Genomic DNA, 71,018 nt, shown 5'->3' with positions numbered 1-71,018 from the left:
CACAAAATCAATGGAAGTCCCGTGGGAGTGAAAAGGGGGAACAATAGAGGGGTAGAACAGGGAGTTTCTCTGCGGGGAGGAGACAGCTCTGTGTCCCGGCTGCAATGTGGTTACGTAAATCCTACATGGGACAGCGTTTCATAGGGCAACACGCTCCCTTCCCCAGCGAGGGCATGTAACATGGGTGAAATGCAAATAAGGTCTGTAGTTTAGTTAATAGCATTGCATCACTGTCAATTTCCTAGTTTTGATATTCTACTATTGTTCTAGTTTGCTAGATGCTGGAACGTGATACACCAGAAACAGAATGACTTTTAAAAAGGAAATTTAATGAGTTGCAACTTTACAGCTCTAAATGCAAAAAATATCTCAATTAAAGTGAGGCTATAGAAATGTCCAATATAAGGCATCCAGGGAGGGATACCTTGGTTCAAGAAGCGGATGAAGTTCAGGGTTTCTCTCTCAATTGGAAGGGCACATGGTGAACATGACAACGTCTGCTAGCTTTTCTCCAGGCTTCTTGTTTCATGAAGCTCCCCCAGGGGTGTTTTTCTTCTTTATCTCCAAAGGTCTCTGGTTGCATGGGGTCTCTCGTGGTTCTCAGGGATCTCTCATAAATGTCTCCTTTTTTAAAGGATTCCAGTAAACTAATCAAGACCTACCTGGAATGGGCAATCACATCTCCATGGAGATAATCTAATCAAGTCTTCAACCTTCAGTGCTGAATAGGGATTAAAAGAAACGGCTGCTTCCACAAAACGGATCAGGATTAAAGCATGGCTTTTCTAGGGTACATCATCCTCTCAAACCAGCACAACTATGGTTATAGAAGATATTATCATTCGGGGAAGCTGGGGGAAGAATACATGGAAATTCTTTGTACATATTTGCAACTTCTGGTCGGTTTTTAAGATTTAAAAATAATTTTTAAATTATTTTAAAGCAAATTTTTAAAAAATGCAGTTCCCACCAGGAGATAAGGATTCCCTTTGGTCTGGGATGGCAAAAGAACTTCAATTCCCATGCCGATTGCGATCAGTAGTTATGGAGCACTGTGTTAGGAAGGATTCTGAAGCTGCATCTGAGCCCAGTGGGAATGAGCGCTTGGGTAGATTTAGTGAGGACTGCTGTGGAGTCTGGGCACGGCGCAGGGGCAGGGGGCAGGCTCAGGCTGTCTGCTACTCAAATCCCGGGCGCATTGCGTGCACCCGAGGACCTGATAGTGCGAGGGAGGGAGAAGGGCAGGAGAGGGAAGCGTGTGGCCTGCATGATCCAGGTTTAAAAATAAACACAATCTGGGCGGGCCGCGGTGGCTCAGCGGGCAAAGTGCTTGCCTGCCATGCCGGAGGACCTCGGTTCGATTCCCGGCCCCAGCCCATGTAAAAAACAAACAAACAAACAAAATACAATAAAACAAGAAAATGTTTAAAGATGTTTCCCTTTCTTCCTCCCTTCCTTCCATCCTTCCTTCCTTCTCTCTGTCTTTCCTTCCTTCCTTCCTCCTCTCTTAAAAAAAAAAAATAAAAATAAAAAAATAAAAAAAAATAAACACAATCTGGTGGTTTCTAAGGGTGGGGGACTGATGGGGCGGTGGCCTGGGCCAGTCGGGCCAAATGCTCAGCCGGGCCTGGGCCACACCTGCCCCTTGATGCTGGGACTGTCTGGAGTGGCAAGCTGGGCAGGTTGTCAGCCCTTCCTGCCTCAGTTCCCCCAGCGATGGACTGGGGCTGGCTGCAGTGCCCGCCCCACGGGGCAGAGGGAGAATGCAGCGAGTTCAGGAGCGCAGGGCTGGGCCGGCACTGTCCAGCACGCAGGCTGTGCTCAGTGGAGCTGAGCTGCTCTCACTGATGTGGTGATGAGTTTTGTTCTCTCTCTGGGTCTGAGGCTAAGAGCTGCTGTCCCCCTTTCGCACTCTGGTGCTGGAGAGAACACAAATCCTTCCTCTAGCATATCTGAGACCGATTGGTTATTTAAAAAGATTTTTACAAACACTCCGGGAGGACAAACGCTCCAGGAGGACACTATCCGCCTCCCCCAGGATGGAGTCTGAACCCCCTAGAGTGAAATCAGCACAGCGGCTCTCCAGGGCCGGTGCTATTTTGCAAGCACCGGCTAGACTTTCTGCTTCTGAGCTCTGCCCTGATCTCCATGGGGAGGAGACATCTTAAGACTCAGCTTCTAGACCATTCGCCATCTTAGCAAGATAAGTGCCCCGAGCGGTCTGCCTCCACCTCTGTCCCTTCTTCCCAGTTGCTGGCCTGAGAGCTGCGTGTTTGCATTGGTGATGCCCCAGGAGTGAGTTCACCCTTCAGGGGACTCTGGCCCCTCCTTAATGTAGGGGTCCAGCTCCCCAGAAAGGGTCCATGAAGTGGAGTAATATGCCTGAAAAGAGGATTTGCCTTTCCTTTCTGAGAACGAGCTTGTGATGGCACTGGGGAGATGTGGCTGAACCAAGAGGGAAAAAGGAAGCTGTCCAGGGGACTGAGGAAGAGGGGGTCACCCAGTGGAGTCCACAGAGGCTTCCCCTAGAGAAGGAGCAAAGAGGGCAGCTGCATCAGGGCTGGAGCCTAGAGAAGGGCTCTGTGGGGTGCAGCAGGTTCCAGGCTGAGACCAAGGGGTGGCCGCCTCCCAGGGCTCTCAGGACTGATGCAGCAGGAGGAAAGCAGCCCCCCCCCCCATTGTGGCAGGTGAGCCCTTTCACAGTAGAATTTTTACAGGACTGTCACAAGAATGTACAGCCAAGAATCTTCCAGTCCACTGTCAGCTTTCAGAGAACCAAGAAGTAACTGAGGTAGCCTGTGGGCATGGGGAAGCATGAGGGTTTAGGTGGGGAAAATCTGTCCATTCATCCGTCCATCCAACTACTCATCCACCCCCCCATCATTCTATCTTTTCATTCATATGTCTGTTCAACCATCCATCCATCCATTCATCCATCCATCCATTCACCCACCTACCCACCCATCATTCTATCCATGCACCTGTATGTCTGTCCATCATCCATCCATCCATCCATCCATCCAATAGTTTATTGTGCACATTATATGCGGGTGGCCCCAGATATGCACACGTAAACAGAGACTTTGCCCTCAAGGTGCTTATGGTGTGTTTCAGGATACAGACAGAAAACAGACAGTTGCAGTGCAGGGTGATAGGTACTTACTACAGGGAAGGACAGGGATGCAGGATTCACATAAGAAGGATACTTAATTGCCACCCCTGGAGACTCTAGGTAGGCTCCCTGGAAGAAGCAACATTTACTTGACACCTGACACATGAGGGAAGGTAGCCTGGTGTGGCAGAGACAGCTGGTTAACCCCCCAAATTCATGCTTCCCTTCCATGGTGTAGAGCTGGGGACCAGCGCCCGCCGAGGGCTAAGCTCCCAGCTCGACTCTCCCCTTGCCCTTAAGTGTGGCCAGTGACCAGAGGGATGTGAACGGAACCTGTCAGCACCACCTCTGGGCAAAGACTTTTAAGAAGCAGTGAGCCTTCTCCAGAAGCTCTTTCCTCCATCTGGAAGCAAATGGGGCTGGGAAGCCAGCACCATGGGATGGAGGGAGGGTGGGTTCCTAAGTCTGCGTGGAGGAGGGCAGCCGCTGACCACCGACGCCCACACTGTGCTGACATGAGAACAGTAAACAAACCCCAGCTGCCTTAGGCCACAGATGTCTGGAGTTTGTTATGGCAGTTAGTGTTTTCTTTAGGAACACACCCAGACCAGAAAGGGGAAGAGAAGAAAGGGGAAAAATGTGTTTCCAAGGAAAGTGCAAGTGCAAAATTTCCAAGGAGAGAGAGAGAGGGGAGTGATGCCTAGTGGACTGGAGGGGAGTGGTGCCAGGAGGGTGGAGGGGATGGTGCCAGGTGAGGATGGAGGGGAGTGGTGCCAGAGGTGGAGGGGAGTGGTGCCAGGTGAGGGTGAGGGAGGGGAGTGGTGCCAGGTGAGGGTGGAGGGAGTGGTGCCAGGTGGGGGGGGGGGGGGGGGGGGGGGGGGGGGGGGTGGAGGAGAGGTGGAGGGGAGTGGTGCCAGGGAGGTGGAGGGGAGTGTGCCAGGTGAGGGTGGAGGGGAGGGTGCCAGGAGAGGATGGAGGGGAGTGGTGCCAGGTGAGGGTGGAGGGAGGGGAGTGGTGCCAGGTGAGGGTGGAGGGAGGGGAGTGGTGCCAGGTGAGGATGGAGCGATTCTGGTCCCAGGAGTCCTGGGAGCTGGTGGAGGCCCAGTCAGGGAGAAGACCTTTTCAGCCCTCCTAAGGAGTTGGGACTCCATCTGAAGCAAACAGGATAAAACCAGATCAGACACCTCTAGGCACTCCCATCTTTCCCCTCGGGCTCAGAGAAGATCAGTAACTTGCTGAGAGTCGTCTGATCGTTGAACAGAGTTTGACTCAACCCAGGTCTTGCTGATTCCATGCACTTAAGCATTCAGCTCTATGCTTTCACCAAAATGTTATACAACATAGAGGCTGTGACATTCACCTCCATAGAACACTGAGAGATAGAAGAGGTCATTTAGACTTCTCCAGTTTTCTAAGACTGGTCCCAATCAAGAGTGCCTTCTCCTGGCACCAGGCGCATGCCAGTACGCAGAACGATCCGCGCCCAGCAACACTGGCCACCAGTACCTCCTGCCCTGGCTGGGCTCTGCTTCCCCAGGGAAACCTACTGAAAGCCCCGCCTAGTCTGGAAAGGCCTTCCCCATTGGGCTGAGGTTGGCTACCTGTTGTCTCATCTATAAATGGGCCACCTTAGGAGCAGAGGTCGCCCAGGGTTACTCCAGGGTCCCCGCTTCAGATCCCTGGGCTGAGTGAGCAGCGCAGCAGGGACACAAATAATATGTGACTCTCCTCCTCCCATCTTCAGGTAACCCAAAGCGGGCATTGTTATGCTACTCTCAGCTAGGTGGACACTTGCTGCCCCTCTAGGCAGCGGTGTTTGATGTGGACAGAAAACGCTAGGGGTTTGACTAAGACTCCCCACCCCTTTGCCACCACCCACATCATGTCAGCCCCATTTTCAGAAGCCAAAATGTGCTGGGTCATCTTTGTCCAGGACCTTCCTTGGCTTTGCAATGGGTCTCTTGTTCTTTCACAGAGACTGACAATGTGTTCCAGGGACAGAGCCTCTGGAAAGGACGCAGCCCACCTCCCTCCCCAACTCAATACAGAGAAATTCCTTTTTCAACATGCTCGATTTTCCCCATTAAGTAGCACTGAAAGAGAGATTTTAGTGTTAAATCGAGTTTGAAAACAACTGATTAAGTCCAGCCCTCTAATTTTCTAGATGGCGACTCTGAGGCTCAGAAGAGAGAAATGCTGTTTTTGCAAACACACAACACACATTATAGAAAAGGGTCTGCCAGTCTCCCCACCCACCCGTCCGTCCCCGCAGGCACAGGTGTTGGAGGCTCAGGATGTCCTGGTCTCCTTACCTTGCAGTCTGGGTAGCTGCATCTAGAGCTCTCGGCCTTCTCAGCATCAGGAAACAGAAAGAACCTGGCTTCTGCACAGATAGGCTCAGCCTCCTTCTCTGCCACCTTCTAGCAATGAGCCCGTAGGTGAGCCATTTCATTTCCATTTCCTCGCAGCAAAATGGAGCCACTACTCCCTACCTCTGGTTTACTGTAGGGATTCAGCAAGGTCAGGTATACAAACCCTGATGGGGCGCCTGGAACACAGCAGGGCCTCCATGCATGCCTCATGTCTGGACGCATGCCCCCCAGTGCCCCGGGTGGGGGTGAGGGGGGCCCTGGGCCTCCCATTCAGACATGCTCAAGGTCAAGGCTACCAGGGAAGGAAACCTGGCCACGGAAACCTTGCAGAACGCCTGCCCCTGATCCTTCCTTGCTGGGATCTAATTTTGGTCTGGCCACAGCTGTAGTCTTCCTTTTCCCCTCATTGTCTTGGAGACCTCAAGTGACCTTGTCTGGAACAATTTCTGCAGGAATAGCATATATTCGTCTAGCGGTCACGCGGTGCACCTCCCACCCACGGGAGCTTGCAGCCTTGAGGCACCTCCCCCAGATCACCCCCACAGCTCACCTCCTCACTTCCTGCACGTCACCCATCAGTGGTCGCCTCCTGAGAGAGCCACCCCTAACCTTCTCTCTCAGTCTGTCACCCTCTTTCCCCTATGTCAATTTATTTTTCATCATTCATCATTCCTTGTTTATTGTCTGTCTCATGCTCTAGGATACAAAACTGTTGTTCTGCTCATTGCAACATCCCCAGCCCTGGCCATAAAATGAGATGTTTTCCATTTTTTCTGACTTGTATTGTTTCCAATAAAAAGTCAGCCATCATTCTTAATGTTACGTCCCTGTATACAGTGCATCTCTTTTTCTGGATGTACTTAAGATATTCTCTTTATTTTTTGTTTACAACAATGTTACTATAATATACCCATCTGTGTTTTTCTTTGAGTTTATACTGCACTCTGCTTTCCTTCTCAGACACCAATTTTATCTGTTAACAGTTTGATATTATACCACAGGTACACTGATGTTTTCTTCTTTTTTTTCTATTTTTTTCCCCTATGCTTCAGCTTTAATTTATTTTTACGTGTCCTCAAGTTCACTGATCCTTTCTTTTGCAATGTCAGATATTAGCTTACTCTGTTATCTATCAGAATTGAAAAACTCACTTCTGATATTTTAATTTTTATTTCCAGAATTGCTATTTAGTCCTTTTTTACCCCATTTATATCCTAAAATAAACTACCTCTTCACTCATTTTCTCATTATATCTGTTTTCTCTCCCAGATATATGTATATATCTTGCTTATATCTTGTCTTAGATTTAATTTTATTATATTCTTGAAAGTGTGATAAAGGAGTAATTGAGATTGACATGTAATTTTTTATTTTGTTTTGTTTTGTTTATTTCCTAGAGATTCCAAACCCTTTATACTGTCTGGTGGTTAGAGAGAGAGACTGATTAGATTTCTGCCAGAGTGTAATTGAGCTTGGTTTGGGAATCAGCTTTAATTAGATTTTTACCTGCAATTAGCCCAACCACTAACATTGTCTGCATTTTTAAAAAATCTTGTCAGTGTTTGAGCTAGGAGGAGGTTGGCTGCAGTTTCAGATATTTTTGGTTCCTCTATCCATGGCTGATTTTCCTTCGTTTGTCCACATATACACCAGTGCTTCCCACAGCTGTGGCGGTTGGGACAGCGCTCACGCCCCATATGAAGAGATTGTTTCTTCTTGCATCTGCTGTTCTTCTCTTGAACCATAGAAAGAATGATTTTTATTTTTCTTGGTTTTTCCTGTTGTTACAACAGGACCAAAGATCCTTCACATCTTTCTGTATCCTAATCAAAAGTAGAAACTCTGTAAGTGTTATTAGTGGAAGGATAGTCATTAATAAAATAAGTACATAAATAAGAATTTAATAGCAACGAATACGATTGTCTGGTGTAAAAGTTGGTTCTCTGAGACTATTTTCTGGCAGAACATCCATTTATAGGTGAGGAAACTGCCCTTCACGTAAATTGAGTACATTGTTCAGGGTCACGTGACTAGCAATAGCTGTGTCTGGATTTGGATCCACATTATCCAAGGCTGGAACCAGGCTTCTCCCCACGCTGCTTTATCTACAGTGCCATCATTACGGAACCCTCGACAAATGGTGCTATTAAAATGTCTGCCTCTATTTGGATTGGAGACTTGGAATTAATTATTTAATCTTCACACCTACAACGCACACACACTCATACACACACACACTCACACACACACACACACACACACACACACTCTCTCTTGACCTGGGAGAAGACCCTAAGGTCTAAAAGGCTCTGAGGACCTTCTGTCACGAACACGATGCCTGCAGTCATGTTCCTTTTTGAGCTGCCTTCTCCTTCTCATCTGACTGTCAGTGGCTCCAGGGAATGGACCAGGGGACAGAAAGGAGAATTCTCAGATGAGGCTCAGAATGCTCTCATGTTCTCAGCCATCATTGCTGGAGTTGACGAGGCTCCTGGCTCCTTCCATGATGGCCTGGTGGCATTTTATTTGAGGCTGGAGACTAGAGGGCCTGTGGTGAACGCACCAAGGTCCATTCACCACAGGCCTGGGACTGATCTGCTTCCAAACCCAAATCTCAGAGAGGGGGTCTCCAGCCTTGTCATCCCTGTGGCCCCTCTCAGATGGGGACAAAGGAAACTGCTGTCTGTTAGCCATGCCCTGCTGCCAGAGCCTGTGCTGGGCTTGCCTGGCTCTGATGCAATTGCAAATAGTGTATTATAAGACTGCCCTGTTCAAATTCCATCTTTATTTACCTCCACATTGTAGAATCTTGAGTAGCACACCTAACCTCCCTGAGCTGTAGTTTCCCATTTCTAATGCGGAGGTTAAAAATAGAACAAACCACATAGGGTAGCCGATTAAAGGGGTTGGAAGTGACAGTTCATGTGTTCCTTATTGCAAACTCGGGTGTTTGAGCCTTGATTTCACATCGCCCTTCAAGTGTCCCATTAAGTGGAGAGAGGAGGCACTGACCCTCCCACTGGCCAAACATGAAGTCCCATGCTTGCTGACCTGGGGCCTGAGGGCACAAGGATGAAGCCACAGGCCTGGCCACACTGGGGTCGGAACTGCCTTTCTGGCCACATGAACTCTGGGAATCTGTTTTTCTTCCTTGGGGACCCAACTTAGGCCAGTGCTGGGAACACAGTGTTTTAATTTGCCAGGTTGCTATGACAAATGTCCTAAGTGGGTTAGCTCCAACAACAGGAATTTACCAGCCACGGTTTTGAGGTTAAAAGAAGTCCAAAATCAAGATATTGGTAAAATTTGCTATCTCCCCCAAATCTGCTGTGTTCTGGTGCTGGCTGCTGGCAACCCTTAGGGTTCCTTGGCTTGTGCCTCTGCTTCTCCTTGTCATATGGCGATGTCCTCTCCATGACTTCTTGGTTGTCTTTATAAGGCCTCCAATATCCCAGATGAAGAGTCACCCTCAATTGGTTGGATTGCACCTTAGCTAAAAATGGTATCAAGAGCTCCTACTGGCAATGGGCTCACGTCCATAGGACGCAGAGTAAAATTAAGAACTCATCTGTGCTGGGGTATGTAATTCAATCCCCTACATCCTCCTGGACTCCTGACAGCCCTGGGAGAGAAACGGGCAGTCAGGGAAAGCTATCAAAATGGCACTTAGACTCCTCCGACCCTCTTCCCAGCTCCATGCTGCAGAGTGGCTGCCCCTCCCCACCCTAATTCCCTGTTTCTTCTCTGATGACTATAAAACAGGGGTCTCAGCCCTGGAGAACTGCAGTGCTATGGAGGGTAGGGGCACCATATTGAAAATGGAGGGGTTAAGTGGATGGACCTGTAAAGTTGGGGGAGGGATCCCCCAACCACCCTCAGGGTCAAAAGTTCACTAGGAGTCTCAGAACTCGCTGGAAGCTGTTACAGCCATGGTTACGGGTTATGGCAGGGAGGGGATACAGACTGAGGCGAGCCGGGAGGAGAGACATGGGGGGCGGAGTCGAGGAGTCCCTGTGGCATCACAGGCAGCCTCAGCCCCCCTCAACAACTGGGTGACCATATGCGGGGCGGGGGGGGGGCCAGAGGGGAGGTCGCCCAAGTCTTGGTGCCCAGGATCTTTGCTGGGGTTCCATGGTCAGCGGCCCATGGGACTGATGCAATGCCATCCAAAGCCCTCACCTCGATCACCTTGTCAGCCTTTCTGGGTGGCTGAGCTGCTCCACCTCAATAAACAAGGACGCTCCTGCCAGGCATGGCATCCCGAGGGCCTAGAGAGTATTTCCTGGAAGCTGAGGGTAAGAGCCACACCTCTCCTTGGGCAGGGTTGGCTTTTGTCAGAGGGTCGTACAGAAGACAGAAATGTGGCCTGTCCACCTCCCAGAGCACAGGCGGCCAGCGCTCTGTCCCCCAGGGAAGAGAGTGCAGGGTCTTCCCTGCGGCACTGAGATTCCACAAGGAAAGGCCTAGGGAGGCTGACACCAGGTGTTCTCCCCAGAAATGCACGCTCCCTCCTACTCCCTGGCTCTTAATCTAGAGCAGACCACGGGACCCCCATCTGAGCCGCAGCTGCCGGTGACGACACAGACGCCGCGTCATCCTCTGTGGAAGGGCTCAGTGTGAAAGCAGAGACCTGGAAATGCACGGCAGAGGACGGCGAGTGCAGGTGACACAGCACGGGGAGAAAAATCCAGAAAGCATAATACAAGGAAAATAAAACCTCTAAATCCAAAGAGAGATAGCAGCTAAAGCATTCGTGTAAACAGAACATCATGTCCTAAACAAGGAGTGCAGCGAACATGAGGAGCTCGGGGGGGGGGGCGGGGGGAAATGACAGCAGAAATTAAAAACGATAGAAGTTTTGGGAGACAAAGTTGAGGGAATCTCTCAAGAATATACAGCAAAAAAAAGTAATGATAAACAAGAGATAAATGGAAAGACAATGAGAGGACTGGTGCAGTATTTCTCTAATATGCAATAAGAGTTCTAAAAAGAGAGGAGACGACGGGGAGTGTGACAGTTGAGTTCACATGTCAGCTTAGCCTGGCTGTGGTGCTTGGTTGTTTGCTCAGGCACCACTGGCCTGGTTGTTTGCTCTGAGGGTACTCATGGCTTTAAATCATCAGAAAGACGATTGCATCTGCTGTTGATTACATCTGTGATCCACAAGGAGATTGCTTTTGGCAATTAGAGAAGTCTTCTCATCCAATCAGTTGAGGCCTTAAAAGCAGTGATGATTGCAGCATTCAGGAGGAAGAATTTCTGTCTCTGCTCCAGCCAGCCTGCTTCTCCTTGGGCACTCAGTGGAAACTTGCATTGGCATTCACAGCTTGTGGCCTGTCCTTAGGAATTCGGACGTGTTCAACTCTGTGGTCGTGTGAGCCAATTCCTGTAACAAATCTTGTAATATTTACAATGTGTGTGTATTTGTATGTGTGTATCTCGTAATGTTTACACATACTGTTGGTTGTGTTCCCTGGAGAACCCTGACGTATACAGGGAGGGAACAGTCAATAAAATGATTGAAGAAAACTTTCTGGAAGTGAAGGACGTGAATTTTGAGATTGAGAGGACCCAGCAAGTGCTGAGTCCCGTGGATGGACGAGATTTCCATCAGGGAATGTCAGCGGGAAATTTCAAAGCGTCTGCAGCACAGAAGCACAAACTTCCAGAGAGGAGAAAAGGAACTGAGAAAAGGCTTTAAGGTCCTCAACATGCAAAGACAATGAAGCAGAGCCTTGGAAATTTTGAAGGAAAAGTATTTCCGACCTAGAGATCCATGTCAAGCCGAAACACCCAGGATGAGGATAGAATAAATCTATCCTTAGACCTGCAAAGTCCTGAGAAGTGTCTCCCACCTGCCTTTTCTCAGGAAACTGCTAGAGGAGTCCCACTACTAAAATGAGGGAGCAGCCCAAGGTAAAGAAGATACGGGGAAGGCATCCTCAGCACAAGGGTGAAGGGAGATTCCAAGATCTAGCTCAGAGGGTAACAGGTCCAGCATAGAAAATGCCAGAAGTTTCCAGGGGAGGCTTCTTTCAAGATGAAAGCCTGATGTGAATGAAAATACGGAGAACGGTTTGGACAATCAGCAAAGAGTTTGAAGTTAATTAATTAATTAATTACCCGTAAGTACTAAGCAAATGAATACATCTCAATTATTATACCATTAAATACCAATCTCACCAAAATTATGGGACAATTATTTGGGGAGGATGGGAGGGATGGGAGTGTAGGGGTGAGAGGCAGGGGAAGAAAGAGATTTGAAACTGCTTCTTCTATAGCAGGAAGGCAATGGATAGTGCATAAAACTGAAAAATATATATCACGATACGATCATGTTATGCTGTGATGTGGAGAGAAGCGCCAGGATGCTCAACCGAAGGAGTTAAAAGTGGCTGTTGCCTCTGGAGGAGAGGAAGTGGAAAGATGAGAGGCTGGAGACATCCTTACCCAACCTTCTAAACCAGATGACTCTTAAAAGCAGGGGCTTGGGTAACTTGCATGAAAATGAAAAAATGAGGAACAAGTACAATGAGAGTGTATGTAAAAACTGGCAAAGTCCAGTAGAATCGTGTCTGAGCTAATATTGCACCAGATCAATTTTCTGGCCTTGACAATGTAGTGTGGTCAGGTTAGATGGTGTCACTGGGGGAAGCTAGGGGATGGTTTCTGGGAACTCTCTGAACTATTTTTTCAACTTTTTGTGAAACTTAAACCATTTCAACTTTAAAAGTTACGTAAAGAACAACAGCAACAAACAAAAACGAATAAGTACGACAGGTGACTACACTGCTCCCAAAACCATGCCTTCTAGAGGGAAGGATGCTCGTGGTCACCTCTACCCAGGCCAGGGTTGTTTTAGTTTGCTAAATGCTGCCAGAATGCAACATGCCAGAAATGGAATGGCTTTTAAAAGGGGAATTTATTAAGTTACAAGTTTACAATTCTAAGGCCATAAAAATATCCAAACTAAGGCAACCAGAGTAAGCTACCTTGACTCAAGGAAGGCCGATGTGTCGTCACGTGGGAAGGCACATTGCTGGTGTCTGCTGGTCTTTGTACCGGTTCCATTGCTTCCAGCTTCTGATGCCAGTGTTTCCTCTCTAACCATCTGTGGGCCTTCACTTAGTTCCTCCAGGATACAACTCTGGGTTCTGGTTTGCTTAGCATCTCATGGGAAGGCACCTGGTGACATCTGCTGGGTTTTGCATCTCCAAACGTCCGTGTGTAGGCATCTGCTGTCTCTGTAGGCACTCCAAGCATCTCCAAATATCTGTGTCTCTGTCTGCTCTGAGCTCTTTCCAAAATATTTCCTCTTTTAGAGGACTCCAGCAAACTAACCAAGACACACCTTAAATGGGTGGTGTCACCTCTCCATCTAGTCAAAAGGCCACACCCACAATTAAGTGGATTACATCTCCATGGAAACAACCTAATCAAGAGATCCCACCCTACAACATTGAATCAGGATTAAAGAACATTGCTTTTTCTGGGGTACACAACCGTTTTAAACCAGCCCAGGGGTGCAGGGGTCTCAGGCTTCCCAGTTACAACCAAGCGCAGCCTGCAGTCCATCATGAAGAGTCTGATGGTGTGAGGGCACGGGTAGCTGAAGAGTCTCAGGAGAACACGGGCATTGCCAACTCCAAGAGGGGCCGGCCGGCCAAGGCTGGAGCATCTTCCAGCACTTTTGTAGAGTGCTGTGGAGGAGTAACAGAAATTAAACCATAAACATGCTGCTGGCATTGACCTTTAAAGGGAAATAAACACCTACCAGTCACTGCGGGAAGGGCAGGAGTGGAGAATGAGCCTTAATTACGCCACGGGGCACTGTCAGGTAACAGCAGGCTTCCTGCTTTGTGAACCTTCTCCCAGGAAAGCTGCGGGGTCTTCCCACCACCAGGAGAAAGAGTGGAACATGGGGACACGAGCTGAGCGGTGCCACACGGCCAGCTCTTCTGGTCTCAGACCTCATGGCACAGATGAGGAAATGGGGGAAAGAGGCAGAGAGGTGGCTTTGGAGTTGGATCCTAGTTTAACTATTAGAGCAGCCTGACCTGACCCAGCATTTGTTTCTAACTGTGTGACCTTGGATAAAAGCCTCACGCTGCCTGCACCATTTTCATCGCCTGAACGTGGGTGTTTGGTGAGAAGGTCGGAAACCACTGTCTATCAGGCCCCAGGCCCAGTGCCCCCACCGCCTTGCCCTTTCCCAGATGAAGGACTGTAGCCCAGAGAGAGTAAGCAATGGGCCCAAGATCACACAGTGGGCAAGGGGCCAAGCCAGAGGGCGAGCCTGGGGTTTGAACCCTGGTCTGGGGTTCAAGGGTGGGGCCACTAGAAGACAAGGCCATGAGTGAGATCGGACAATGAATGGATATTTATGGAGTGGTGACTACATGGTTTCAGGAGCTGAAGCTCAGCATAGATAGAACAGAGTCGTGCCCACATAAAGCTGCTTTCCAGTGGGGAAGATGAACCATAAACAAAGCAGAGGACGCGTGCTCTGACAGGAAAGCTCAACACGCTGAGGACGTCCGGTGCCAGATGATGGAGCCATCACCATCCAGTAAAGGAATCGGAGCAAGTTCCATATCTCCCTGGGCTGGGGATGGGGAGGGATGGGGTTTGGATTCCAGCATCTGGACTCCTGAGTGGCAGCAGCACGACCAGCCGTGGGGTTCAGGACAGTCTTCTGCTGAGTAAATTCGAGGTCTGAGGAGTCAGAGAACTCCAGAGGACTGTAGGGGCCTCAGGGATGGCTCCTCAGGCACTCGTGGACAGCTGTCCCTCCTTCCCCTCGCTGATTCCTGTGTGGCCGTGGGGACCACGGTTGGGGGCGGAATGGGGGTGTGGGTGGACAGTGGAGTCGGGGTCCAGCCATGATCTGTTGTGTGGCCCTTTCTGAGCTCAGTCTCCTCACCTGAACAATTCAGTGTTTGGGCTCAATGAGGGGAAGCTCCACTTTTCACCTTTCAGCATCTTCAAGTCCTTGAGCCTCTGGGGACGCCTCCATTTACTATATGCGCAGTGCTGAGGGTATAATAAGGAGCAAAGCAGATATGGTTCCGAACCTCATGGGGCTTCAGAAAGATTCAGCTTTCAAACCAGTTATGACCAAATGGCATTTGGGTACTGTGCTGGTTTGAAGCTGTCATATACCCCAGAAAAGCCTTGCTCTTTTAATCCAATCTTGTGGGTGCAGGTCTATTATTGGGTCAGACCTTTGATTAGGTTATTCTAATGGTGATGTGATTCTGTCCATTCAAAGTAGGTTTTAATCCAATTACCGGAGTCTTTTATGAGAGGACATTTTGGGGAAGTATCTCCAGATGCTTGGAGAGCCGGCACAGAGAGCACACAGACATCTGGAGATGCAGAAGGAGCTGAGAGAGCCGTTTGAACCCAGAAGCTGGGAGAGGAGGACGGCAGACATCACTGTGTACCTTCCCATATGACAGAGAAACTCTGGATGCGATCAGCCTTACTTGAGAGAACTATCCTCTTTTGGTGCCTTAATTTGGAAATCTTCATGGCCTTACAATTGTAACTTGTAACATAATAAATCCCCTTTATCTAAACCAGTCCATTTCTGGTATATTGCTTTACGGCAGCTTTAGCAGACCACCAAATGAAGGAAGAGGGCAGGGCCATATCTGGTGGCTGTTCCTATTGGCAGGTCTATGAGGCTGGGTGGCCACAGGCTGCAGCAGGATGGATATAAAGGGACCCAAGGAGGAAGGCACAGGACGTGGAGATCAGCGTGCAACAGAGTGGGTCTGCACGAGCAGGATGGTGTTTGCATGCCAGCTCCCCCAGGCTAGGTGCAGGGACCGGATGCCTGGTGAGGTTGGAGAAGAGGGGCAGTGGCTTCCCACCACCATTTAGACACTGGGCACTAAGAAAACGGTGTTGGTGTTGGGCTGACCAGGCTTGAATCTTGGCTCTGAGACCTGGTAGCTGAGTGTGGCCTTGTGACACTCATTTTTCTCTGAGACTTGCTTTCTAAGTTTGTGAAACCAGACTGATGGCATCTAGTTCAGAGTGTGGTTGGGATGGTTCAACGAAGCTGCATGAGCATTGAGTGGCACACAATGTCCTGTTCAGACCCTCTTCCTGTCCATCCTCTATAGTACAAGTAGACTGAGCATTTTAAAAGCACATATCTATTATGCCTCTCCCCCATTCAAATGCTTGCCATTGTAATTAGGATGGAGCTCAGCCTCCTCGCCATGGCATGTACAGTCTTTCTGGCTGCTGTGCCATTTCTTGACTATGCCATGCACAACCTCAGGGCCTTTGCACTTGCTATTTCCTGTGCCCACAACACTTTTCTCTCCATTTTATCTACAGCTGGGAAAATTCCTACTCATTTTTCAAACTCCAACTTGAAATGACCCTTCCTAAGGGAAGTTTTCTGTAGGGTCAGACATCCCAATAGAAGCTTCTTTAACATCCTGTACTTTTCCTGCAATCACATTTATTTTGTGGTTTTGTGTTTAATGGATGTCTGTCCTGCCAACCTGAGTTCCAAGAGAACAGGGACCCTCAGGCCAGTTTGCAATCATATCCCCAGTACCTAGCACCATCCCTTGTACACAGTAGGTGCTCAGAGGTGCTCAACAGTTTGTGATTGAAGAATTATATAAATATGTGGATGGATTGATGGATAGATGGATGGATGAATGAATGGATGAATGGGTGGGTGGATGGGTAGATCTGTGGATGGATGGGTGGGTGGGTGGATCTGTGGATGGATGGGTGGGTGGATGATGGGTGGATGATGGGTGGGTGGATGGGTGGGTGGATGGGTGGGTGGATGGGTGGGTGGATGGGTGGGTGGGTGGATGGGTGGGTGGGTGGGTGGATGGGTGGGTGGATGGGTGGATGGGTGGATGGGTGGGTGGATGGATGGGTGGGTGGATGGGTGGGTGGGTGGATGGGTGGATGGGTGGATGGGTGGGTGGATGGGTGGGTGGGTGGGTGGATGGGTGGGTGGGTGGATGGGTGGGTGGATGGATGGGTGGGTGGGTGGATGGATGGGTAGGTGGATGGGTGGGTGGATGGGTGGATGGATGGGTGGATGGGTGGATGGATGGATGGGTAGGTGGATGGATGGGTGGGTGGATGGATGGGTGGGTGGATGGATGGGTGGGTGGGTGGATGGATGGGTGGGTGGGTGGATGTGTGGATGGATGTGTGGATGGATGGGCGGGTGGATGGATGGGTGGGTGGGTGGATGTGTGGATGGATGTGTGGATGGATGGGCGGGTGGATGGATGGGTGGGTGGGTGGATGAATGGATGGATGGATGGATGGATGGGTGGGTGGAAGGTGGATAGATGGATGGATGTCTATATATTTCCCCATATCAAGTTTTCCCTGAGTTGCCCTTAGGAACAATTTGGCATTACTTAAATTTTAAAGTCATAATTTAGACTGTCTTTGGCACCCCTGGCCTTAATTCCTGTCTCTGTCTGTGGAAATCTGGTGAGATTGGGGATGTCACTCAACCCCTCTGGTTGTCAAGTTCTCCCGTCTGTAAAATGAAGAACGAAGCCCCCCTTCCCTGGGTTCCCAAGAACTGGGAGGAGGAATAAGCAGTCACACATCTGCAAGGGGCTGGGGCTGCTGGAGGGAAGTAACTGGACTTCTTCAGCACTGGGTGCCACACTGGGACCAAGATGCATGATGTCTGAGAAGAGAAACCCAGGGAACGTCTGTTGTTAGACCCCACTGTGTTCTCTGTAGAAGAGAGGCATTTGTAGGAAAGGACCTGACCCCCAAATGTGCCCCACAAGATCGGGACTTTGATGCTGTGATGTGGTGAGATTTGGAGGGAGCGTGGTCTTGGAAAGAGGTGAATGAACTTTGCATGTGGAATAATATTTGTCACCAGATGGAATACTGTGGTGGATTAAAACTGAAATTCTTTACAGCAGCTCACATCAAGAAGTGGAGTCTATTTTCCTACCTTCCAGATCTAGCTGACCTTGGAACTTGCCTTGACCAACAGACTGTTCAGAAGTGATGTCGTGTGAATTCTTCAAGGGCCCCTGCAGCTTCCACCCTTGCCTCTGGGAACACTGCATGAGAAAGCTCAAGCTAACCTGCTGGGAGGCCATGTGAAAGTGAACCGAGATGTCCAGCCAATAGCCCAAGCCAATTGCATGGCATGTGAGTGAGGTCACCTGGGACCAGCTTGCCCCCAGCCTATCTGCCAGCTGACCTTTCCTCTTTGCCCAAACCTAGCCCAGCCAACACCACATGGAGCAGAGAGGAGCCAGGACAACTGACCCTTGCCCAAATTGCCATAACCCAGAAGTGTGAGCTATTAATGATTGTTGTTTAAAGCCACCAAGATAGAGGTGCTTTGCTTCACAGCAATAGGCAACTAATAGAATTGCCTGTCTGTCTGCTCCCTGGCCAGACTGTGCCTGGCTGTCTTTGAGGGAAGGAAACTTTCTTACCTTCCTATCTCCTGATCACAGTAGCTCAGAGTGTTAAGAACAAGCAGCGGCCTCAGACGTACCTGGATAAAAATCTGGCTTCTACCACTTACTCGCTGTGTGACCTTCGGCAGGTCTCTTAACCTTGCTGAAATTTCTTTTCCCTCATCTATAAGATGGGGATACTAACAGCACACCCCTGTGGGCTATGGGATTAATTGTGTGGTTGAAATGAGGCCGTGCTCAGTGTCTACCACTTAACATGTCCTCAATAAATATATTAAACTGCCAAAAAATGTGTATTGGACATTTACTATGCGCTGGCACTGATCCAGGCTCTGGATTTATGTGACTAAGCAAACAGACAAGGGCCTGTCCTTGTAGGGCTTACACTCCAGCAGAGGAAGGCAGAGACTAAACACATGGATCCACACAGTGAGGCAGGTGGTTGAACGTGCTCTCAAGCACACATCACAGGAAGAGACCCAGGCATGACCGTGGAGGTGGGCATCAGAGCAGGCCTGCACGTCATGGATGATGAGAAGGGGGCAGCCGCCGCAGGAGCAGGAGAAGAGGGAGCAGCACAGGCAAAGGTCCCGAGGAGGGAGCGAGACTCAAGGACCCGGAGGAGGCCAGTGGCACTGCCATGGGGCAAGGAGGGCCCAGCGGAGTGGATGCTGGCCGTGCAAGGAGGTGGGGCAGTTTTGTTGTTGATATTGGCCCAGATTCAAGGCTGACCCAGAGGAAATGCTGGACTCTTGCTGACAAGTGGCTGACGGGCACGGGGCTCAGGCGTAGCCTCTGGAGTGTCTCTGTGCTTCCGGTCGTTGCTCCCCAGTAACCGGAAGGGATCCCTGAGGGTTCTCACCCTCTGGTGCCCCCTGACCTGGGCAGATTGTGGTCCCCGAACCCCACGTGAGGGGTGCATTTCCCCTTCCTCTGCGCCTCGCCCCAAACCCCAGCTGTTTGGGGAGGATTCACAGGCACAGCGGCTGGAAGGTACTTCCCTATGGCACACTCTATTCACACACACACACTCACACACACACACACACCCACACCAGTATTGTGGCCAGATGGCCCCCCGCCAGGCACCGTGGTCCCCAGCACACGTCAGAGCCAGGCCTCAGGATGCAGCTGGGCCCCTGCCGGCCGGGGCAGGAGGAAGAACCTGCGCTGCCGGGGCCTGGGGAGAGGCCGGTCAACGGCCAAAGGAGCGGGCTGAGACCCAGCCCTCAGGGGACAGAGGTTCGTGACCTGCAGCCTCACTCAGCAGTGGAGAAAACGGGGCCCGGAGCTGGGATCAGCCTGCCCTGGAAGGAGGTGTTTGAGAGACTGCATCCTGCATTTTGGCACACCTGTGTTTGCACACACACAACTACATATAGCCCGACATCGTTGTGCTCGATTCTGACATACATGCTGTTACCTGAGTGAGACAGACAGGCAGACACCGAGAGGTGTGCAGAGGCAGGCCGTGCAGCACGGCACACGTTGTCCCCCACGAGACGTGACGCACACACACGCAATTCTACATCAGCAAGCCTGGCACACGCAGAGCACACACACGTGGCCGCAGACACCCCCACTGAAGCCCTGCCCTCCCTTCCCAGATAATTGAGTCGGAAAATAGAAGCACCTGCGCCCCGCCGGGCCGTTCCCCCGCAGCGGCGGGAGCGGCTGATGAAGCCTTCGCGGGAGGCCGGCATTTTCCTGGCAGCCCTGCCGTCCCTGACTGCCAGCCCCAGCAGCCTTTGTGATGGGCCCCCCGGGGGCACTGGGCCCCGCCCCTCTCCCCGTCTCCTCCCCCCTGCCCTGGGCCCTGCAATGACTCCCCACCTTGCCCGCCCCAAGGATCCTTCTTGGGTGAACGGCCTGCTTACGAGTGGACTAGGAGGACACCCTTGGGGAAGTGTGAGTCCTGGGTCAGCAGAGCTCTCCAAGGAATTCCCTGTTCCCTGACCTAAGGACACTTGAGGGACTTAAATCACCCGTGGACATGGGTGGTAGATGACCTCAGCCGCTCTCTACCTGGGCTAAAGGCGAAACTCAGTCCCTGTGGCCAGCGAGGGCCTTCAGTCTTTCTTTCTTGACAACCGGACAGGGGTCCTCAGCTGCCCCCTTTCATACACGGACCACTCTGCAACCCTGCCTTCCTGTTTTTCTTCCAACCAACCAAGCTTAGGCCTGCCTCAGGGCCTTGGCGCCTGCTCTTTTCTCCCCTCCATTTCCAGGTCTTTGCCTGGCTCCATCCTTACCAACATTCAAATCTCAAAAGCTTCCTCCTCAGCCCTGGTCCACATCGGGAGGGTATGTCCTCTGCAGTGTGTTATCTCCCAGCTCCGTGATTCTCAGTCTTGGCTGCTGCATAGCATCACCTGGGGAGTTTTTAAAAAGTATTTGATGCCAGGCCCCTGTAGGCTAATTAAACAAGAATCTTTGGGGTGTGCATTCTGAGTGCTGGCATTTTAAAAAAGTGGAGATGGGACTGAGAATCTTGACCCCAAGACTTTTACAATAAGAGGAAAGGTTAGATTTGCAGCCCCTCACCCCCTCCTCATCGTTGCCCTTGTTTATTGAGATGTGCCACATGCCAGTGTGGTGTGGATCACAGCAGCCATCGTGCAGCACTTACGTGCATTGAATAAAGGATTCTAAGGGCTTGGCAAGGAATAGTTCATTCCATCCCCATGAGAGCTCTATGAGGTGGGAACCATTATATTCCCATTTCACAGGGGGGGAAACTGAGCTCAGAGAGAGTACGTAACTCCCTCAAGTCCTGCAGCTAGGAAACTGGAGAACTGGGATTTTAACCCGCGCAGTGTGACTCCAGATGAGGCTCCCAGTTACCCTTGGCCTGGCTCTCCCACGGCTTCATTTAATGCTTGTGCAGCCACTCTGGGACATGGGTTTTAAAGATGTGGAAACCGTGCCTTAGAGGGCCGGGGAGTTGACCAAAGAAACACCACCAGGATTAAGCTCCACGTTGGCCTGGCACTAGGCTTGGGGAGGTGGCCCAGGGAAGGGCACTTTTGTCATCCCACTCCTTCCTGAAGCCAGCTGTAGGGACAGTGGACAGAGGGGGGCACCAGCCTGGGCACAGGCCATCCCGCCTGCACCCATGGGTTGACTTATTGACAGTAATAGCAGACCGCGCGGCACCCACGTGGCACCGCTGTTCTAAGCGCTTTATGTACAGGGGCTCACTTGGCCCTCATGGAAACCGTATGAGGAAGATATTATATCCTCATCCTCAATGTACCAACAAGGAGTTGAGTCACCTGCCCAGGGCTGCACAGCTGGTGGGTGGCAGAGCCGAGATTTGAACTGTTTTGCTTTACTAGCTGCCAGAATGCAATATACCAGAAATGGAATGGCTTTTAAAAAGGGAATTTATTAAGTTGCAAGTTTACAGTTCTAAGGCTGAGAAAATGTTCAATCTAAGGCATCCGGGGAAAGAAACCTTGACTCAAGAAAGGCTGATGGGTCTAGAAAACTCTGTCAGCCGGGAAGGCACATGGTGACATCTGCTAACTTCCCCTCCCGGCTTCTCCAGTGGCTTCCCCAGGGGCGTTTTCTTTCATCTCCAAAAGCCTCTGGCTGTGTGGGCTCTCCTGGCTGTGGGCTCTGTTGATTCTAAAGCTTTTCCAAAATGATTCCCTCTTAAAGGGCCCCAGTAAACAACCCCACCTTGAATGGGTGGAGACGCATCTCTACGGAAACTATTTAATCACAAGTTACCACCCACGATTGGGTGGGTCACATCTCCATGGAAATATAAATATTGAATGAGGATTAAAGAACATGGCTTTTCTGGGGTACATAGTATCTTCAAACTGGCACAAACTCCAACAGGTTGGTTCTGGCATCTGTGCTCTCAAACCCTGCCCAATACTCCCTCTTGGCTGCCTTGCTTTCTTAAGCTGCTTAAATCTCACTTTCCCCCTCTATGAAATGGGTACAGTAGTTCCTCCTCATGCAGGAAATTAGATAGAGGGTCAAACAAGAACACAGATGTGCAGGAAACCCCATGGCAGGGCCTGTGCATGCTGTCCGTTTGCTGAAGGAGGGAACTGGACAGGACCGGTGCCGCCCCTGGACTAACTCTGGATGGGCTGGTAGTGCTGACACGGGAGTCATCCTGCCTGCAATTGCCCTGGAGAGGCACCCAGTGGGGCCCCAGCAGCTCCTTGGGAGCCCGAGCTCAGCAGGGGCCCCTTCAAAGGCCAGGAAACCGCTTGCATGCATCACTGCCGACCCTCTATTAACGGGTAATTGCTACTGCTGACCAATAGCTGGGTTCTCTGGGGTCAGATTTACAGCAGAGCCGGAAACAGTCAGGCAGCTAGCATGATGCAGACTGGAAAAGAGCAGGGACTAGGGGGGCGGGGGAAGGGGCGAGGCCCCCGCAGAGGGGAGCTGGGTCCTGGGGTGAACTCGCGACCCCGGTTTTCAGGGCCAGCCTCATTTTATAGGGTCTGCCCTGCTGCCCTCACAGAGCATGCCCTGGAAATGTCAGCATTTGAGTCTCCTAGCTACCTCTCCCATGACGATGTGCAAGTACGTCCACAGAACTGGCAGCTCTGGGATTACAGGATTTCTTATGAGTCTCTGCAACATTGTCCCGATGCGATGGGTGTAACAGCAGAATCTGTGACGAATCATCCACGAGGTCCTGTCTGGAGTGGGGGATGTCCCCCTTTGAATGTCAGGGCCCCTGCAGCCTGTCCAGTGAGATGACCCACACAACTTGCCAGGTGTCCGTTTATCACTCAAGCCCTTCAAACACATCCCCAAATGCACAAATGACAACAGCTGGCCGAGAGACCCCTCAGTTCCACGTCCCTCTAACGGTGCCTTCGGGGTTAGGATAGATGGGTGCTGTGTGATGCGCCATATTCCCTCCTGCCGCCCTGTCTTTGCACTAGCTGCTCCTTCTGTGGGAAGCTCTTTGTCTAGACAAACGGAACTTCTCCTGGTCCTTCAAGACTCAGCTCAAGTGTCACTTCCTTAGGGAAAACTTCCTCTGCCCCCCTTTTACCCCCACCCCTGTAAAGGCATTGCTCCCCCAGCTCTGAGATCCCCCATAAGGAGCCTTGCCAGAGCTCTCTGAATGGCTCTCTGAGATCTCCCAGAGGTCAGCTTTGGGTCTAGCCAGAGTGGTTTATGAAGTAGCAGAGCAGCAGTTCCCAAAGCGTGTCCTCCGAGCAGCAGCAGCAGCTGCTTTGGTATCCCCTCCTTGGAAAGATTCATTTCCAGTCCCACCCCAGACCCACGGAATCAGAAACTCCAGGGGGGAGCCCAGCGATCTTTCTCTTAACAAGCCCTCCAGGAGGCTCCTGGGCACAGAGCTGGAGAAGCTCTCTAGCAGGGGAGTAGCAGTAAGGGAATAAGGCAAGTTCATGACCGACTAACCCAGAGCAAATCCTACTTAGAACCACCACGGCAAATTCCATCTAGAAGACTGTGTCCCAGACACATGCCAAGGACTTTACTTCCAGGAACCCACGAAGAGGATACCACTGTCCACTTCGTACGGATGGGAAACTGAGGCTCAGGCAGTCACTTACTTTCCTAAGGAAACATCTGATTAGTGATGGCTCCTATTGCAAACCAGCTGAGACCTGTCCGGCTGGACAGCCTGGACTTTGCTGTGGAGATTGCCCTCCCGGTGCTTGGGGGTCAAGTGGAGGGAGAGCCACATCCAAGTCAGGCTTTTCCTTTCTCAAAATTATTTTATATTTTCAAAGTATTTCATGCACATGGCTTTAAAAGGTCAAATAGTGCTTAAAGCAAACTCTTGTTCCCTCCTACACTCCTCTCCTCTCTGCTCCCCAGAAGTGACTACTTTCCACTCTTTTAGCTATTAGTATGTGTGTGTATTGACTTCCATATTTCTAAAATATTTGCATATAGTACTGGCTCGTTGGCCAGAGCTGCTATGACAAAGACCACACGGGAGTTGGCGTAAACCAGCATTTATTGTCTCACAGTTTTGGAGGCTGGAAGTCCAACCTCGTGTTCCTGGCAAGGCTTGCTTTCTCCAAAGTCTGTCCTGTTCCAGCCATCACTTGGCATGCAGTGTTCTCTCTGTCCTTGTGTCTTTTCTTCTGGTTTCCGCTGACCGCTGGCTCGTTCTGGTTTCTGTGAAGGACTGTGTCCGAATGTGCTCTTTATCAGGCTTCTGGACACATGGCTTAAGGCATACCCCAGTTCCATCTGGCCATGCCTGAGGAGGACCTTCCAAGACGCTCTTCACAAACGAGCATACCCTGTGTTCTGGTCTGCCAGCTGCCGGAACGCGATACACCAGAAACGGAATGGCTTTTAAAAGGGGGAATTTAATAAGTTGCTAGTTTACAGTTCTAAGTTCATGAAAATGTCCCAATTAAAACAAGTCTATAAAAAAAAGTCCAAATTAAGTCACCAACAAGAGGTTACCTTCACTCAAGAACGGCCGATAAAGTTCAAGGTTCTCTCTCAATGGGAAGGCACATGGCCAACGTGTGACATCTGCTGGCTTCCTCTCCGGGCCTCTTGCTTCATGAAGCAACTCGGGGACGTTCCCTTCTTCGTCTCCAAAGGTCGCTGGCAGGTGGACCCTGGTTCTTTCGTCAGTCTGTGGTGGTTCTGCAGCTCTCTCCTCGTTCTCAAAAAACACTCTCTTCATAATGTTTCCTCTTTTATAGGATTCCAGTAAACTAATCCAAGCCCATGTAGAGTGGGTGGAGACATGTCCCCGTCTAATCAAGTTTAATACCCACAATTGATTGAGTTACATCTCCGTGGAGATAACCTAATCAAGTTTTCAAACTATGTACTGAAAAGGGATCAGAAGAAACCGTTGTTCCCACAAGGTTGATTTGGATTAAAACATGGCTTTTCCGGGGAACATACATCCTTTCAAACTAGCACACCCTGACTTGACATCACACATTCAAAGACTCAATTTACGAATGGGTTCACGGACACAGGGACTTGGATTAAGATTGGCACATGTCTTTTGTGGGGACCATGAGTCAGCTCCCCAACATTTACTCTCTCCTGATTAATCTGTTGCAGACCCAGCCCTCTGACTCCCGCCTCATAAGGAATTCTGCTCAGTCACACTCCCTGGCGCTACTGCACAATTCCAGGAGGTGCCATTCACCGCGCAAGCATCATGGATTTGCACACTTAGTTTGATAATTTGCTTTCCAAAGACAGTGAAGCTTCCTGAGGAAGGGCCTGTTTCTCTAATTACACAAAGACACCGCGGGGGGTTGGGGCAGTTCTGACTCCCTTGTCCTTCCTGCCAAGCCCTCCCTCTTGCCCCAAATCTCCAATCTTTATTAAATCTGCAGTCAGCATTTCGTGATTGTGACCAAACATACCATTGTTGTCACCAAATCGTGTTCTACATTTTGCATTTCCTTTCCTGGGCTTTTTGTTTTTTCCTGCAACTAATCATCGCTGTGCCCTTCTTCCCTGGCTAATGTGACGTTCTTTTCTGTTTATCTCCTTATAGATGTTCCAGCAGCTTCTCAACAATGGGTGCTGGGATTGAGAGCCTTTCGGGGTCACAGTTTTAGAGCTGGAAGAGAACTTTGACAATGTCTAATCTACAACAGTCCCTTCGCTTCCCCTTTCCCCAGACACATCCATCCACGTTTTACGATGGAGAACTGAGCCCCAAAGAGGTTGGCTCTGTCTCCAAACTGTCTCATCTGTTTTAGGGGGGCTGGGGGGCCTGGAGCAGGAGAGGATGGGGCGGGACACTGAGTGCTGAGGCTCACAGAAGAGTCCACAGACCTGCCGTTTGAGCCTAGGAGATAAATGGTGCTCACAAGAAGACCTTCATGGCAGAGGGAACAGTGAGGCACTGAGATTAGAGTACAGTGTGTCCCCTTCCTTGAAGGATTGTTGGATGAGTGACTGTTACTCCGATGGGAAATGAGCCCAGGAGATGCAGTGACATCCTCAGGACTCACGCGCATCCGATGGCAAGTGTCAGCAGGTCCCCCCGCCTCTCTAAAGGCTCCCAGGTCTGTTGGTAACACAGACCCGCTGGGTCCCGGATGTGGCCAGGGCCTCTGCATGAAGGCTCCACCCACAGCCAGGACCCCTGGGAGTCCCACGATGCCCATCTGGAGGGCAGGGGCTGGCCCCAGAGGACCTGGGGTTATGTGTCAAGGTTGGGAAGAGAGGCTGCTGCAGGGGGCAGGCAAGAAAATTCAAGACGTGTACGAGGTGCGTATAGGAACCTCTTGGTAGTGAGGGTGGCCTGTGCTGCTGCCTCTCTTGCTGAGGTTGCCAAGGTCCTGAGAACACGAGCTCAGGCCCCCTGCACCCCTCCCTGCCTCCCAGGGTGGGACCACACTTGGATCATGCTCTGATCGGCCAGAGCCAAAGCAGACGCGGAGAGACTGGCCGAGGGTGGAGCAGACAGAGGGAGAGCTGAGAGCACCCAGGCACATTCTGCAATGGCCTCCCCAGGGGCCTCCTGCCCCCACCCTTACCCCCTCTGCAGTTTCCCAGCACCCGCCTCGAGCCATCATTCCCGAGCACCAGTCTGATCATGGCAGGTCAGGCTTGACCAGCGAGATACCCCATTTTCCCGTCCCCCATGAGGCATTGGAAGATGGTCATATGCTTCAAGTCAGGTCAAATTGTGAGTCCTTCCTGGGGTTCATGCTCATTGGAGCTGGTGGGTATGCCCCTGATCTCTTCTGGATTTACAGAGATGAAGGCATTGGTGACGACGTTACCCTCCAGATGCAGACCCAGAGTTTGAGGTAGGAGAGAATGAAGCTAGGTAGGGAGAGTGGACATGAGCCGTCTGGAGAGAGAATTTTTATGTGCGTGTGAGTTTACATGAGAAAGAGAGAGAGAGGATGCACTGGAATAGAGAGTTCCATTGTGCCCCTGGGAGTTATCCCTGGTTCCTTAGTTCTTTGACTGTATGAGTCACCCCATCATCTGCCAATAAATCCATTGCATCAGTTTATACTGTAATTAGCTTCAAGTAGCTTAAATAAAACTGAAGTTTTATGACTTTTTTTTTTTTTTGGTCATTCTCAAATAACTGAAGTCTATAGCCAAATCCAGGGCAGGCATAGCAGACCGAGGACCACGAGAGACCCGGAATCCTTCGACCTCGTCGCTCCACCACCCTTGATTCAGGGTTCCCAACTCATGGACCAAAATGGCTGCTCAAGCTCTAACCATCAGGTCTGCAGACTCTCACTAGGAAGACGGGTTCCGCCAGTTCATAGACGGGCACTTCCTAGAAACTGTGCACACCATTTCTGCCTCCACGTCAACGTCCAAAACTTAGTCATGTCTACACGTAGCTGCAGATGGAGTCTTTATTCTGAGCGGCTGCGTGTTCTTCCCAGGGCCCTGCCAGCACTGACATCTGGGACCTGCCCTGTCCCCCCACCCGCGTGCCGCAGCTCGGCCGGGGGCTGCGGAGCCCCACCACCTGCCTCTCTCCATGGCGATGGGCTCGGGTTCCTGGGATTTTGTTTTCCATTTAGACATGAAAGGAGCTGGAATGCTAGAAACCAAGCTCCCAGGCAGAACCAAACAAACCAAATGTATTAGAGCCGAGGAAATCTTATTGACTTAACAGCTGGCACCGGAGTTCCTGCAAGGAGGAAATAGGACATTGTTTGGAAAAAAATATTTTGACAAGTGTTGAGGAGGGAGAGGTAAGGACTCGGGGGCTGGTGCCAAAGCCTCAGAGCAAGGGCCGGAGCTGCTCAGAGGCATCCAGGAGAGCAGCCAGAGGCAGGACACCGGCTAACGGGCTCAACCAAGGGGCGTGTACCGTAGAGCCGTGGACGGGGCCCTCCACCACAAAGGGAAGGGAATAGATGGGAGGGATAAAGAAGAACAAAAGAGAAAGGAAAAGGATCCACCGCTAGCTTGCTGACGCTGTAGAGGACATCTATTGGAGGCATATGATCTACAAGCAATGTGCCCCCCTCAAAGACAGGTCAGCAGTAACAATGGCTTAAGAAAGATGGAACTGTCTTTCTTCCTCAGTGCATGGCCGGGGCCACAGTGGTTCTGCTCGGCGAAGGGCTCAGGCCCTGGCTCGGGGGGGTTCCCAGCCCTCGGCAGGTGCCCTGGGCACAGGGTCTCGGACAGCTCAGTCCCAGGCCCTGCTCCAGCCAGCAGGCAGGGACACAGAGCAGGGCCGGCCACACCCCTTCCCTTTGAGGCACCGCTTGGAAGTCGCACGTGTCACTTCTATGCACATGCCATTGTCAGAACCCGGTCGACGGCCCCACCCGGAGCAAGGGAGGCCGGAAAACGCGGTGCTATTCTGAGCCACCACTGGACCAGCTAAATATTCCATTGCTGCGTAAGCAGGGGATTAGCCTTTGGGGCATCCAGCAGCCTCTGCCACAGAAGGAGATTGCTCGGCCCACAGAAGCCACAGGAAGGCTGGAGAACCGGGCTCAGAACACTAGTGGGGGGGACCACGGAGCAGACCCCCCAGCCAGGGTCACACTGACGGCCGCCTGGCCAGGGCTGGTGGACACTGCCGCATTTGTGTCGGGATCCAGAGAGGAGATGTGCAGAGGCCCAGGTCACGCCCCTGGGCGTGGAGCCCTGAGGCTGGGGCCGGGTGGGGGGGTGAACTCACAGCCCCTCTCTGGCTTCCTTGAGAGAGGAGGGGGTCAGGCCACCCTGAGCACAGACCGCTGACGATTCTTCCCTGCTAGGGTGGGGCTTCGTGGACTGGCAGCTGGCATACCCTAAAGACCAGGAGCAAATGTCCACTGTCCACGTAGTGTCATTCCATCCCGGGAGCCACGTGATGAGGAAAGCACGGCTGTAAGTTCATTTTCCGGGGCAGTTGAGGAGCATGGCTGCATTAATCTCTCCATCGCTTAGGAAGCCTTTCCCATGGGCCAGACACTGTTGAAAGCCATTTACAAAGATGAACTCCTTTAATTTGTTTTAGCCTCAGAGCAACCATTTGGGGTGAGTGCCATTAATAGCCCAGGGAGGCGCAGGGAGGGGCCATGGTTCATTCCCTGTGCCAGCTTGGTCGGGTTCTGGGTCCAGTTGTTTCCTCACGCCCATAACCATCACGCTCTATCACCAGCCAGAGAGAGAAGCAGCAGGGAGACTGTGGAGCTGTGCGCTCCCAGGTTTTTCAAATAATTGTCGGTAAAAGCTATTAAACTCATGCATGCTTTATGTCAGCGTTTAGCTGTTGTCTTGTTGTGGAAATCAAGCACATTTCATGTCAGGGTGAATCAAGGCACAGCTCAGAGGCAGCTGCCCCCGAAAGCTTGGGCCCAGGAGGAAGAGATATGGGAGATCTGAGCGCTTCCCCTCCTCTCCCCATCCCCCACCGCCCGTGCTGGGAGTCAACAGAAATACGAGGAGTCTTTGAGCCTCACTAGTCTAAGACTATCCTGCTCAGCCCTAAGAAGCAGGAGCTGCCGCCTGCATCACCCAGAACTCTGAAGTCAGCACATGAGGGGCTCAGGCTCCTGCCCTCTGGGCCTCTCCACCCCTTGTCCCTCCCACCCCGTACCTGGGCTCCTCAGTCTCCCACCACCGCTGTGAACTGAGTTCACAGGTCCGAACCTCTTTCGTCCCGGGCCCTGACCCCCGCGGCAGCTCCTAACAGGCACGGCCGCAAAGCAGAAGGTGATGGTGAGGGGCCTGCACAGTCTGCCTGGCGACACCTGTCTGCAGGTCAGCAGGCCACCAGGTCCAGCCGGAGGGCTGCATACCCTTGGGGCTGGGCCCTGGTTGACCTTGAGAAAGTGAAGCCCTTGGGGACCCTACATCCAAGACACGGCCGTGCCCGCTGCAGAGCTCCACCTCCCCATGCCACCTCCTCACGCCATGGCCCGTGACTGCTGAGTCAGGGAGGCCCCAGGTGTCACGAGTGATGCCCCGACACTACTTACCATGTCTTCCGGCCTGACGGGACCCACCCCCTGCAGGCATAAGGAGAGTCATGCCCGGAACCCACAGTCCAAGGGGAAACCACTGTGATGCACGCAATATATAGTCCTCGTCAGTATGTACTTCCAGTACCAGGGACTCTATAAGGCACCCGGTCCCTTTGACCCCTCCAGTGGTGTGCGGTGGGGACTGTACACCTCTCTCACGGATGAGGGAAGGGAAGCTCAGCAAATGAACAGTTAATAAGAGGCAGAAGCAGGATGTGAGCTGCTGCTTCTCAGGCCTTGGGCAACTGTTTGGTGGGTGCCACCCCTGTTCCATGGGGCGGGGGGGAGCACCTGGCCAACAGGTAGTGCCTTGCCCTACTGGAACAAAACAGCAATCTCTGAGGCAATGGGAGGAGCACGTCCTGCTGGGGAGGGGGATGGATTAACCAGCAAAGCTGTGTCTCCTTGAGGTTCCCTTGCCTTGGTCTCTAGGAGACACCTGGTGGGTGTGGGGGTGGTATTTTACCTGCCCCTGTCATTGGAGCCCAGCAGCCTTAGGAAAGTCATGGGATGCTGGCTGAATCCCAGCAGCTGCTGACCCTGGAGAACCTCCCTGCACCCTTGGCCCAGCTGGAGCGGACATCTGGGAAGCTGGTTTTGTGCCATGTGATCTTGTCCCTGAATCCACAGCTGATCAGGCCAGGAGTGGCCACAGCTGGGCACCGGGGGCCAGAGGTCCATTCTTACTTCATACAAACTGAACTAAGAGACACACAGTCTCTGGTTAATGGGTGGTGGGCTTTGGAGCTGTAGAATTGGGGCCGTTTGGACCCACAGCAAGACAATATCAGCTTCTCATTTGTGCCTCCTCTCCCAGCAGACCCTGCTGCTCCCACTTGAATCTCCTGGACTGAAATGATGGAGGCACAAAGAAGCCACAAGGATCAGGACAGGTAGATTTCTAGAGAAGAAAGGAGCAGGCCAGAAAAGGGAAAGCATGGAAGAAAAACCATTTGGAAGAAGGTAAGGGAGGAAACAAACTAAAGGAGAAAAAGGTACGTGATTGGACTCTCACAGCTCTAGGTTCCAGGGCATGGGCAGAGAGACACCTGAGTTTGAATCCTGGCTGCACCCTCCACCTACCTTCTGATACTGGCCAAGTTACATAATCTCTCTGTGCCTCAGTTTCCTCACCCATAAGATGAAGATCAGAAATGTAGCTACCTCAAAGGGCCATCGTGAGAATTAAATGACATTTATAGAAAGACCTTGACTGTTGTTCCTACCTATCATGCAGTAAACACCATAAATGTTATTTTTACCGAAGGAATTGAAAGCAGGGACTCAGATACTCGTGCGCCAATGTTCACAGTAGCATTACTCACAATAGCCAAAAGGTGGAAGCGATTCAAGTGCCCATCAACGCATGACTGGATAGACAAAATGTGGGACCCACGTACAACAGAATATTATCCTGCTGTAAAAAGGAATGAGGTTCTGAGACCTGCTATGACTTGAATGATCCCCGAGAACAGCATATTGAGTGAAATAAACCTGACACAGAAAGACAAACTTTGCATGATCACATTCACAGAGGCAGTCAGCAGGTTACAAGTTACTAGGGGAGCTGGGGGTCAGGGGAAGGGGGCAGTGGTCGCTGCTTAGGGGAGCTGGGGGTCAGGGGAAGGGGGTGGTGTCACTGCTTAGGGGAGCTGGGGGTCAGGGAAGGGGGCAGTGGTCGCTGCTTAGGGGAGCTGGGGGTCAGGGGAAGGGGGCAGTGGTCGCTGCTTAGGGGAGCTGGGGGTCAGGGAAGGGGGTGGTGGTCGCTACTTAGGGGAGCTGGGGGTCAGGGAAGCGGGTGGTGTCACTGCTTAGCGGGTTTGAAACAATAAAAAGGTTTGGGTAATGGATGGTAACGGTAGTACAATATTGTGGACATAACTAGTACCCTTAACTAGTACACTCGAATGTGGTTACAATGGGAAATCCTGCGTTTGTATATACATTACCACAAGAAAAAAAAAATTTTAAATAAAGAATTGGCTATCGATATGTAGGTTGATTTCTGGACTTTAATTCTGTTCCGCTGATCTAACTCTCTTTATGCCAGTACCACACTGTTTTGATTTCTGTCACTTTGTGATAGAATTGACATCAGGAAGTATGAGTCTTCCAACCTTATTCTTCTTTTCCAAGATTGTTTTCACTATTCGGGACCCCTTGCAGCTCCATGTAAATTTGAGGATTGGTTTTTCCATTTCTGCCAAAAAAAAAGACTGCTGGAATTTTAATAGGAATCACATTGAATTTGTATTTTGATTTGGGTAATATTGACATAGTAACAACCTTAACTCTTTCAATCCATGAACATGGGATGTCTTGCCATTTATTTAGGTCTTGTTCAATTTCTTTTGGCATTGTTTCGTAAGCTTCAGTATTCAAGTCTTTGGGATCCTTAGTTATATTTATTCCTAGATATTTTATTCTGTTAGATGCCATTGTAAATGGAATTGTTTTCTTAATTTCCTCTTTGGATTATTCATATTACTATACTGAAACACAATAGTTTTTGGGGTGCTGATTCTGTACCCTGCCATTCTGCTGAATACTGAAACACAATAGTTTTTGGGGTGCTGATTCTGTACCCTGCCATTCTGCTGAATTCATTTATTAGCTCTAATAGTTTTCTTATGGATTCCTTTGGGTTTTCTAACATGAGATAGTTTCATCTGCAAGTAAAGATGGTTTTACTTCTTCCTTTCCAATCTGGATACATTTCATTCCTTTTTCTTGTTTAATTGCTCTGGCAAGAACTTCTATCACAGTGGTGAAAATGAGCACCCTTGTCTTGCTCCTGCTGTTAAGGGGAAGTTTTGAGTCTCTCATCATTGAGTATGACAGCAGCTGTGGTTTTTCATGAATGGCCTTTATTGCTCTGAGAAAGTTCTCTCCTATTTCTAATTTTCTAAGTGTTTTATCGGAAAAGGTTCTGGATTTTGGCATACTGGAAGCTCCAAATGTTATTATACAACTGTCTCTTTCACCCTTCAATTCTGTCAACGTTTGCTTCATATATTTTGGTGCTCTGCTGTTAGGTACATATATGATTATAATTGTTAAATCTTCTTGTTGAATTGACACTTTTATCAATATATCATGTCCTTCTTTGCTTCTTGTAGCACTTTTTTCAGAAGTCTATTTTGTCAGGTGAAAACAAGTCTTCAGGAACTTTAAAATCAAGGTCTCCGTGAGAATGATAGAGGGAGGAGGGCTGGGGGCATAAATGAAATCAGAAAGAAAGACAGACGATAAAGTCTGAGATGGTATAATCTAGGAATGCCTGGAGTGTATAATGATAGTAACCAAATGTAAAAATTTTAAAAATGTTGTATGAGGAAGAACAAAGGAATGTCATTACTGCAGGGTGCTGAAAATAGATGGTAATTAATATTTAAAAATTTTAACTTATGTGTGAGACTAAAGCAAAAAAATGTTTATTTGGTACAAAATTTATATTTTGACTAGTGCATTTCCTAAAATAACTTATGTAAACAGCTTAATTGAACACCATAAGTATACGGAACCTTGAGTAGGACATGAGATTTTGTTGGTTTGTCCAGAGTGGTGCCCCAATAAATCCCAGAGTGATTTGAAAAGTGAATTAAAAAGTATTTGCAAAGTCCCCTTCAGGGAATGGTGAGAAAGGGGGAAAATTCAACTTCCCCAAGTTGAATTCTTGATATTCTCACAAGCAGTGTGGCAATCAAAGCTATAGGCTGAGCCCCCAGTCTTGAGGTTTGTTCATATGAAACTTAACCCCACAAAGGATAGGTCAAGCCTACTTAAAATTAGGCCTAAGAGTCACCCCCAAGAGAACCTCTTTTGTTGCTCAGATGTGGCCTCTCTCTCCAGCCAACACAACAAGCAAACTCGCCACCCTACCCCTGTCTACGTGGGACATGACTCCCAGGGGTGTGGACCTTCCTGGCAACGTGGGACAGAAATCTTAGAATGAGCTGAGACCGAGCATCAAGGGATTGAGAAAACCTTCTCAAACAAAAGGGGGAAGAGTGAAATGAGACAAAATAAAGTTTCAATGGCTGAGCGATTCCAAACAGAGTCGAGAGGTTATCCTGGAGGTTATTCTTACGCATTAAATAGATATCACCTTGTTGTTCAAGATGTAATGGAGAGGCTGGAGGGAACTGCCTAAAAATGTAGAGCTGTGTTCCATAGCCATGTTTCTTGATATGATTGTATAATGATATAGCTTTCACAATGTGACTGTGTGATTGTGAAAATCTTGTGTCTGATGCTCCTTTTATCTACCTTGTCAACAGACGAGTAGAACATATGGAATAAAGATGAATAATAGGGGGAACAAATGTTAAAATAAATCTAGATTGAAATGCTGGTGATTGGTGAGGGGGAGGGGTGGGAGTATGGAATGTATGAATTTTTTTCTGTTTTTGTTTTATTTCTTTTCTTGAATAGAAGCAAATATTCCATGAAATGATCATGATGATGAATATGCAACTCTGTGATGATATTGTGAATTATTGATTATATATGTAGAACAGAATGGTCAAAAGTTAGAATGTTTGTGTTTGTTTGGTGTTTTTTGGTATTAAAAAAATGTTTTAAATTAATAATAAAAAAAAAAATCAAGGTCTCCCCTGGGCTTGTTTTTCCTGCAGGCTCCAGGGGAGAATTTGCTCCTCACCTTTCCCAGCTTCTAGAGCTGTGGGCATTCGTTGGCTCCTGAACACACTGCTCCAATCTCTGTGCCCGTTGCCACCTTGCCTCCTTCCTCTACCTCTGTTTGACACTCCTGCCTCCCTTTTATAAGGACCCTAAATTATAACATTTGGGTCCCCCATAATCCAAGATAATCCCCCCATCTTGAGACCATCAGTCACTTCTATGAAGTTCCTTTTGCCATATAAGGGACTCCAGGGAGGCAGCATTCAGCCCACCACACTCAGGAAGAGATGGACAGCCAGCCCAGGATTAGCAGAAGTGGGAAGCTGATGCCATCCCTAGGTGAAGGGGCAAGGATGGCTGAGAGGCAAATCGCCCCTGCACCCCTCTCTTCTCCTGCCACCGCCTCCCATTGGCTGATGCCTGCCCAGACACAGAGGGCGGGGGCTGCAGTCTGACGGGGGTGCAGGGCCGAGCCGGGCGGGATGGGGTGGGTGGAGAGACGCAACCTCGGCAGCCGCAGACTCGAGGAGGTCTTAGCTATGGCTGCTTGAAGCAGGGCGAGGACCTCTGCCGACTCTGCTCCGGCCTTGTCCTCCAGGAAAGGGCAGACACGCCGGCCCTGGGCACTGAATGGAGCGTCTGCTCTCCCCAAGCCACAAAGTGGGGATTTGAGGCAAGAATTTCTGGGGAAAATCAAAGCAAAGAGACGCAAGTCACTTCAAAGTCTGTTCTCGTAACCAAAGCTTAGAGGAGTTGGGAAGGGGAAAGCAGTGGCGGCTGAGCAGCTCCACAGCGTCCCCAAGAAAGGTCAGCTATGTAAGGAGGCACTTAGAGCAGCAGAGCCGCTCTCATCTCGGCAGAACCTTCACAGGCCCTTGAACAAATTCCCTCCAGCGAGCCAGAGTCTGAGCAGCGGGGGCCGGGAATGCAGGGGCTGGCGTCCTAGTCCCAGCTCTGCTGTGGGCTTGCTGAGTGACCTGGAGCAGGTTTCTCACCAGTTAAGATGGGGGAAGCACTCCAGTGACCTGGGCTGGGGTCTCTAGAAGCAGCACTTGATTCAGGGATTCTTGTTCCGTGATTGCTTGAAGGAGTGCTCTCGGGAGAAACATGCAAGCAGTGAAGGGAGCAGCTGAGGCAGGGGAAGGAGTAAGGCGAGCCATGGTTCAGCTGAAGTCCAATCTCAGCCTGACCCGCAGGAGCTCTGGACATCGAGAAGCACCGAGGGGTTCCAGGGGAGACAAAGGGGCAGGGCTTCCGTGTCCAGGGCAGAACCCCCTCCCCCACTGTGAATGCATCACTTTCCATGGCAAAAGGGGCGGTGCAGGTAGGATTAAGTTAGAGACCTAAAATGGGGAGATTATCCTGGACCTCCAGAGTGTGCCCCACTAACCACAACAGTCACAGAAGAGCCAAGAGGGTCAGACTCAACAGCAGGAGAGGCAGTGATGCACGTAAGAGGAGGAGCCATGTAGGAAGGGGTCACACGCTGGGGACCCAGGCGGCCTCTAGAAGCTGGAAAAGCCAAGGAAATGGATTCTCCCCCAAATCCTCCAGAAGGAGCCAGGCCTGCCAACGCCTTGACTTCAGCCCTCCAATCTCCTCAGCTGTGAGAGAATCCATCCGTGTTGTTTGAAGCCACGGAGCGTGTGGTTCTTTGCTGCGGCAGCACATGGAAACTGATGCAATGGCGAGGCTGGCGTCACACAACCCGCCCGGCTCAGGGGTCCTCTTTCCAGCCTTGGGCTCCAGGAATCGCTGCTCCCATGTAACGAGCCCCCTCTGCTCCGGAGGCCCGTAACCTTCACTGCTCCCCGATCCTCTAGGGTGGGGATCACACTGATGGCGGGGAAGGGAGGGCCGGCGTTGAGTCGGGGCCCACCAGCTGATGTACAACTGGGCCCTGAGACTGGCGCTGTGCCTGCCCCCGCCCCAGCCCCCTGTTCCCAAGGGCGCCTCCTTACCCTCTGCCACGAAGCCCTGCCTCACGTCTGCCTCTGGGCCTCACGGTCTCAGGCAGCCCAGACGGAGCCTTCCGGGTGGAGGGCATTCTCATTTCACAGTTGAGGAAACAGGCTCTGATGAGCCCTTAGAGCACGAGGTGCTAAACCAGGATTTGAACCAGGTGCTGGAGACAGTGCTTTTAACTAGGGGACTCGAGGCCTTCCCCCAGCCCCTTCCCCGCAGCTCTCCCTCTGGCCATGGGAAAGAGGATGAAAATTCACACACGCGGGGGCAGGAACTGCTTGGCTGCTGTCGTGGCTCACTCATAACCTGCCCAAAGACATGGCTAATCCTAGCGCTCAGGCCCCTGGATGGGACCCTTTTTGGAAATAGCGTCTTTGAAAATGTGATCAGAGGAGAGGAGGCCACACTGGCTGAAACTCATGTCCTTATAAGGGGAGGAATCTGAGACACACAGACGCCAGGGGAGAGGCCACGGAGGACAGAGCAGAGACTGGAGTGATGCAGCTACAAGCCAAGGGCACCTCCTCCTTGCTGGAGGAGGCAGGAGGACCTCTGTCCGTCCTCTGAGAGCTGGGCCCTTGGTCCCACCGCCCACGTGTCCTGCACTGGGGCCTTCCAGCCTCCAGAAGCACATGAGAATAAATTTCCGCCTTTTCGCGCCTCCCAGCCGTGGGTCCTTTGTGGGGCCTCGTGCTGGTGCTGCGGGAGTGGGCTCCCTCGGGCCCTTCCCCATCTCACCTCCCAGCCCCAGCCTGGGTCCTGGGGTGGGTCAGGTGTTGGGGGGCCTGGAAGGCTGCCATGCACTGAGATGCGGGTGCTGCCCCAAACCCCACAGACTTCACATTGATTCCTGGTTTCAATTCTGGCCAGCAACTTAACCTCCCTGCTCCTTCGCTCTGCCTGTGAGAAGGAGAGTGACACGCACCTCCCATGGTGGGGCCAGCATGGGAAAGTGGCCGGGACAGTCCCTGCTCGGTCTCTTCTCAGTGCCTTCACTTGTGGGGCAGGACTAGTGACGTCACTTGTGCTGAGTGACGGTGAAGGAGGACAGAGGCCGCATCGCGAGGGGCTCCTGGCCGGGTAAGGCCTCCCGGGGCAGACTCTGCTGCATCTTCATCCTACATTGCCACTTCCTGGCTGGGCGACCTCGGGTTAGTCACACGACCTCTCTGTGCCTCCCTTTCCTCTGGTCTGTGAGGACGGCGTGAGTCCACACAAGGCCCCTGGAGGGCGAGGCCACCGCTGCTTGGGCGCATAGCACGTGCTCAGGAAACAGCGGCCCCTCTGTTAGCCGTTTTCAGGCCCCCATGGGGAGAAAGGTCACCTGCACACACCTCACGCCCCCCTCTGCCCTTTGGCTTGGCCCCCCAACCCGAGGCCCCAGCTGGCTGCTTGCTGTGTCAGACCCGTGGGAAGGAGTTGGCTTTGTGAGGAGAAGCGTCCATATCCCCTCCACTCTCCTGGGGCCCTTCCTTGCTTCCAGCCCTCACCCATCCTGTCCCCACCTGCCGCCAGCTAACCGGGCACCGACCCACGACAGAGCTGGGCCGGCCCGGCACAGGTACCCTCTCCTGCTTGAGGGTCTGGAGGCCCCAGACTTGCTCCCTCTGAGAGGCTGCCAGCTGCCTTTTCCCCAAACAACAATCCTCAAAAGAACAATCTGCCATTCCTCCTTCTGTGACCAGGTGTGTTTGCCCAGGAAGAGAAAAGCCACTTCCCGTCTTGGTCGCAGAGGCCTCGTGTCCCAGGGCTGCCGAGGCCCGTGCGTGCACTGCCCGACTTCATCTGCAGAAGCTCCGTGTCAGGCTCTGGGGGCTGGGACTCAAGGGCCGAGCAGCCAGCTTTCTCCCGGGTCCGGAGTGTTTTCGCAGTGGCTCAGTCTCCTCCATCCCACGGCGATGTGTCTCCTCTGGTTCTCCCTCCAAGTCCAGTCCCCCTGCGTCTAATGACACCAGTCACAGCAGACTGAAGCCCCCTCTTCCGTTTGGCCTCACCTAACTGATATCATCTTCAGAGGCCCCGTGCTAGATGCCTCATCCCACTGGAGCACGCCGTTCACGTCCCCACTCTCTTCATGCTGAAAGCAGCTGCCTCACCGCCTCTGGCTTTTCTTTTTCTGGACTGCACAGGCCTGTACTGTTTTCCGGAGCTCAAGTGGCCGGGACAGACAGAGCTGCCCAGAGCGGGCCCAACCGCCGCCAAGAGCAGCGAGACTGGCCTCGCCCCCCGCTCGCCAGCCCGAAGCCCTCCTCTCCTCTGCTGCGCCAGGTGCTCCGGCGGGCACTGCGCCAGCCTCGGGGGAATGGATTTTTCCATAAGCCAATCTCATTTCGGCAAAACAGAAACCAGGCAGGAGGGTATTTGGGTCTGAGCTAAACCGCCTCCCTTGTTAAATGAAACCAACCTAGAAAACAAAGAGTAAGAATCTGCCAACCCACCCCACACGGAGCGCGGCCAAGCTGGGGTTGCTCAGGTTGGTTCCGACAGAAGTGAAGAATCCTGCCTCTAGGCTGCACCTGGGGCCTCAGGGATGGGCTAGACCTGGGGCTCGAGGATGGGCTGCACCTGGGGATCGGGGATGGGCCACGCCTGGGACTCGGGGATGGGCCCCACCTGGCGCTCAGGGATGGACCGCACCTGGGACTCGGGGATGGTGCTGACATGTTCCCCTCATCAGAGAAAGCCACCGGGAATGTCTAGCAGGACAGACCACTGAAGGGGCTGCTGAACGTTGGCTTCTGAGGCACTTGCCACGGGACACCCAGCGCCCCAGGTTACCCGGGACACTGGGGAAGTTTTGCTGGCGATTTGCAGGGCTGCGGCTGAGGGGCCGCACATATGCCGGGGGTCTTGTTTCCCTGCACAGTCTCTTCTTCCCAGTTCCGCCAGCCCCTGCTCTGCATCTGTGCACTGGGCGGGGCCTTCTTTCTCTCTCTTTCTTCTTCCTTGAAGCAGCCACCAGCCTCAGTTGCATCAATCTTCTCTCTCTTAGCTCCTACCACCTGTCCCCGCCCCCTTCTTACCTCCTCCTCTCGGATTTTGTGTCCTCTTCCTAATGTAGCACCCCTTAGTGTCAGCTTTTGTCACTTGAGTGTCCCCTGGTCTCCTCCAGCCCCCATAGCCCTCCCCCCCCCCCCCCACAGCCAAGAAACCCAGCTGGGCCTGCTCCCTGAAGGGAATCCTAATGACCACATTTCCCCTCAATCCTGTTGCAAATTAAAAGCAGCTCAGCTTTATCAAGGGAGGAAATGCTCATGAATGTTTAAGCTCATAGCCAGGCTGCAAAGCCATTTTCTGCTAATGAGATTAAATGAGATAATGCATGTCAAGCAAAGCGCCGTGTCCGGGTGTTGCCCACTGCTGCTGCTCCAGACCGGGCCCTCAGACCCATGCACCTAGTGGGGATGGCCGGCAAAGCGCCCCGGGGGGTGACATGGCAGGGCCAGAGGGACAGGGTCAAGCAGCAGCCTCAGGCACAAGTGCGTAAAGGGGTGCGTGTGTGTCTGTAACACGAGTGGGTTGTGGGAGAACTCACACCATGTCCTACGAGTCTCATCTCTCCCTTGGGTGTCAGCTGCTATGTCCCCCTGCCACCACCATCTGGCTCCAGGAAGGCCCTGTGGCCATCTCTGTCCCTTTTGCTCGGATCCAGCCCCTTTCCCTTTGCTCTCTCCAGCTGAGCAAAGACCAGCTGCCACTTCCAAGATGACTTTGTAGAACGGGCAGGGTGAAAACCTTATCACTTGCATGCAGGCTGAATGCTCCATGGCTATTTCTTAAGGCTGCATTTCCAGTTCCAAGAGACCCCACGCAAGCAGCAAAGACACTTGCTGGCCTCTCATTCTCCATCTGAAGATAACCACAAAGACACTGAGAGCCCATCCAGGGTTCTCAAGTGCTTTCAGATCTCTTTAACGACTGAGGGTGCACCGGGTCCAGGGGCCCCCAGAAGCGGGGGGAGGTGCCGTGCTAGGAATTTTACCTCGCAAACTCATCCATTGCCAGCAAGCTGAGGCCAAGCTTGCCTCTGGCCATGCAACTGGAAATAATTGCCCCATTTCTGGAAAATAGTCTGTGCCAGTTGGAAAGTTGATCTGACATACATGTGGTATCATGGAATCCTCCCAAAGCAGCAGTAAAATGTTTGGTGCTATTATTGTTCCATTTTACAGAAGAAGAAACTGAAGCCCAGAGAAGGTAAGTGATTTGCTCAAGATCTTACAGCCGGTGGGAGGCAGAGCTGGAACCCAGAGCTAGGGAGTGGGTGAGAGAAGCGTCTTTCCATTCTCCCAAAGCATTTTAAGGAAGAAATGACAAGTGCATCAGCTCCTAACTTCTAAGGGCTTTACCCTAGCAAGAGCAGTAAATCCAAGGATTTACAAGAGTGCTAGACCAATCCAGGCAAGAACATCTCTCCAGTGCAGCTGCAGTCACCTTTCTTGAATTCAGCTGGAGCAGACATTTTGGATCCTGGGGTCCTAGTGAGCCCCTGTCAGGCCATGTAGGATGTCCAGACACACCATCTTCATCTTCCTCTACCAGCCCAAGTCCTCCTGCCCGGGCCCATCCCCACCGCTACCCGAGTTCCCTGGCCATAGGACTGTACCCCTCAGTGGTCCTGGGTTCCCAAGGACCTTATCCTTTCTTGCCCTCCAGCTGTTTCCCCCACTGTCCTCTCTTGCTGCCCCAGTGGGATGGACTGGCAGGTGGGTGCAGTGCAGTTTATGCTTTCATTACCTACTTTTTTTTCATTTGCAGTGAGTATTATTTACATAACATTTATTTAAAGCCAGGCACTGTTCTAAGCACTTTTATTCTTAACTAAATCCTCAGGACAACCCTATGAGGGAGGCACCGTTACTACATTATTTTAGGACAACTCTGAGGCACGGAAAGGTTAGGTAACATGTTCACGGGCACAGAGCTAGCAAGAGGTAGGCGCAAGATTCAAACCCAGGCAGGTGGGGAATGCAAAGTGGTGCAGCCACTGTGGAAAATGGTTTGGTGCGTCTTCAGAAAGGTAAGTATAGAACGACTGTAGGGCCTGACACTTCCAGGTGGATCCTACAAAAAAGTGAAAGCAGGGACTCAAGCAGGTCTTTGCACATCAGTGTTCACAGGGGTGTTATTCATGATAGTGAAAAGATGGGAGCACCCAAAGAGTCCATCAACAGTTGAGTGGATAAACAAATGGGGTCTAGCCATTCAATGGAATGTTATTCATCTGCAAAAAGGAGCAAAGCGCTGGTACATGCTACAACATGGGTGGCCTTTGAAGGGACCATGTCAGTGAGATAAGCCAAACACAAATGGACAAACACTGTATGACCTCAGTGTTATAAAAGTATTAGAATATGCACATTTATAGAGTCAGAAATTACAGCATGGGTTAGCAGGGGTGGAGGTGAGGAATGGGGAGCTAACGCTTAAATTGGCCCAGTGCTTCTGTTTGGGGGGAGAGAAAAGTTTTCGTCGTGGAGGTGGTGACGGCGGCACAACGCTGCAAACGCAATGAATACCACTGAGCTGTATGCTTGGACATGGTTAAAATGGGAAATTTTAGGTTGTACATGTATCAGAATAACACCTTCTAAAAGCTCAGAGAACTTTACAACATAAAGAATGCGCTCTAATGTAAACTATGGGCTGTAATTAATATAATTATAACAACATTGTTTTGTCGATTGTAAACAAAAGTATCACACTTACGGAAAACGTTAATAGGGAAAACTGCGTGTATGTGCGCCGGTGTGTGTGGGGGGGAATATGTGGGAACTCTATACTTTCCCTATGATTTTTCTGTAAACCAGCAACTGCTCTAACAAAAAAAACATTAAGAATATGTTCAACTGCCAAAGTCTTCTTAAATGACAAACTTCAGTTTTGTGAATAAAAAGGTCACAGGCATTTTTGGTTGCACTAAAACTTGAACAATATTTCCAGGGGAGCGATTGACAATAAATGTACTTAAAATGATAAGAAAAACTGTCAGGCAGGCTGGCTCCAGATTGCAGGCTCTTCACTTCTTTCTCTATCCTTAGATGATGGCTGTGAAGCATTTTAACATAAAATTCTGCAAAGGGGAGATGCTTACTTAGTAAATGGTAGCTGCCGTCACTGTGACTTCGGGGAAGTCATTTTACGTCTGTGGATTTCAGTTTTTCATTCCCAACACAGGGCTTGTCTAAGAATCTGCATATTCTAATAATTCTCACACAGGCTTGCAGTGAGGCTTTACTAGGACAGTGGGCGGGAGCCCGGCACAGCAGTGGTCCTAGGTGGCTCTCCTCCCTAGGTGGGGCCGGCGGAGGAGGTCGGGGCTGACACGAGGCATTCGCTGAGCTGGCAGGAGCTAGGTGCAGAAACACCACCTGCCCCGAGGCCCCAGGTGCTGGCACAGGTGACACAGCAGGTGTGCAGATCACAGGTACAGGCCCATGGGGTGGGAGGGGCGCCTGGGGTCCAGGCAGGACAGGGGACAGTCAGCCTCAGGGCTGTGAGCTCATTGGGCCGTTTAATCTTCATGCCAGCCCTGGGGAAAGAAGTCTCGTCCAGGGGAGATAACTCGCTCCAGGGCACGCACCCAGAAAGGGCAGCAATGGGCTCTGCATCCGGGACCCCTGGTAATTTCTCCCTCCCCAGGCTGCAGGAAGGGTCTGGACAAGGTCAAAGTCCAGGTCAGGAATGACTATTTTCTCGGGGGGCCCAGCAGGCGGGAGACCGGAAGCCCTCCTGAACATATGGCCAGCCAAGGCCCCTGTGGAAGCTGGGGCACGGGGGTGCCTAGGACGGGCAGGCACCGGGGCTGACCCAGCAGCGGGGGTGGCGGGCTGCTGCCCTGAGTCAGGCTGGAGCCTGGGAGGGCACAAAGGGGGGCAGGGCCTGGCCTAGGAGCCCCCCCAGGATCCAGAGAAGGGCAGAGGCTCTTCCCTGCTGCCTCTGCCCAGAGCACTTACCCAGGCCCAGGTCTCAGAGCAACCCCCTTGGGGGCCACCGCTGGGGCGGGGGGCGGGGCATGACACCAGCGCTTTCCAGGGAGGTTCTCTGCCATCCTCAGAGACACTTCTGGGACCCCAACTGTGCCTGGGGGAAACCGAGCTCCTCACTTTAAGCCAGAGGGGGGCTGACTGGGTCCATGGGGGAGCCGTTATCCTCAGGAGGCAGACCGTGTTTTCTGGAGAGATGCTCCACAGTGTTTCCATTTCCCTGGTGGCAGTGGGGATCAGGGACCTGTGACGGGGACCGGGGTGGCGGGCCCGCCCGAGTCCCGTGGCCCCCAGACTGAGGTCACCGCAGTAAGGGCTGACCTCGGCGTTGCCATGGGGACGCTCAGGATTCCGCTGCCGCAGCAACTTCCCCCCGCCGTGGGGAGTGGCAGGAAGGCTGTGGGGAGCATGACAAGCTGCCTGCGTCGTGCCCCCCTCCTGGCTGCTGGGGCTGCTCCCACCTAGACATACGCTGTTGGGTCTTGGTGAGTGGCGCGGGCCAGGGGCCTCACATGGAGCCTCCTGGCTCCTTTCCTGAGAACTCACAGGCGCCTCCTTTGCTTCCCTCCCTGGGTCTGGCTGGGATGCTGATTGTTGTGCTCCCAATGGACCCAGCGACATCCCCAGCAACCTGGTCTCCATAGCAACCAACTGTGACATCACAAGGAACCTAGGACCCTTAGCAGGAGTGGAGGAAGCAGGAATTCATGTCTAGGGCAAAGAAAGAGCTCCCACTTCACCCTCCTGAGTTGCCTCATGTGATGGGGCAGTGGGTGTAGAAGTGCCGAGAAAGTGAGGGCCCCCTTGGAAATGCCAGGTTTGTTCAGGGAGTTGCAAACCACCACTTCTCTGGAGATGTGAGCCGGGCCTAAACGAAATCTCCCTCTCCCCCACTCCTCCTCCCCTCTCTTGCTATCCCTTAAACATTAGATTTGAATTTCCTCCCCTGTAAACCGGGAATCATAGGAGCCACTCTTTACTGAGTGTTCATTAGGTGCCAGGCACAGTCTTAAGTACTTTACGTGGATTATCTCATTTACCTCCCAGCAACCCGATAAAGTAGGCAGCTCTGCAAACGGATTTGGGTGCAGCCAGCCTGGCTCAGGAACTACTATGGAACTGCCCCTGGCTGCTCCTGCGCCCCCGCCTCCCCACCGCGCCGCTTCCTGCGCTGTGTGCCAGCAGTGCCTCGCCCTGTGGGAGCACTGGGGGCATTTCGTTTTCCCCCCTGGGGCTTCAGTGGGGCTCTAATGCGCGCACGTGCACCTCCTAAGGGCACAAGGAGGGGCGTGGACATCCACTGGGGCTACCATCAGCCACTGGGGTGTGGGGACTGCTGGGTAAATGGCTCCACCGGTCCATCCCCAGGCCGGCAAGGTCCTTTCTCTGCACCCCTCAGAAGTGGCCTGTTGGACCGTGCCCCATGATGCTGACTGCTTCCTCGCATTCTTGGCTCTTGCTGGTCCTTCAGTTCTGCTTCCAGGGAACATCTCCAAACAAGTGCTGTGTACACATGTCCCAGCCCAGGGTTCTGCTTTGGGAACCTAAGCTAAGGCAGTTGGCACCCAAGCAGCCCAGGAGCCACTCCAGCGTGTGCATGCTCTGGGACTTGACTCACACGTGAGATGCAAGGAGGACCCCACCGCAGTGGTATGTGGAAGGTGGCCACCTCTGGCACACGGAGCAGTGCAATTGCTGAGACCCACCTGGGTAGGGATGAGGCACAAGTAGAAGGCGAAGTGTGGGGTTATTGGATTCACGTAGGGGTCATAGTAATTATAAGGATTGTGGAGTTGGCTCCTTCCATTAATGGCTTTAGATAATGACTTGAGAAAAAAAAACATCAGTCTCAGATCAATCAACTGCCAACTTGGGTCATGATGTGATGGCCAAAATCCTCCATGTTGCTATTTAAACATGCCTCTTCCTCTACAGCTTATGGGTACACTCTGTACTGCAAATCAGGCTCCGGACTTAATTGCAGGCATGGTAGAACTGCAAAACCATTGTTCTATGCCAATTCAGGCCCTTAATAGGGAGAGGGTGGGACCCTGGGATCTGAGATGGAGACACTTGGGTAGATGATTCTGAGAATCTTCCTCTGAACCTTTGAGCAGGCATTAGCAGCCCCTGCCTTTTGCTAGAGGAGAGCATTGTCTCTCTGTTTGCAAGATAATGCTTGCAATCATCAATATCCATCTGGCCTCCCCTCATTACCTCCAGACCAATAACTGAGATCCAATCTCAGCAGAACCCAAACAAATTCCAGTCGCTGTTCCACGAGGAAATAGCAAACTCACAGAATGAGCACACTGGCACGATTCAGAGGATCACATGTGGAAGTGGAACTTGAGATGCCAAAAGAGGGACGACAGAATTTAAGGCTGGATGGGGAGCGTCTGCTGATGCTGACACTGTCTAGGGACTCAGGGTTTACTATCCTGAGAAGCACACCTGGTTCTGGTCCTAAAATGCTCCCTGGGAGGCTCCTTAGAGCTTGGATATGACAGTGACCTACAGTACAGAAGATGGATATTACAGAACTGCCTTGGTAGGGAGTCAAGGAAGGAGTCAGAAAACTCAGAGAGGAGAGAATGGTAAATAGATTTATTATTAGTTACCAGCAATAGTACAATAGATTTATTATTAGAGATCAGAAAATCCACCCTTCTGGGGGACCTAGTGAACACCATCTTCATTGGGTCACAGGGGATGTGCTGGAGGGGAGCCCCAGCCTCCTGGAGCTCCATGGGTGCCGCCATGGAACTGGGCTCCTGCATATTGGCGGTGCCGATAGGGTTCCAGCATCGCAGAGGCTACGTAGTAGCAGTCAGCCAAGAGGGACAAAAATAGTCTCCAAAGCCGGAGACACAGCCGGTGGCCTCGGAGCCCCAGGGATCTATGGTGATGATAATGGACTGTGGAGTTGCTAGGGGTGAGTTGGGTGGGAATCTGACTAGGGTGTTAACTTGTCATATAATTAGGGAAAACTGAGAGCTGGTAAACAAAGATGGCTGATGTCAGCTTCCACAATGGAAAAATAAGGCTCTCCACCCGGTTCCCAGATCTAAGCCAGTTTTCAGCCCCGGAGCTCACTGAAGGAGAAGCTGGGTTTTCAGGAAGAATGACTCTGAAGTGCCACCACAAGTATTCATGACAAATATTCCCTAAACATTTCCCCAAAGGTACCAGACTAACTTAATGCTGGGTAAAAAGGTATACTTAAAACTTTTAAGGGCTGTTGGGTATAGGGTCCGAGCTGACACCTATGTCAAGGGATCCAAAATGCCATCATGGCCCCAAGTAGGGTGTGGGCTAAAGAGACGCACCTGAGCCAGATGCTGGTGTCCTGGTCCAGGCCCAGCACACCAAGGGTCTAATGGTCCGTGGACCCACTCTGCGTTCTTTCCCCTTCTCCAAGAGTATGATGGGATGGATGCCCTTAGAAGCTGACCGAACACTCACGTTGCTTCCCTGATCTGTGGAATATTACATTCCATTACAACAGAGCCACGTTGAAGCTCCATGAACTTCCCACCTATTCCTTGAGCCACCTCAGATGGGAACTCAGAAGCAATATCACATCCAGGGCTTAAACTAGGCAGCTGTAGTGATTCCCATTATATTCTCTTTCTCTTCACTGTACACAGCAGATGATAGAGGACAAATGTAAACTCAGCCAAGTGATAATTCCAATCAAAGCTGCTGTACTGGGAATAGTAACAACTTTAGAAAGGTAACAAAGCCACTGACACTTGATATGTGTTTATCGATCTGGGAATACATTCATTTCAAGCATCAGTAAAAAGTTTCAAAGGCAATTTTCTTTGATGTGGAAAGGATAGCAGTACATATTCACTCCCCTTCCCAGGGCTGCATTGACCATCCTTCTGTGTCACAATTTAGTCCACAGGGACCCTGACAGTCTTGGCATTCATGGAATATCACACTGACTCCCTATATTGATGATCATGCTCATTGGAGTTGCTGTGCAGGAAGGTAGGCTCTTCATGCCAGTGAGCCAGAAGGCACAGAAATAATTATTCTATGGGCAGGAAAATCAAGCCTGATTCTTATGAGGAAGTAGGGTCACAGCTATACACTGGGGTAGGGAAACGTGTGTTTAGAACCCAAAGCATTCACCGGGTCATCTCTTGATGCTTCCATGCTGGGTAATAATGGTGAACAGACAATTGCAACAACTATGGCCTGGTAAGAGAACACAACTAATGGAAAGAGCCCAATGGGATCAGAGTCTGGGTTGTTCCACCAGGCAAGCAACCTGGGACCAAGTGAAGTACTGGCTGAGAATACAGAGGTCCTAAAATTGGTGGCGGAGAAGGCCAACTATGATTAGCAATTTTGGTCTTACAATAAGTTTAGGAAAAAAGGGATTGTGGTTTGTTCTAATAATTCTACCACAGTTAGTCTTTTGTGGAGATTGTGTCTGGCCACTGTCTTGGAATGTCCTCAGGTCCTCCTAGCAGATGGAACTAAATGGAGGGTAAGGGTGTGTTCTAGTCTGCTAGCTGCTGGAATGCAATATACCAGAAGCAGAATGGCTTTTAAAATGGGGAATTTAATGAGTTGCTAGTTTACAGTTCTAAGGCTGAGAAAATGTCCCAATTACTACAAGTCTATAGAAATGTCCAATCACAGGCATCCAGGGAAAGATACCTTGATTCAAGAAGGCCGATGAAGTTCAGGCTCTCTCTCTCGAGTGAGAAGGCACATGGCGAACACAGTCAGGGTTCCTCTCTCATCTGGAAGGGCACATGGCAAACACAGCATCATCTGCTAGCTTCCTCTCCTGGCCTCCTGTTTCATGAAGCTCCCAGGGAGGCACCCTCCTTCTTCATCTCCAAAGGTTGCTGGCTTGTGGACTCTCCGCTTCATGGTGCTGCAGCATTCTCTGCTCTCTCCAAATCTCTTTCTCCAAAATGTTTCCTCTTTTATAGGACTCCAGTAAACCAATCAAGACCCACCCAAATGGGTGTGGATATGTTATCACCTAATCTAATTTAGCAACCACACTCGACTAAATCACATCATCCAGGGAGATGATCTGATCACAATTTCAAACATACAGTATTGAATAGGGATTATTCTACCTGTATGAAATGGGATTTTGATTAAAACATGGATTTTCTAGGGGGCATACTTTCTTTCAAACCAGCACAGGGTGGATCTACATCATGCAAAGAGCGGAGGAGACATCTCTTGGGGTGCACCCCACTTCCTCTTGGCTTCACCTCAGATTTCCAGCCTGCAGAGGCAAACAGCTTCAACTCACTTCTCATTGGCAGCATCCCTCCTCAAGCACACATTTCACATCTTTCATTTTTTGCCCCGGAGGTTCTGTGACACCCCAGGGGTGGCGCCTACTGCCCACAGGGTTTGCTCAGGACATGTCTCTGGGCACAAAGTTCAGGGTGTCAATGTCCCCTAAAATAATCCTCAATTGATGGGGATGGAAGCTGCCAATGGATTAATATCACTCCATGCCAATCTTTGTTTGGACAATTCTGAGTCATTCTATCTGCTTCTCAGAAGGACATCAAGTCTCAGTAGCCCAAAGTTATGACCAACTCAACTCACTCCCTCGAAGTGGTTTATCTCCCCTCCTTCTTCTATTCTCCCAGCTTCCTGGAATCACCTCCCAAATAAACTACCTGCAAGTTCTTGCCTTAGGCTTTGCTTTCAGGGGATTCAGGTAAGATATTGCCACTGCCTCTCTAGAAGGATGATATTAGTGCCTGCCTCATAGAGCTGTTATGAGAATGAATTAAGATGGGTAATATGGGTAAAGTACGTGGAATAGGATCTTACAGAGAGTGAACACCCAATAAATGTTCACTGTTATTATGATTCTGATTCATTGCTATTGGGTTTCCTATGAGCTATTCCTAGAATCTAAAGGATTTCACAGGGTCCTTGCCTTCAGTAGGGGAGATTGACAGACACTTTGTCAAGAAAAAAACATGCTATGCTTCTTTGGGAGAATCTGGGAATGTGTTTTGGAGGAGAACAAATCCAAGTTGGGTCCTGAGGATGAGCAGGAGATGGGAAGGTTTAGGGCTATTTGGAGGAGGCATTGCAGGCACAGCGAGGCATCATATACACATGTGGGGAGGCAGGAACAGCCTGGGATGCTCTGAGGCCCACGGGCTTTCAGAGGTGGGTCAGGGCCTGGCCGTCAGGGCCTTGAAGACCCCAGGAAGGCAAGAGGATGTGGACGCACAGCCACGAGCAGGGCAGCATGGAGGATTACACTTTCTCATAGCAAAGCTTACTCAAAGCTACGGAAATCAAAACAGTGTGGTAGACAGGCCAACGGAATAGAATTGAGAGTCCAGAAATAAACTCATGCATCTATGGCCAATTGATATTTGTCAAAGAGGCCAAGTTCATTTGATGGAGAAAGAATAACCTCTTTAACAAATGGTGCTGGGGAAACTGGATTACCATAGCAGAATGACAGACTACTTCACACCCTATACAAAAATGAACTCAAAATGGATCAATGACCTAAACATAAGTGTTAAAAACCACAAAACTCTTAGAAGACAGTATGTGAGAATACTGGCATGACCTCTGATTTGGCAGTGGATTCTTAGACATGACAATAAAAGCAAGAGCAAAAAAAGAAAAAAAACAGATAAATGGGACTTCATCAAAATTAAAAACTTTTCTACATCAAAAGACAATATCAAAAAGGTGAAAAGACAATGTACCAAATGGGAGAAAATGGTTGCAAATAATATGCCCAATAATGGTTCAGTAAGCATAATTTTAAAAGAGCTTTTATAAATCAGTGCAAAAAGACAAAAAATAAAACTATGAAAATGGTCAAAGGACTTGATTAAACATTTTTTCAGAGGAGATATACAAATGCCCAATGAATACATGAAAAAATGCTCAACATTGTTGGCCATTAGGGAATTGCAAATCCAAACGATAACGAAGCATCATTTCACACCCAGTAGATTCTGGCTACTGTTAACAGAAACGAACAAACAAGTATTGGTAAGAATGTGGAGAAATGGGAACCCTCGCACATTGTTGGTGGGAATGCAAAGCGGTGCCATCACCGTGGACAACAGTTTGGCGGTTCCGCAGAAAATCAAGCAGAGACTTACCATATGACCCGGCAATCCCACTTCTAGTAGAGACCCAAAAGAAATAAAAACAGGGACTTGAACAGGTATTTGCAAACCAATGTTCATAGAAACAGTATTTACAGTTGCCAAAAGATGGAAACAACCAAGTGCCCATAAACAAACAGATAGAGAAATGTGGCGCAGACACACATGGAATGCTGTGCAGTAAGGAAGAGGAATGATGAGCAGATACGTGCCATCACATGGATGAAGCTCAGAAACATTATGCTAAGTGAAATTAGCCAGAAAAACAGGACAAATAGTGTATGATTCCACTTATATGAAATTTATACAATAAGCAAATTCATAGAGAAAGTATTCCAGATTCCCAGGGACGGGGGAGGGGTAATGGGGAATCTACACTTAATGAGTTCAGAGTTTCTGTTTGAGGGGATGAAAAGTTTTGGTAATGGATGGTAGTGACAGTACCACAACATTACAAATGAAGTTAATGCTGCTGAATTCTACACTAATAAATGGTTAAAGTGGTGAGTTTTATGTTATATATGTTACCACAATAAAATTAAAAATCAAAATCTGACAGACCCCACAGAGCTCTGCCTTCCTGCTGGGAGCACTGGAATCTGTTCCCATTTAGGGTCCTTTGGCCTTGCTGGGCCCCCGAAGTGGGAGAGGGGGAAGGAAAGAAGGACCCCTCAGCGGACAGTCTTCCAGGCTCTCCCACCTCCTCTGCCTCGGGCCTGCCCTCAGTCCAATCCTCATGGACCCAGAGGGAAACAAATGCAATCGTTGCAGAATGTATTAGGTGCTTATTGAGTCCTGCGCTAAGTGCTTTTCATGAATATCCAGCATCATGTGTTGGGTATTATCTTTACCCTTACTTTTCAGATGAGAAAACTGAGGCTAAGCCATAAGTGTGCTGCCCAAGGTCAAATGGCTTCAAAGTGGCAGATTTCCGAACCCAGATCTGTGTGTCTCCAAAACCCCTGCTCTTTTGACCACTCAGAATGGAGAGACTGTACACAGTTCAGAGGAGCCCAGCTCTGGGGCATTAAAGTCAGCATGCTGTGCCTTCAGACATGGTTGCTCTGACTCCCAAAGCTACCGGGACTAGTCAAGTGTGTTCTTCCCACTCAGAGCATGCTTTAAGATTAGAGCAGATCAGAGTTTGTATCCGGTACTACTGTGACAATAATGCTGCATAATTAACAACCTTGAAAGCTCTGTGGCAAACAGCATGAGGTGTTCCATTGCTCATGCGTCTGTGGGCAAGTTGAATGGCTCATCTGAGGTCTAGGCTGGGCTTGGCTGATGTTGGCTGGGCTCAAGCACCCTTGGTCCCCTGGTGGGCTGGTGGAGATCTGGCTGGTTTAGGATTGCCTCACTTGTGTGTCTGGCAGTTGGGTGGCTGTCAACTGGGGCAACAGAGGTGACTTGGCCATGTGTTGTCATACAGCAGGCTAGCCCAAGTTTGCGCATTTGTCAGCAGTAGGGTTGTGCTGGTTTGAAAGGATGCATGTATCCTAGAAAAGCCATGTTCTAATCAAAATCCATTTCATAAAGGCAGAATAATCCCTATTCAATATGGTATGTTTGAAACTGTAATCAGATCATCTCCCTGGAGATGTGATTTAGTCAAGAGTGGTTGTTGAACTGGATTAGGTGATGACATGTCTCCACCCATTTGGGTGGGTCTTGATTAGTTTCTGGAGTCCTGTAAAAGAGGAAACATTTTGGGGAATGAGAGCAATTCAGAGAGAGCACAGTAAAACAACATAGCCACAAGAAGCAGAGTCCACCAGCCAGCAACCTTTGGAGATGAAGAACAAAAATGTTTCCTGGGGAGCTTCATGAAACAGGAAGCCAGGAGAAGAAGCTAGCAGATGATTCTGTGTTTGCCATATGCCCTTCGAGATGAGTGAGGAGGCCTGACCATGTTCCCCAAGTGCCTTTCCAGACGAGAGAGAAACTGTGACTGTGTTCACATGTGTCTTCTCACTTGAGAGAGAAACCCTGAACTTCATCAGCCTTCTTGAACCAAGGTGTCTTTCCCTGGGTGCCTTAGATTGAACATTTCTATAGACTTGTTTTAATTGGGACATTTTCTCGGCCTTGGAACTGTAAACTAGCATCTGATTAAATTCCCATTTTTAAAAGCCATTCCGTTTCTGGTATATTGCATTCCGGCAGCTAGCAAACTAGAACAAGCGTCCTAATAAAGTAAGTACAAATGACATCTTTTGAGGCCTAGACTCAGAACTGGTGTGAGGTCATTTCCACCACATTCCATTGACAAAAGTAAGTTGTGAGGCCAGTCCAGATTCAAAAGATGAGCAAATGGCCTTCACTTGGTGGGAGGGACGGCGCAGTCACATGGCAAAGGGAATGGATTCAGGGAGGGATTGCAGTGCTGTGCATGTGCACAACGGGGCAGAAGGGGCTGTCTGAGACCAGCTCGGCATGTCGTCATTACCACACCCTCCTACAAGTCCCCAGCCTGCCGAAGTGCAATTCTTAGAACGGAGAAACTGAAGCTTGGAGAAGTTATCGATATGTCCAAGCTCACACCAGCTGGGACTAACCCCACTCTTAGGCTCTCAGCTGACACCCCAAGCCCACCCACCTTTCCTACTACACATGAGGGGACCAGGAAGAGGGAGAGACCGAACCCCACTTCTCCCTGGAATTTAAACCTTCCACACCCAGCCTGAGAAAGAAACCCCTCAAATCTGGGGTTATTTTCCAGATGGGACAAAACCCTACAATCTGCATGCGCACCCTCTACCCTGGAGTCTGCATTGCCGACTGAGCTTTTGCTGGAAGCTCCCTTCGTCCAGCAGATGACAAGCTAAAGCAGGCGGGTGAGGGTCAAGCGCTCAGAGCTCTGCCTTCCACTCTCCACGCTCCACATCTCAGCAAAGCACACGGCTCAGCTGGGGTGGGTGAGAGGACCGAGCCGTCACCCACGGGGAAGTCCACCATGACCCCACCCGACTCCTGCTCAGCTTGGGGCCCATCTGGGGCTCCCCAGCCTCTGGGGGTCTTGTTCACCCACCGGCAGAGCACAAGGCCCTGCAGCTTCTCTCCTTTCAGGTGAGCGCGGGGCTGACTGAGTCGAGTACAGACACAGTCTGGCAAGGTGGGGACTAGCTAGGCTGGGGCTCAGAAGACCTGGACTCTAATCCTACTCAGCATCCAGGAAGATGCCGCTTGCCAATCGCATCCAGGAAGATGCCGCTTGCCAATCGCATCCATGGGTGGGAGGCCGAGGGAAGCTTGTGAATCCAAAATGCAGTGTCACCGATGGGCCCGTATTTCCTCTGTGCCGGACACTGCTAGATACAGAGCTGCAGCCAAAGAGCAGCTGTTGGCAAAGCACTCAGCCCAGTGGGGAAGATAGAGACATAAACAAACCATACCACCAATAAGAAGACAGTTTTTTGCAAATTTCACTAAATGCCAGGCTTTGCATGAGCTCTTCAGATAGACAGGACATTCGATCCTTCCAGTCGCCCTTTAAAGGAGATATTTTCATCCGCATTTGCAAATGGATAGTTGGATGACTTTCTCAAAGCTGGGTAGGAGGCCTGGATGTGAGTGCAGCTTTACCTTCGCCAAAGCCCACGCCCGGCCCTCTTCTACAACCTGCTCATTTCTAGAGAGTGTGGCAGAAGGACATCCAAGGTACAGAAGACAGATTAACCTGGGCAGGCGGGAATGTTACTTCTGGTGAAGCGATGGCAATTTGTACATTTAGAGCTGCGTGAGCCCAAGCTACGTTAGTTATCCAAGCACCTCCTACTGTCAGGAGCTCCGCCTTGCTACCAGATTTCAGAAACGATTCAAAGACAGCCCAGATGAAAGCAAGCAGGAGCTATGGCCCCTGCCCACCCCCAGACCTCGGAGAGCAGCCTACCCCCGCAGCTCCTGAGGGTCCCGGGCTCCAGTTCTCCCCCAGAGACCCCGCAACCTGACTCTGCGGCTCTCAGCGCTTCCTCTCTCGTGGCCTCTACAAACGGTCAGGCCCAGGAGAACGGAGGTGTCCCCACAGGTAACTTCTGGCCTGGGTGGATGTGGGCTGCACTGGCTGGCTCTGGAGTTCTGAGTCAAAGAAGCCCACTCGACCAGGACCCAGGAGAAAGGAGAACTTGTCTAAGAGGAGAGGCCAGCTCTGGGGAGAGGAGAGCCAGGGCAGGCAGGCCGTCAGGGCGTCTCTCCAGCCCCCACCCCGTTCCTCTCCACCAGTTGGCTTCATTCCTCTCTCCCTTTGCCAAGCAGTGCCTTCTATTCCCCGGGGGCCTTAGATGTCCAAGCTACTGTGTCAATGGTTCTGGCATCAAGCCCTTCCACAAGGAGAGGCCACCAATTCCGTCCTCCCCTCTCCTTCCCTTCCCAAAGCCCAGCGTTGGGGAGAGAGAACTGCCCGGCCCAGATGGCGCCACAGGTCCAGCCTGAGTTCTGTCACCCACAGTGGGCCCGTCATGGAGACTAATCCTGGGCGCTCCCTCAGGGATGGGGGAGGACATTGCATAGAAAGAAGGTTCCTTGACGCATAGAAAGGAGGTTTCTTGACGCATGGAAAGGAGGGTCCTTGACTCACAGGTGGTGCAACCTGACCCCAAAGTGTGCACACCCTCAGCATCCACCTCCTGCCTTCTCTGCCCCACTCCGCAGCCAAATGCCCACAAGAACATTTTTTTTTTATGTTCAACTGGCTCTAGGTCTCAAGAAACCTATAAATCATTAGCTAAATCTTCATCGACCCATGGAATTGATATTACTTTCATCCTTGCAAGGATAGTTGTTGTTAGGTGCCGTGCACTGAGGTCTTCCTGTCTTTCAGGGCCTGAACGAAGCCCTTGACACGAATCTGCTTAATCTTCGTAACCAGGCTCTGAAGCAGATACCGCTGTTGTCCTCACTTTACAGAATAAGAAACTGAGGCACAGGAAGCAGGAGTCACCTACTGATGTTGGCCTGGAGTGGCAGAGCTGGCTCTGAGCCCTCCTGACCAGTGGGCACAGCCCTGAGCGAGGACACAGAGCTGCGGGGAGGGGCACCCGCCCCCAGGGGTTCCTGGTGAGTTAGCAAGGGCTCCCCTAGAGTGAGCATCTCAGAGTCAGGACTGACTGAGCGTGAGGCTGAGCCACGGGTTGGAAGGAGCCAGAGCTCGGAAAGGACCTGAGCAATTAGCAAGGGTTTCCTAGAAGGGAGAACTCGAGCCTCTGCGGACAAGTAAGATCTGGGAAGGGGGAAGAGGGCATCTGAGAGAGAGGCCTGCATTTGGGAAGGTTGTGTGAAGACAGCTGGGAGGTGGTGCAGGCTGGGTGCCTAGTGGACTTGAGGGCAGATGTCGAGACAGGTGGACAGGCAGCCAACTCCAGCGGGCCTGAGTTCCTGCTGCACCCCCAGAGCCCAGCCTGCTCCCCCAGTTCCTGTGTGAACTGCTGTGTGTCCTGTTTCTTCCCTGCGTGGATCCTGCAAGTCGGGAATGCCGACGAGGGTCACTCCTCCTCCCATCCACAGGAAGACACCAAGGCACAGAGAGGTGAAGTGAGCTGCCCAAGGTCACAAAGCAAGTCAGGGCTCAAACTCAACGCTCCTTACTCCAAACCCAGTGTTCCCGGGAGGAGGGGATTGCATCAAACTTGGAGGCAGGTTTCTGGTGACTCAGAGAAATCATGCAGTGCTTAAACACAGACATTGAGAAGAAGAGGGAAGGGTTTTGGGGCCACACAGACCTGGGATGAGTCCTGGCTTGGCCACGTTCCCGGTGATCTTGGGCAAGTGACTTACATTCTCTGTGAGGAGATGCCAGTCCTCAATCCTTGTGAGGATTAAGGGAGCTGATTGATACATGAGGATCTAGCTGAGTAAGCGCCCAATAAATGGGAGCTCTCATTCATTGCCATAACCAGCTGCTTAACTCTGACCTTCGTTTTCTCAGCTGCAAAATGGGGGTCATGATACTTCTCAAATAGGGCTTTGGGGAAGATAAAATGAGGAGACTTACCAAGTCCCACTCCAGTGCCCGGCTTGACGCGTGTCCGTTCTTTCCACCTGCAACCCTCCTGCTGTCAGCCTTACGCTTCCAGCAGAAATGACGTGCTAAGAAAAGCACCACTTGTGAACTTGAGCACGCAGGCGTGAGCTGGAGAAGCATACAGCTTTTCTCTCTTCCACCTGGTGAGGGAGGCTTCACAGGCTTTAGGGGAAAGCAGTCAAGTCTGCGGGGCTATCTCAGGGGCTTCAGGGACCATGACGTTTCCAGCTTCGGGAATTCTCCGCAGTTCCTGGAGCCGCGGTTAATGAGACAGAGGCAGCTGGGTCTGGACACAGAACTGGGCAGCAGGGGTGCTTCTGCGAGGAGACCCTTTTGGCTGGCTTGGCCAGTGACAGGGCAGAATGCTGTAGATACACAGCAGGCATGACATTCCTCTTCCAAGAACGGAGGTCAACAGACCCCAGTCTTTTTACTTTTTTTTTTTTTTTAATATACCACCAATAACAAGCACTTATTACATTCCAGACACTGTGCCAGCCCTTAACACAGATCCCGGCCACTACAGCTGTGCAGGCTTGAGCAGGTTACTTAACCTCTCTGAGCCTCGGTCTCATCATCAGTGCCGTAGGTTTAATCGAGGTGCCTTCCACACAGGGCGAATGCATTTACAGTCCATCGGGAATGTTCGCCGGCTTTTGATGCAATTTATAAACAGCCTCCAACTTAATATTCCAACGACCCGGAAAGTTGGAGGGGTTGTCCTCCACCTCACACCATCTCAGATTTTTTTTAAAATGAGGAAATAAAAATGTAGAGGCTAAATTAGTGGTCCTTAAATACTGACTTTACCAGGTAAAAACACACATGGAAAACATGAGCTAAAGCAGGTTCCTGGGCCTGAGCCTGCAGAAATGCAGCCCAGATGATGTGTCAGTATTAAGTGCAGTGTCCCCCGTGATTTGGGGTACCTGCTATGCTAGGTGACTTGGCAAAGGGCCCCCCACAGGAAGCGGGGGTGGCATTAGGGAAGGGCCCCCAGACCAGCACTGTTTACTTTGAAGGGTACTTCCCTGGTGGCCGACACCGACCTGCTCTCTGCCAGCCCCTGGGACTGGGGTGGGGGGTGGGGTTCCAGGCCTGGCCCCCTCTTTCCCAGGAGCTGGGTCCGGCTTTCTTGAGCAAGGCCATCCAAGCAGCTATCTGCAGTCACCCTCACCCGTCCTTGCCCCATCTCGGTTTGCTGTCCCAAAAGACCCCCAGAAGCCAAGACAGGTGGGGCCAGTCAGTTCCCATGGATTCTGGAACTGTCAGGGGCCCGGCCCCACTGTGGGCCCCCAGACCCCCTCCCCGGGGCCCATCTCCACCCTCTGTTGCCGCCAGGCATGCAGAAACTTCAGGAGCTGCCAAAGCATTTGCTTACTTTGCTCATTTTATTAATAAATGTGTACTGATGCCAATAGCATGGAAACTGCTGCCTGGGAACCGGGGTTGGAACACGCTCCGGGATTTTTCTGGCTGTATCGTGGCGACAGGAGCAACAAACGGGGATCCATGGGGAGAAAGCAGGCAGGCGGCCACATGGCACAATTTAGGGTAACTGGGGTATCCAAGCACCTCTGAGGTCAGGAGGACAGTTTTAGGGACAGTTGAGAGGAACTGGGGGAAAAGGAGCTGGTATCCAGACCCTGCAGCAGAGGATGTGTCTCCGTTTGGGGTCTGGAAGCCCCCCTTAGCACTGCTGCAGCAGTGGGCTCCTCTCCCTCCAGGATCTGCTCGGCCCTGGGTGCAGGGCAGGGGCAGGGCAGACGGTGGCCCCCAGAGTGCGGGGGCGACGGCCTCGTGAGAGGAAGTCGCGTGTGCAGCCCTGGCCGGAGTCTAGTGTTTGCAGCCCCTTTTCTAGAACACGCTAAAGAGAAAAAACTCAGAAATGCTGTGCCCAACAGGACAGGCGGGAAAAGGGGGCCTTTCTGTCCACACAGGGGTCCTCGCATGAGGGGCTAACTCCGCCCCGGCTCTGGCCCCGGAGTGGGGGCACTAGAGCTGCCCCCCTTCCAGCCTTGACGTGTGTCCTATTCTACCTCTGGCCAGCGAATGAATCCAGAAGCCTCGCTAGGATCTGCCCTTCACCCTTTCAGGGAACGAGCTTCTTTCATTTGGGGAGGGGACAAAACACAAAAATAAAGCCTGGGTGTTTCTCCCGGACACTGCCATTGAGTGAGCCAGACAGGAACGGAAGAGGTGGAAGACTGAGGATTTGGAACAGGGGGACCCCTCACCCCAGCAAGCCAGGGCCAGGCACTGTGGCCCCACCTGAGCCATCTCCTCCTGCAGGAGGCCAGCTCGGCCCCCTTGATCCTTCACTGGGCAGCACCCCAGCTCTGGGCTGTTCAAACATCAAAAACATTTTTATCATGCATCCTCAATGCATGTAGTTATTAATAAATAATAAACATATATGGTTGTCTTAATATATTATGAACATTAGCAAGCATGCACAAAAATATAAAGTTTTAAAAAGAGGATGTGATAAAGATAAAACAATATGCCTAAATGTTTCAATAATTGTAAATGTCTTGTGTCATCGGTAGCTAAGATCTCAAGGCAAAAATATATCTACTTGGGGTTAGGTTCAGTGTAGTAATGGAGGAGATAGACGGTTATTTCAGATTGTCATCTCAACCATATTTTTTGTTCTGTTTTCTTTTTTTTTTGGCTGCATGGTCTGGGAATTGAACCCGGGTCTCCCCCATGGAAGGCGAGGATTCTACCACCGAACCACCAGTGCCCCTCTCCGCTGTTTTGGCTTTGTGTGTGGCTGTCCAGTGGGGGGGCTGCAGACGAGAGGCGGCCACTCCAGGCCACAGCATTTGTTTTGGCTGAGTTTGTGCGAGGCCGGGTGTTTTCACTTTTCCTTGCTTTTCCCCCTTCCTCTGGCTCTTTTTTTAAAGCCCCTTGACTATTTGGTGAAAAAGCAGTCGAAGGGCATTATAATCTATAAATCTGCCTAACCGTCTCACGTGAATAGAAAGACTCTGAAAACATTTCTGAAAGCAAGAGCAAAGGGCAGGCTGCCCTCGAATAGCATTTGACATGGAAACCAAACACAAACCTCACGGCTATTCTGCCAACGTCGGTCAGGCTGAAATAGTGCCCACTTTGGATTAAATGTACATAAAAATAGACTATTCTCTATTCCTTTGTCCCCAAAGAGCTGCCCGTGTACTTCCTGGGGCAGTGGAGCCCCCGGCTGGAGCTGCGCCCGGCTCCTCTCCACAGCCCACCTCACACAGCAGCCAGCAACACCCAGGAAAACGCGGGTGTGCCCAGGTCCCGGTCCCTGCCCTGCCACCCGCGGCTTCCGCTGCCACTTGAATTGTGGTCCCCCCCGAAAGATCTACTGATGCTCTACAGCCCAGCACCTGCGAATGTGACGTCTTTGGAACTCGGGTCATTGAGATGGAATGAGTTATGTTAAATGAGGTCACAAGGGAGCAGGGTGGGCCCTTAATCCAATGACTAGTGTCCTTTTAAGGGGAGAGGAGACAGAGAGGAGGGCACCGTGACGACGAGGGAGGGATGGAATGCTGCAGCTGTGAGCCGGGAGCTGCAAGGCTTGGAGCAAACAGCCAGAGGCCCGGAGGGGCGAGGAGGGACGATCCCACCCCCACCCCGGCCTCCGGGAGCACGTGGCCCTGCTCACCTGACTCGGCCTTCCAGTCCCCCAAACCGTGAGAGGACGGGGCTTTGCCGTGCAAGGCCACCCACTTTGCGGTTCCTTGCTACAGTAGCCGTGGGACGCTAAGGCAGCTGCCCACGTGCCCGGAGAAGTAAGATTTCTCGCCAGGCCTGGCCCCTGCCGCGTCCCCAACTCTGCACCGTGACAAGGGCCTGAGCCAGTCCCTCGGCCACCACGCTCCCACCGTGTGCCGTGGGCCAGCTCTCTCCCTCCGCCTTCAGGTCTCGCCCAAATGCCCCCTTCAGAGTGCTCACCCCTTAGTCTTAGGGGAACCCAAGACACACCCCCATTACGCTGTCTCGTGCTACTTCCTTCATAACCTTTAAAGTGCTGCTGTCATGTTTTCGCTGTTTAATCTGTCTGTAGACTCTTTGCTGTCACCCCCCCTAGACTAAAAACTTGGGGAGCAGCAAAGAGAATCCTCATCTGCTTTTTCTCCCACTGAACCCCCAGAGTCCAGCACGGTCCTGCTATACTCCAGGGCTCAGTCAATTCATGATAACTAAATGTGAATGTTGACTTGGGCTGGGCTTGTCTCGTGGCCACAGCTAGACAGATGCTCCTGGAGATGGGGAGCCAGCTGTCCCCCTCCGGGTGTCTGCAGCCTCTGTGACACTGGCGGCTGCCCCCCCCCCCCCCCGCCCAGGTGGCCTTCCTTCAGGCTCCAGCTGAGGCTGCAGGTGTGGGGTGGCTTCTCAGGCCCCTCCCCGGCGGCTTGCTGTGGGGACCCGGTAAGCCCCCCTCACCCCGGCTTCTTCCAGGCTGCCGTTGCCAGGGGCGGCAGGTGGGGCCTCCTCTCAAGGCGAAATGAAGCTGCGACTCTGCGGCTTGGCAGGGGAAGGGCAGGCCTGGCTGCCCCCCACCCCTCCCCACGGCGGCCCTCGGGCCATCTGTCCTCCTGGCCGAGCTCCAGCAGAGAGACCATTCAGCCCTCAGCGCCAGTGCCCGCCCCTCCCCCGCGCGGACCGAGCAGATGGCCCCGCTGCCTCCTCTCCTCACCCCCCCTCCAGCCCAAGGTCCAGCCCGAAACCGGGGGCGGGGCTGGGGGCATCTCCTGTCCCAGCCAGGAGACCCGAGTCCCGGGCCCTCATCTCCCCGGGTACCCTATCCCCGATCCCCAGGCCCTATACCCCCCTCCTCCGCACCCCTACTCCACCGTCCAGCCAGCACCCACCCCCCATCCTGGCCATTCAGAGAGGTACCCGGGCCGCCCCCTTAGACGCCACCTAGGCCAGTCACCTGGGGAGGGGTAAAAATGCAGAGCCCTGGGCTCCACCCTCAAAGGTCCTGACCATCAAGCCTGGGGCGGGGGCCTGTGAATCTGCATTCCTAATAAACTTCTCAGGCGATTCCCAGAAGGCCTGTCTCTGTTTATTTTTAGCTTCAACTTCAGTTAAAGGTCTGTGACACAGCAGTGACAGGAACAGCTACTCCCATTTAACAGGGGAAGAAATTGAGGCCTAAAAAGGCAAATCGACCTATGTAATATCGCACTGAAATTAATGCGAGAGCCAGGCCTGGAGCCCCATACTTGCGGCTCCTTTCCATGGCCCGTGGTTCACTGCCCCTGCCATCTCCCCAGCTCCATGCCACCCTCAGAGGTCAGAGACGACCCTTAAATACGACCCCCCACTGCCCACCCACACCCCTGAGCTATAACATCTAAAAGGCCCCAAACCCTGGAAAGATTACAGCATCTCTCCTCATCCCCGATGCAATCCTAAATGAAAACAACACTAAACTCTAAAATAGCTGTAAGGAGATCCCATGACGACACCAGTACGTTGATGAGTTCTGTTTTCTGTTTTTCTCCTGAGATATTAAATTCTTTAAAAAAATCTCCCCATTTCATCGATGGCCCTGTTTCTGCCTAACCCCGTTCTCTCCCAGTTTCCTAGGAGACTTCTGTTTCTGGAGCCCAGTCCTGCGTCAGCTCAGCCCTGAGAGCTGCCTCCCCGGCCCAGGCCCCTGCTCTGTCCCTGGGCCTGACCCCTCCCCGGCGCCTTCAACTGGAAAGCCCTACATTTTTGCCTCTTGTCTCCTGGACTACCTAGTTTCCCTCCCTGTGGGGGCTTCCTGGGAAAGCCGCGGCTCCCTCCCTGTCCTTCTGGGGCACGGGCCCCTCTCTAGCCCTCTGGAGGGATGACACAGACCTGAGAAGGGCAGCTCACCCAGGGACGCACCCCAGGAACTGCTCTCTCCTCCTGGAATCGTGGGTGTTTGATGATGCCGGAGAATGGAGAAACTGGGGCTGCTGGGGTCCTTGAATAGATCATTTAACCTCTTTGAACCTTATTAAGGTAAAACAGAGCCTCTATCCGAACCCTACTTTTCAAGATCAGTTCAAGGACGAAAGGCAGTTAGCGCAGGAGCCCGATCACAGGGGACATTCAACACACTGAGCTTCTCGGCACTGCCAGCTAATTTGGCATCCCAAGAAGGAGCACTAGATCAGGAGTCAAAGTGTCCCGGTTCTGCTTGGGCTCTGCCACTAGCAGGCTGGGTGACTTTGACAAGTCCCGGACTCCTCTTAGCCTCAGCTTCCCCATCTGTTAAAACAAGAGTGTGGGACCAGATGATGTCTCTGATCCCTTCCAGGGCAGAGCTTCCATCACTTTCCATAGCTCCCAAGGGTCCCTCCCGGCTCTGTCAAATGTCACCATCCCCAGGAAGCCTCCGCAAGACCCCCGAGCCGTGAGTCTTTCTGGGTAACCCTCTGGCCCCATGCACCTCCTCCTGGCCCCAGCCAGAATGCATCCCTGATGGTTCCCAGGCCAGGCTGCAGTGCCATCTTAACCTCTGAATTCCAGTCCCAGGGAGAATCATGAGACTCGGGGGACACTTTGCTAGCTCCTCTGGGCTGATAGCATCCCCTCTGTTTTATAGTTGGAAACATTGAGGTCCTGGATATTAGACAACCAACAACCCGCCTCAGGGAGCCTGGGAGCCTCAGCTTGAGAGCCCAATTCTCTGCAGTGACTCAGGACTTCGCCAATCAGCACAGCAGCGATCATTCCTTAAATTGGTTATTTTTCACTGTTGATGCCATGTGGGCCTTCTTTTTTTTTTTTTTTCCTTTTCAGTTTGCATTCACCAGGCTGGGGGAGGGGATGGAGTATGAAGCAAAGCAGAAAAAAGAGAAAGAAAGAGAGGGGGCCGGAGGAGAGGCCACGCTGGCTGCACTTTCTCACCATCTGCAGGCTGCCCTGGACCCTTGGTGGGGGGGATGGGGGGAGGGAAGGGGAAGGGGGAGGGGGAGGCCAGGAGATGGCAGCAGGCTGCTGTGTGTGAGTGGGGGGCGGAGTTCAGGGCTGCACCCACAAGCAGTCCTCATCTGGCTCCTTGGACTCCTGGGTGCAGTGCTTGGGAAAGGGCGCTGAGCCCCCTCCACCTCTCTCTCCTTTCCCTGCTTTTTCAATCTCCTCCCTCCCTGCCTGCCCTCTTCCCACTTTCTGGACATCTACCACGAGCCCTGCACTGTGCTAGGCACAGAGATACGGCAGTGACCCAGAGTAGCTCACAGCCTGCAGGGCTCTGGGGTCCTGGGCTGCTGTGCCTCCAGGGAGCTGCTGGGGTCTGCTCAGAGCTCTGGGCCCAAAGATGAGGACCTGGCCCAAACCTGGGCTAGAGAAGGTATGGGGGGAAGCAGGGGATGGATGTCAAAAACATCTCCAGAGGAAATCATAATTAAGCCGAGATAACAGTAACATGAACAGGAGCTGGCTGCTAACTGCTGGGCATGGTGGGGGAAGAGATTCCCGGCAGAAGGAACAGGTGCAGACACAGGACAAGTCAGGAGCTGGGAGCAGCAGCTGCTTCCACGTCTGTCTCCATGGGATTAAGACCTTCTCTGATGCACAAACGGGCTTCTGCTCATCGTTCGTGGCGTGCATGTATGTACACAAGCATGCATGCATTCCTTTCTTCATTTGAGCTGGAGCAAACAATTTCAAGTTCATTACAAATGTTGCAGAATAAAGCGCAAGACTTCTGATGGCCTTTACCCCCGGACCGCCACGTGCTGTTGCACACCTGTGCACTGTCCGTGGCACGAGTGGCACCTGCAGCCCTTCTCTACCCTGTCATCTACTAGAAATAGTTGTTTTCTCTCTGCTTATGTAACATGCATAGAGTATCTGCTAGGCACTGGGAAACAGTGGTGAGTGAGACAGATAAAGTCTTTATCTCAAGGAGGGTAGATTCTAGGGGAGGCAGAGAAAACAAAAGGTAAATTTAAAAACGTAAAGGTAATCTTGACTGGTGGTACCTACTGTAAGGGCAGAGAATCAGGGAGACGCCACTGAGTGACGGGAGTCTCCCTGGGGTCTCGTGGTCTGAGAAGCCCTTTCCAAGGAGGGGACCGTTCAGTTGAGAACAGTGGCCAGAGGGAGAAGGCCAGGCAAAGGCCTGGGAAAGAGCATTCAAGAGGCAACAGAGTGTGCAAAGGGCCCAAGAGGGAAACGAGTTCAGTGGATGCAAGAAATAGAAGAGTGACTTCGGTGTGGCTGGAGTGCAGGGCCTGAGAGGAGGGCCCAGAGTGCACAGGGACATCTGGGAGGCCGTGATGGGCCTGGAGTTATTCTAAACAAGGTGGGAAGTATTTCATGATCCAATTTGCTTTTTTAGAAACTCTGTTGGACTGCTGGACAGTGGCTTGGAGGAGGCAAAGCAAAGAACCAGGGGACCAGTGGGGAGAAATGACAGCGGCTTGGATACCAGGATGGAGAGACAGAAAAGGCAAAATGGAGCTGGATATTCTGACTACTGCTCTCTGTAATAATAACTAATACTAATTGTCAATAATAATGAATAATTGTTACTAATAACAATCATTATCATTCGTGAGTACAATGATACAGCCAATTCTCTCACCTTGTGAAATGGGTAAGGCCCCAGGAATAGCCCCATTTCTCAGCTGTGTAAACGGAGGCTCAGAGAAGCAAAGAGTCCTGCTGAAGTTCTCACTGCCCACAGGAGACCCATGGGAACGCTCTCCCTGCCTCAGTAGCCCCATTGACCCCCACTCTCTCTGCCCTGGCTGGCTGGCCCCAGAGTCCCTGGGGTCAGTGTCCTTCCGCAGTCCAGCACTGGGGGAGAGCCAGGCCTCCCAGGCCAGCAGAGCGAGCTGCTGTTTACTGCCTTGGGCCGAAACATGGTTTAGCAATTGGCAAAACACAGGGAAACTGCAGCCCAACACGCTAGACTGGCAAAGGCATGCTGTGCCCTTGTCTTCATATTATGATATAAAACAATGATTTATTTATGCTCAGAAACCAGAACATTTTTTCTGCCAGGTCTTCCTGCACCCCCCTCCCGCAGCCCCACCCGCACGGCCCCAGCCCCGGTCAGGACCGGGTAGGGTGAGAACGGCAGGGCAACAGGAGAGCTGCCCTGAGAGCCCAAGTGTGAGGAGCACAGACATCACTGAGCACCTGCTGCAGGCTGGCCCTTAACCACTTCTCATCTAACTTTCAAAAGAATCCCAAGAAAGGGAGATGAGAAACAAAAAATTAGAAGTAAATCCAGGTTCTATCCCTGCCACTTCTGCCTCGAGTGACTGTTCCATAAGACTGAATTAACGCAGCAGCTATCCTCACAAAGCCGGCGTGCAGAGCCCATGAGGTCACGCCATAAGTGCTTGGCACAGTGACCAGCATACAGTAAATGCTCATTTAATGCCAGCATTATGAAACTGGGGTTGCTTTCAGCCCTGTTTCACTGATGGAAAAACAGGCCCAGAGAGGCTACACATGCTGTCCAAGGCTACAGAGCCAGGTGTTGGCAGAGCCAGGATCTATGCTGGGTACGTTTATGGAGCTCTGAGACCCCAGTCATGGAGCATTAATTCCACCTGCAGACCCCTCAAATGCACCCAGAGCTGTGACAGGCCTCTAGAAGGGGCTGACAGATGTCAGCAGCTGTCATGATGCAGCGTGGCCAGTACCATCACCAGGCGCTCCCAGAGCTCCATGAGGTGTGTGTGTGTGTGTGTGTGTGTGTGTGTGTGTGTGTGTTGATGGGGTAGTGGGAAGGGCTTCTTGGATCTGAGACTGCCTGGTGGAAGGAGGAGGACATAACTGGCAGAGGCCCCAGTCTGAGCAAAGGTCAGCAGGGCTGAAGCACCAGAGTATTTGGGGTCTGGCCGGGGGGGGGGGGGGTTGGTTCCCAGAGTCTGGCAGTGGTCAGGAGTATCAGGGCAGAGACCAGTGTGCTGGCCCCAGCTATTCCAAGCAGCCATGGCATGTCCTGGAAACCACCGGCTGGGTCTGGACACCAGTGTCCCTGCTGCTGCACTGCGTGCATTGAGCCCCTTTTCCAGGCCCCTAAAGAGAGGCAGGAGGTACCTTCTACTGCATCAGTAGCAGCTTGGCACTTCAACCTCAAATGGGGAAACCCGGGCAAAAACTGATCCCTGTGGGTACCAGGGGAAGGTGTGGGCTTTGGCACGGACAGGTCTGGGAACTTGTTGCATGGAGCCAGTCCTTTCTGGCTCCAGCCCAGAGGTTGCCATGACTTTGATACACAAGCCACGTATTGGGCACCCAGATACTGCTGATCCTTTCTCTTCCTCTTCCCCCACTTAGGGTGCAGGTGGGGGGGCAGGCAGGGAAGGTGGGAAGCGAATGAGGGAGGCTCTGGCTCAGCCACTGGGGTCTCTAGGGACTAAGGATCTCCTGCTGGGAGCCCCTTCGCGGGGAGCAGAGGGCTGTGCCCGGCCACGCAGGAGTTAACTCGCCTCCAGGCCGGGCCTGGGCGTGGGAGGAGGGGCGCAGAGTGAGCCGGGGTGAGGCTTCCCCCACAGGTGCTCCCTCCACCCCCCCGGGAGCCCAGACAGGAGCCCCAGCCCTCCGCCCGGAGCTTCTCGGCGGAGCAATTACATAAGGACGCCGTGTCACTGCGATCCGCCTCGGCAGAGCCCGCGATTATTAATAAACCGGGCGCTCCGCACGCCAGCCTGGGCTTTACTTAGGGAGATTTGCGTTGGGGCGCCTCCGAGGGAATAATAAACACGCTCCCCACCCCGGAGCGCCTCCCTCCCCAGCCCTCCCTGATCAGCTGCCTAGTCCCGGAGACCAGATTATTCTACAACCAAAAAAAAATATGGGTTCCCAGTCCACGTCTTCCATTTCCGTGCTCTGTGATACCGGGCAAAGGGAGACTCATTAGCCTTACCTGTAAAATGGGCGAACAGCACTCACTGACAGCTTAAGTGAGATCTAGGATTCTAGGAAGCTGCTTTGCAAACTCTAAAGCAATGGCTCTCAAACTTTGGCAAGCATCAGAGTCCCCTGCAGGATCAAGAAAACCCAGACTGTTGCCTCTTCCACCCCCTCCGGGGAGAGGACCCAAGTGGGGCTAGAAATTTGGTTTCTAACCTGTCCCCCAGACCATGGTTTGAGACCCACTTCTCTAAAGCAATTTACAAACTGTTATCTGTTTGGTAGATGTTAGCAGGTGACCCCCACGCCCAAGCGTGCCTGACCAGGCTGGGGAGGGAGGCGGGTGTTGCACCCACTGTGCAGGAGGGTGATTCAGCCCTGCCTTGGGCAGCAGCACAGCCAGAGCCATCTGCCTGCATTCCAATCCTGACCGCACTGCTTTCTAGTGTGTGACGTCGGGCAAGTTATATAACGCAGCCGGCCTCAGTTTTTCCATCTATAAAATGGGGCTAATAATGCTACCAACTCCGTGAGATTTGTTAAGATGAAATTCACGTGAAGCCCACAGTCCAGGGGCTGGCACATAGTTGGGGTTCCAGAAAGCTGTCTATCAGGATGATGATAAAACCCCCGGGGTGTGGTACCCATGGAGCCCCAACATTCTCTTATCAGGAGGGAACGAGGTCAGGTGCTGGCCCCCTAGGGTCCAAGGCCCTGACCCCAGTGCTCAGAGCAGTTTTCATTGTGAAGGGAGAGTGAGGAGCACCCAAGTTGAGAGCCTGTGTTTGGGGCACAACTCTCCCCACCCCCCACCTCTCAATAGCAATTGTTTTCTTGGCTGGGGCTCAGTTCTTTGAGAGAATGTGAACTTAGCCAGAGACCTTTATTTGGGCTGCAGAAGTGTCAGCTGTGCCCTTAAGGGACAGTCCAGATTCTGTCTGAGTTTCCAGCATAAGCACAGTGCAATGGGTGGCCTGGGTCGATGATACAAGGTCCTCAGATATCCCCCCCATTCTAGTTTGCTAGCTGTCCGAATGCAACACACCAGAGATGGATTGGCTTTTAATGAAAGGGGATTTATTTCATTAGTTCTTAAGAGGAAAAGCAACTAATTTTTATCTGAGGTTCTTTCTTATGTGGGAAGGCTCAGGGTGATGTCTGCTGACCTTCTCTCCAGGCCTCTGGGTTCCAACAACTTTCCCTGGGGTGACTCCTTTCTGCATCTCCAAAGGCCTGGGCTGAGCTTCGAGTGCTGAGATGAGGAATGCTGAGCTGCTTGGGCTGTGCTACGTTGAGCTCTCTCATTTAAGCACCAGCCAATTAAATCAAATGCCACTCATTGCAGCAGGCACGCCTCCTAGCCGACTGCAGATATAATCAGCAACAGATGAGGTTCACATACCATTGGTTCATATCCACAGCAACAGAACTAGGTGCCTTCACCTGGCCAAGTTGACAACTCAATCTAACTACCATACCCCCTCTCCTGCTGGGTAGAGGGCAGCTTTTCTGCAGACAGCACATAGATCCCCACCACCTCCACTCACTCACTGAGTCCACGAACATTTATTGACACCTTCTGTGAGCCTGGCTCTGAGCTCAAGTCTTAGAAGTACAGTATCCATTAATACTCCAAGTAGCCTATATGTCATCATGATTTTTCTCTTTAGGATAAGGAAATGGAGGCTCAGAGAGGCTGAGTAACTTGTCTAAGGCCACAGAGCTAGCAGACAATTAGGGTTTTGAAGCCCAGTCCAGGATTGCCTGAGTCCCAAGACTGGCTCTTACCTGTCCCCTTGGACCTCCCCGCTTCAGAAATGGGAAAGGGCTGGCTGTGGTCCTCCGGCTCCTTGCTTTGGAGAGGCCTGAGCCATATGGTTTCTTCCAGCCCACCTAAGTCGCCCTCCTACAGGAGAGCTGCTTGATATTTCATGGCCCCGGAACAGCAAGCGGCAGGAAGGACGAGTCACAGCAGGACAGGCAGCAGGAGGAGAGGAGTAGGCAAGGGGCCTGGTCAGTCTCCCCTGGCTGAGCGCAGGCCCAGGAAGGCAGGGTGGGGATGGGGGAGGGACAGGGGTGGGGCTGCCCGCCCTGCTTCCCAGCTTTTCCTCCCAGTCCACAAAGCTGTGCAGGGGCCACCAGGAGTGGTGGAGAGGGCCCCAAAGCCCTTCTCACCAGCTAGGTGCCCAGGGAAGAAAGCGGGTGCAGACCAGAAAGTGGGACTAGAAGGAAATACGAAAGCCCAGCTCCTCTGCCTCACTCCCACTGACCTGGGGCAGAGGTCTTTCCTTTCGGGGCCAGCATGGTGCTTACAGTCTGCAACGGAGTATTACCACCAGCAACAGGGGGGCTTACTATGTGCCCACTCCACCCTAAGGGTTTTAAATGTATCCTCTCTGTTAATTTTCCAGTGACCCCTGGTCTTTGGGGTCACACCAAGAGGAGCATGCCTAGTGCCTCCAAGTCAGGGATGACATGGCACACCAGCGAGGCTGGCACCCTCCCTGCAGCACCCAGAGCCCTGCAGGCTGGGAGGCAGAAGACAGAGTGCCATGTGAATTCACCATCCCAGTCTGACCCAGCTCTGTTAAGGCAGCGAGTTGAGACTCAGAGTTGTTGTGACGACAACTGCAGAGCCCGACCAGGGAGGATCCTGGGTCCATGTTTCACCCAGCACACCCAGCAGTAACCCTGACCTGGAGTCATGCACGTCTCCTCACTCATTCATTCATTTTGGGCTGTTACTGTTCAGGCACTGGGCTGAGTGCAGAGATGCTGTCAGTGCAGGCCACGGGGGTATCTAGGGATAGGAATTTAGTTACTGAGTGCTTACTATGTTCCAGGCACTGTGCTGAGAGTTTATATCCGTGGAAGGGGCTCAACTTCTGCCCAGTTCCAGCCCTGTAGTTCTGAGTGCCTGGCTGCGGTCTGCAAGTGTTGGCTGCTGCTGTTCACTTCATCTCCACAGCAGCCCTAGCGGTTCATATTTGCAGAGGAGGAAACGCAATCCTGGGAGGCTGAGTAACTCATCCAAAGTCCCTAGGGCAGAACCTGGATTTGCACCCCAGCCATCTGATTTCAGAGCTAGTGCCATGAGCCTTTAGTGAACTGGTGAGGAAGAGCTCAGCCCTGGAGTCCAAATGCTCAGGTAGCTCGATGCCTGGGGCAACCACTTACTTCTCTTCACCCTATTTACTTAGCTTGTGAGAGGGAGCAAGGCAAGCCTTGACTTCCTCCCTCCTGCCCATTTCCATTTTGAGCAACTGACAAGAAGGCAGTTTTCCAAGGAGAGTGCAGAGTGGTGGGGGCTAGAATGGGGGTGGGGGAGGGTGCATTACTGACCAGAGGGGTTTGAAGTGAACCCAAAATTGCAGGAGGGGTGTGTGTCTGTGTTGTTAGTGGGGAGCCTGGTTCTTCTGACATTGGGGTCAGCCTGGCAGGCGCCCAGAGAGCCTCTAGGACCCTCTACCCTCCTACTGCCCCCACCCCCTAGACGTGCAGAG

At 51.8% G+C, this 71,018-nt stretch overlaps 2 long non-coding RNA genes across 2 annotated transcripts; one reads left to right on the top strand and one right to left on the bottom strand.

Moving 5' to 3' along the window:
• Positions 1–31,891: 31,891 nt before the first annotated feature.
• Positions 31,892–44,123, bottom strand: LOC143643780 (uncharacterized). The gene is made up of 2 exons (XR_013156395.1): positions 43,465–44,123; positions 31,892–32,099 (listed from the first exon to the last, which is right to left on the bottom strand). It is a non-coding gene; the product is annotated as an uncharacterized LOC143643780 (long non-coding RNA).
• Positions 44,124–62,963: 18,840 nt separating this feature from the next.
• Positions 62,964–65,133, top strand: LOC143643779 (uncharacterized). Its single transcript, XR_013156394.1, has 3 exons — positions 62,964–63,049; positions 63,242–63,380; positions 64,982–65,133. It is a non-coding gene; the product is annotated as an uncharacterized LOC143643779 (long non-coding RNA).
• Positions 65,134–71,018: the final 5,885 nt, after the last annotated feature.

Source organism: Tamandua tetradactyla, chromosome 8 (genome assembly GCF_023851605.1).
Source record: "Tamandua tetradactyla isolate mTamTet1 chromosome 8, mTamTet1.pri, whole genome shotgun sequence".
Classification (NCBI taxonomy): Eukaryota; Metazoa; Chordata; class Mammalia; order Pilosa; family Myrmecophagidae; genus Tamandua; species Tamandua tetradactyla.
Note: the sequence above shows the minus strand (reverse complement) of the source record. Positions and strands in the feature narration are given on the sequence as shown.